The sequence below is a fragment of the Tursiops truncatus genome, chromosome 17 (assembly GCF_011762595.2).
Source record: "Tursiops truncatus isolate mTurTru1 chromosome 17, mTurTru1.mat.Y, whole genome shotgun sequence".
NCBI lineage: Eukaryota > Metazoa > Chordata > Mammalia > Artiodactyla > Delphinidae > Tursiops > Tursiops truncatus.
In genome coordinates, this window is record NC_047050.1 from 17827297 (window position 1) to 17898920 (window position 71624).

General features: G+C 41.9%; 3 protein-coding genes and 1 long non-coding RNA gene across 6 annotated transcripts in view; 3 read left to right on the forward strand and 1 right to left on the reverse strand.

The window, feature by feature from the left end:
* The window catches only part of ELOC (elongin C), a 17147-nt gene extending 13088 nt beyond the window's left edge, over positions 1-4059 (reverse strand). The window contains exon 1 of the mRNA XM_033842664.2: positions 3915-4059. The gene's annotated coding sequence lies outside the window, so the exon portion shown is untranslated. The remainder of the gene's footprint in view (positions 1-3914) is intronic.
* A 6175-nt stretch (positions 4060-10234) lies between these two features.
* Positions 10235-16615, forward strand: TMEM70 (transmembrane protein 70). Of its 2 annotated transcripts, none has more exons than XM_033842663.1 (3): positions 10235-10501; positions 11749-11854; positions 15975-16615. In XM_033842663.1, the coding sequence occupies exons 1-3, from the start codon at positions 10298-10300 to the stop codon at positions 16430-16432; spliced, it is 768 nt and encodes a 255-aa protein (XP_033698554.1). In that variant the 5' UTR covers positions 10235-10297; the 3' UTR covers positions 16433-16615. The 2 variants fall into 2 exon arrangements, with proteins under 2 accessions (XP_033698554.1, XP_019780732.1); XM_019925173.2 differs by having other exon boundaries at positions 10235-10489.
* Positions 16616-20734: 4119 nt separating this feature from the next.
* Positions 20735-52935, forward strand: LY96 (lymphocyte antigen 96). 2 transcript variants are annotated; one of them, XM_033842854.2, is made up of 5 exons: positions 20768-22767; positions 36157-36246; positions 41104-41232; positions 52118-52170; positions 52805-52935. In XM_033842854.2, the coding sequence occupies exons 1-5, from the start codon at positions 22656-22658 to the stop codon at positions 52901-52903; spliced, it is 483 nt and encodes a 160-aa protein (XP_033698745.1). In that variant the 5' UTR covers positions 20768-22655; the 3' UTR covers positions 52904-52935. The 2 variants fall into 2 exon arrangements, with proteins under 2 accessions (XP_073650631.1, XP_033698745.1); XM_073794530.1 differs by lacking the exons at positions 52118-52170; positions 52805-52935 and adding an exon at positions 41943-51521 and having other exon boundaries at positions 20735-22767.
* A 4661-nt stretch (positions 52936-57596) lies between these two features.
* LOC109548297 (uncharacterized) overlaps positions 57597-71624 on the forward strand; it is a 14457-nt gene continuing 429 nt past the window's right edge. Inside the window, exons 1-3 of the long non-coding RNA XR_002174362.3 lie at positions 57597-59077; positions 63856-63968; positions 66629-71624. The exon at positions 66629-71624 is cut by the window's right edge and continues 429 nt beyond it. This is a non-coding gene — a long non-coding RNA (uncharacterized lncRNA). The remainder of the gene's footprint in view (positions 59078-63855; positions 63969-66628) is intronic.

The following is a 71624-nucleotide window of genomic DNA, read 5'->3' on the forward strand; positions in this document are numbered from 1 at the left end:
CTTATAACAATGCTCCTATAGTACTTAACTCTTGTGCAGGCAGTTTTAATACTTTTGGCAAAGTAACTCAGTGTCGTTAGAAGTCCATATTTGAATTTCTACTCTGCACACTTCTATCTTGAGACCCAGATAGGTTAAATGATAAGACTTCTGTTTCTCCATCTCCCAAATGAGGAAATTGGACTCAACTGTGCCTAAAGTCCCTTCCAGCTCTACCATTTCATGACTGAACCCATGTGAAATTCACCCTCCCTCTACAACAAACTGCCCATAACTCCCAATTTCCCACTTTATTAAGCAAGAGTCACTCCCACACAGCACACAACTCAAGAGCTCTAGAGTGCTGTGTGTTCCCACTGAGGCTGTCTTGTCTGCCTTACCCTGTAACCTACCTAATCTCCCTCTTAGACAATGATCTCTGAACTCCTTTGTTTTGGTCTAAAAAGTATGAACAAGTACTTCACTATATAGTGTGTACCTAATTATAGATTCTACACACAATAAAACAATTAAAAAGAACCTTTAAATGATGGGCTGAAAGTAAACAAATATAAACCCAACCCTGACCTTGCTTCATCCCACTGTGAAGAGTTCATGAAGACCGGCACCATGCGTGCCTCGCAGCCCTTACACCCTTAACTCCCTGCCCTCTCCTCTGACGTAGCTACCCACCCAAATCCCAACCCTGGCCAAACCCGATTCTCCACCGAGCTCAGGCCTCAACCAAAGACTGAACTGGCTGAAGAAAAGTCACAACCATTGTGACTGGTCTCAATTTTAAATTTATGGCCACACACTTTAAACAGATACTTGGTGTCGGACTGATCCTCCTACCTAGTCAACTGGCTTTCCTACTCTGAGAAAATTCACGGCATCCCCTAAACCTCCAACATACCTCTCCTCCCTACCCTGACAACTTCACTTATTTCACCAGCAAAACAGAAACAAGTCACTTCAACTGCCTTATCTTTCCACCTTCATCCTACCTGCATCTATATACCATATACTTCCTGTTTCAAAAGTTGAGTAAAAATCATCCTTCCTATGCAAGGCCAACCTTTCCAGCTAAGCACAGTGATCCAAGGACTTTGTCCTGCCACAATTCAACATATCAAAATGCTGTAACATCATCACTACCATACACTTCTCTGTAACCCATACTGATCAGACTTTTTAGACCTCTAGTCCATGCAAAGTGCTCTTGTCAAATTTCAACTACTTGGTCACTGGGTCAATTTCTTAAATTATTTTATTTATTCATTTAAAAATATTTATTTATTTATTTGGCTGCATGGGGGTGTTAGTTGCGGCATGCATGTGGGATCTAGCTCTGGACCAGGGATCGAACCCGGGCCCCCTGCATTGGAAGCGCGGAGTCTTGACCACTGGACTGCCAGGGAAGTCCCCTTTGGGTCAATTTTTCATCATCATCTTACTCTTAGGGTTTTACAGTTGACTCCGCCCTCTTTTCTGAAACATTTTCCTCCCTTAGCATTACGGATGCCACACCCTCCTGGCCTTTCTGCTTCTGTCACTATTTGCTCTTCCTCTGACCCGAGTGCTCCCAGACATCTGCCCTCTTCTCCATTAATACTCTTTACTTGATGTCCTCTGGTCCATAGTTTTAAATATCGCATGTAAAATATGACTCCAAGATTACCTCCCTAGCCTGACTTCTCCCCTGAGCAACAGCAGTGGATATCCTACTTGCCTACTGCACATATTCTGAGCAGTATAAAGTCATCCACCTGAGTACACTCTATACAGAACTCCTGCTTTATTCCTCAGAAACCAGTTCACCTGCCCCAGTCTTCCTCATTCCAGTAAATGGTGCTACTGTTCACCCAGATGCTCGGGCAAAACAGGTGACTCCTCCAAATTGTTTTTCGTCCTGGGGCGAAGGTAAGAACCATTTGGCTCCACCTTCAAATTACATTCCAAATCAGACCACTTCTCACTAACTTCCAACTCTACATCTCTAGTTCAAGCTACCACATGGCAACTGAACTACCAGCCTCCTTAGGAGCTGGTTCTTCCACTTTCCTCCAACTCTCAGTTTGCTACTCAGCAATCAGTCATCAAAAGCATAAGCCAGGTATCACTCCCCTGCACAAAATCCTCTAATGGCTTCTCATTACAGACAGAACAAGGACTGTAAAGTTCCATCTTAGTTACTCCTTGCTAACCACTCTGATCTCATCTCCCATCACTCTTCCTTCATTAACGTCCAGCCATACTGGCCTTCTAAGTATTTTAATAGGTCAAGTTCATTCCTCCCTTAAGGTCTATGCATTTACAGTTACTGCTCTCTGAAAAACTCTTCTTTCAGATCTTTATTATTTTAGTCTCCAGGCAAAGCATTAACGCCTCAGAGAGGTAGGTCTTCCTTGATCACTTCCTTTCAAAAGCAGACACCACACCCTAGTCCTCTAACTTAATCTAACTCTAATCTAGATACAGTCTCTTCACATTTATCACCATCTGAAACTGTATTTGCTTACATAATGTATAGCCTCTTTCCTCAAGCTCAGTGAGGACAGGCCTCATTTAGTACCTAGCATACAGAAGATGCTCAATAAAGAGTTGAGTGAATGGCACTACTGTTTTCTTAATTACCAAGGCTTGAAATTTTGAGCATCACTGGGTTAGCTTTTTCTGATCGTATTTAATAACGGAACAGTAAACATTTAGGACAGGTTAGCTGAAATGCATTAACACATACCAGTGTAAATACAAAGATTTTCCAGATTATTTTCTAGTACTGAAAAAAATCTACCCAAAAAACCCAAACAAGCAATTTATAAGATATAAATATTACTTTGGAACTTGATATATAGAACTGACTATAACTTCTGACTACAAACTACTGACTATATTACAGAATTACCATAATGTAATGAAACTAGTATCTTCCATTTGAAATAAATTTATATCCATATATATTTTTTGGAATGGTAGGTAGTTATTAGGTAAATCTCACACTTAAGAAAAAAAAGGACAGTCATTTAAAAATTAAGTATGAAGCCAAAATCATCACTGGCAATAAGCACTTAATACCCACGATGACAGGGACCATAGTTGTCTCCTTGCCACTGTATCTCCAAAATGAATGAATCCACGTGTGAACAGTGGTATTTCAACATCATGAATTATACCACAATTATAATGTAAACGAGATCCGAGACGTATCATTTTAGTCCACTAAGCAATAAAGGAAACTAGTTGGGGATCCGAAAGCAAATCTGGCAGTTTGAAAATGAGGTTTTAAAACTCTGAAGGATTGCGGTTGTTTTCCACACTGAAGGCGATGCTGAGTAGAAATGCTCGCACTAATAATTCGAACTCCATAGCTGTATTAAAGAGGTTCCATAAGAGAAACTTAATGGCCACTGTATTTGACACTAGATACCTCCTTTCAGATGAGACTGGGAGGCAGATGCACGGCAGCCCCAAAACACCAAGTCGGGCAGAGATCACCCAACAAGTTGGTAAACTTCTCGGGGTCCCGCAACTGGGAAGAACGAAGGCCCTCTTCTATAACTAGGGGCTGACCCCAAGGAAAGAACGAATCTGAGTGCACCCGGGGAAAGCAAAAAGGGAAAGAGACAGGGCTGCCATGCTCCTAACTCCACCCTGCCCGCGTTTAACCCCGAGGAGGCCCAGTCTCACCGGCCGCCGCCCCTCCTTCCACCCTTTTCCAAGCCCACCGAGCGGCGCCAGGAAAGGTCCCGCCGCCCTCCTCTCCCCTCCCCCAAACCAAGAGCCAAAGAGGCCAGGGAAGGTTAAGAGCTTCCGTTCCTTCCCCGCCCAAATGGGAAGGGGTGGGAAGTGGGATGGCGAGCGCGCCCACTAGGAGCCTCCCCCGTCCCCCACGCAGGCCCGGAGCTCCGTTCCCACCCCAGACCGAGACTCACTCGTCAGCCACGCAGCAACCACAGCCACCGCACCGGGTCCACGCGCACCGCCACAGCCCCTACACCAGGGCCGCCCCCCCACCCCCAGCTGCTTGCCGCCGTGGGTTCCGGGGCAGTTGGAGGAATCACTTCCGCTGGGTCACGGACGCTTTCTACGCGCGGGAGATTAGTACCTAGTGAGGCGGGGACTCCCTGAGTCCGTCGCCCGCCAGCGTCTACAGGAAGTGCGCAGCGTCCCCTCCCTTCTCCCACAGGCCAAGCCTAAAAGGACGGTAGTCCCTGGAAAGTCTCAACCAATCCTATTCTGGGTCTTTTGACTCCCAGCATGCAGCGCCAATCCTGATCTGATTTCCGCGGGGACTGCATCCTCAAAGAGGTGCTGGGGGTCGGGGGGCTGGGGGGTGGGGTGGGGGCCGAGGCAGCATTGCGTCCTGGGATTTGTAGTTTATCTGGCGGGTAGTGTCGTGTTTGGTTGAGGCAGCACTGCAACCTGGGACTTGTAGTTTCTCACGCTGAATGTTAAGAACCTTGTAATTTTGGAGGTTGTTCCTGCCGCTCGTTTGGGGGTACGCGTAGAGGTCGGAGACTATCTGCAGAGGAAAGATTGGATAGTGGGAGTGCGGTTGCTATGCGAACAAGATCGTGCTCTTTATGAAGCAGCTTGTCTTTTGTGAAAAGTTGCAGAGCTTGTTGAAGAGCATCCCAACAGCTCGCGAAATCGCTGGCCTCATTTCCTCTCTTCCCGGTACCTTTCAGTGTTTACTGAAAACTAACCACGCCCCCCCACCCCCACTCTGAGGCCTTTCCCCCACCTCCTGCCCCCTCCCAGCCACAGGGTTGCTCAGCTTCTGGATTCTGAAATCACTCACCGAAAGTCCTGCCACCAGTAGTCAGTTCTGACACCATCTTTGTCACTCCACGCCCCCTTTGCCCCTCCTTCCTCTCCTCTCCCGGTCTCTCCGCGGCGCGCTTCCCCCCAACCCCCCTCCACCTATCATTTTTACAAATCTTACCTCCACTTAAGATGGGGTTATGTCCTGATAAGCCCAGTGGAATTTGAAAATGTCGTAAGTCGAAAATGCATTTAATAGACCTAACATAATTTAGCCTAGCTTATCTTAGAATGTGCTCAGAATGCTTACATTAGCCTGCAGTTGGCCAGAAATCGTCCAATGGAAAGCTTATTTTATAATGAAGTGTTGATTATCTTAGGTAATTTATTGATTACTTGTACTGAAAGTGAAAGACACAATGGTTGTATAAGTGTATTGGTTGTTTACCCTCCTGTTTGGGTGGCTGATTAGGAGCTTCAACACCGGGGAGAGAGTTTCATACTGCATATTGGTAGCCCAGGAAAAGATTAAAATTTCAAATTGTGTATGGTTTCTACTGAATGCATATAGTTTTGACACCATCGTATAGTCAAGAAATTGTAAGTCGAACTATCGTAAATCAGAGCCGTCTTTGCTCTCTTTCCCTTGGTGAAATTTAGGCACCCTTCCAGGAAGGGTGAAACAGCTAAATAAAGTTCACCCTCTGTTTACCGGACTGTGGCATGAAAGGAATGTAGGGCCAAGACTCTCACCATTGCAAGTTGCTCAACTCCTACTGTTGTGTAATGATGTCCGCAAAAGGAAAACAGATACAGGCGATCCAAAGTTTGTTGACCTAATTAGTGACTTTTGCCTGCAAGACTTTTTTAGTTCATCTGGCAGATAAAAGGTGTTGCAAAAGCAATACCGGACAGACCGTCCTGGGTAAATTTTTCAAAGCCTTTGCAAAAATTATTAAACAAAGTTTTTTGGTTATAATATCGCAGAGTAGAATTTGGTGGGGAGGAGAGGCAATGGGGTGAGAAGAGAAGGATGTGGGCCCATTTTCAATTATACTTTTCCTCCTCTACTTCAGAAGTGTTGTTTTCTCCAAAACTTTCCCTTTTCCTCATTGCATTATCACATTCTATAAGGGTCACTCTGTTAGTTGCCTAGAGAATGATAGAATTTTCCAGGTGAGGATACTGAGGCCAGCTAAAGCCAGATTTAGGGCTAATCTAGTCTAGGACTGTTTTTTAAAAAACACAAAATTTTACTTAAAAATTTTATTTATTATGTAATCAATATAATATATGCTTATAAAATGCAGAAATAATATAATATATGCTTATAAAAATGCAGAAATTGCAGATAAATTTGGTTTTTTAATACACTTTTACATAGATTATACAGTGTATATATATGGTTATTTATACTATTTATTTTCCAACTTAACAAACCTCAATAACCCACACTTCTGTAACCAAAATCTCAACAAGCATCATTTTTATTGTCAGTATATACTAACATTGTCTAAATGTACCATGACTCACTTATTTCCTTAAATGTTGGACATTGACCATATTTCCATTTTTAAATCACTTCATGTAATACTGTGTTCAGTATCTGCAGAAATCTTTGACCATGTTTCTATTTCTTTAGAATATGAACATTTTAAAAGATCTTGATAATCTGTTGACAAATTCTTTTCCCCGAAGATTCTCGTAATTTATTTTCAAAACTAGTAATGCATAAAGAAGCATTTAGGGTCCTTATCAAAATACTAGCTTTACCACAATTTTTCTTTTCTTTTTTCCATCACACCATTCTGCCCTTTAGCTCATGTTAAAGGAGGGGAAGGGGGCTGGTGGATGGGGAGGAAAGACAGCCAAAAAACAAACAAAAAATACATACAATAATGGTGGTCATACATTCTACAAGTGATAGCCATTTTCAATTTTTCCATCACCCTCCATCTTTAAAGGGACCCTCTCAGATGATATGAATGGGGAATCAAGGCTTATTTTGTAAACAGCCTTAGTATCATTCTAAAATCCCACTCAAATAGTATATATTCAAAAATTGTCTCTAAACTACTAGAATCGGGAAATCTTTCTTTTTTGTTTTTTTAAAGATGTTGGGGGTAGAAGTTTATTAATTTATTTTTGCTGTGTTGGGTCTTCGTTTCTGTGCGAGGGCTTTCTCTAGTTGTGGCAAGCGGGGGCCACTTTTCATCGCGGTGCGGGCCTCTCACTATTGCGTCCTCTCTTGTTGCGGAGCACAGGCTCCAGACGCGCAGGCTCTGTAGTTGTGGCTCACGGAGCTAGTTGCTCCGCGGCATGTGGGATCCTCCCAGACCAGGGCTCGAACCCGTGTCCCCTGCATTAGCAGGCAGATTCTCAACCACTGCGCCACCAGGGAAGCCGAAGAATTGGGAAATCTTTTTAACCATGAATGACACTTTCATATAATTCTATAGCACAGAATTTTCAGAATATCATCTCATTTTAGCTACTTAGAAACCTTGAGTAGACCAAATATTATTATTTCCATTTGCTTACAGTTTCTGTGGGAAGAAACTAAGCTTAACAGAAGATAAAAATTCAGGTTCTCTCAATATATATTTCTAAATTAATTATTTAATTAATTTTTGACTGCGTTGGGTCTTTGTTGCTGTGCAGGCTTTCTCTAGTTACTGAGATCGGGGGCTACTGTTCATTGTGGTGCGTGGGCTTCTCACTGCGGTGGCTTCTCTTGTTGTGGAGCAGGGGCTGTAGACGTGCGGGCTCAGTAGTTGTAGCTCGCGGGCTCTACAGCACAGGCTCAGTAGTTGTGCTGCACGGGCTCAGTTACTCCACGGCATGTGGGATCCTCCCGGACCTGGGCTCGAAACCCGTGTCCCCTGCATTGGCAGGCAGATTCTTAACCACTGTGCCACCAGGGAAGTCCCTCAATGTATTGTTGAAGTAATCATACAAAGAGGCCATTAGACTGAGATGGCGCTGATGCCTTGGTAGTTTAGTGAGCAACCCAAAAGCTAAGCCAGATTCAATCCTTATAAATACCTCAAGGTATTTACAACCAATCACAAACAGCCAACTAGATTTTCTCAAATAATGCAACAGCATAAGCTATAAGCAGGGACTTCCCTGGCGGTCTAGTGGTTAATACTCCACGCTTCCACTGCAGGGGGCATGGGTTAGATCCCTGGTTGCGGAACTAAGATCCTACATGCCTCACAGTGTGGCATAAGCTATAACCAATCAAATAATTTCCTTGCTTTGCATGTGCATCTTCTCCATAAAAACCTTGCCCCTAGCTCCTGTCAGTGGAATGCTCCTGACCATTTCCAGATTTGGTGCTGTCCGATTTGAATAAATTTTTGCTCAAATGAACTCAAAAATTTTAGCATGCCTCAGTTTATCTTTTTAAAGCTATTAAAGAAAAACACTGTATGAACAGAAAAATTTACATACATATCAGTACAATAATGGCTAATTGATATTGTTTGTAATATGAATTACACTAAAACAAGAGTTTTTGAAAGGTAAGTGGAAGATAACTTTAAAAAAGGGAAGTTACAAAGCAAAGACATGGAAACAATCTAAATGTCCATCGACAGATGAATGGATAAAGATGTGGTATATATATATATGTGTGTGTGTGTATATATATGTGTATATATATGTATATATACAGTGAAATATTACTCAGCCATAAAAAAGAATGAAATAATGTCATTTGCAGCAACATGGATGCAACTAGAGATTATCATACTAAGCAAATGAGTCAGAAAAAGACATATGATATCACTTATATGTGCAATCTAAAATATGGCACAAATGAACCTATCTACAAAACAGAAACAGACTCACAGAGAACAGGTGTGGTTGCCAAGGGGCAGAGGGAGGGGGAGGGATGGACTGGGAGTTTGGGGTTAGTAGATGCAAGCTATTACATTTAGAATGGATAAACAACAATGTCCTACTGTATAGCACAGGGAACTGTATCCAATCTCCTGGGATAAACGATAATGGAAAAGAATATGACAAAAGAACGTGTATATGTGTGTAACTGAGTCACTTTGCTATAATATATAATGTGCAGAAATTAGCACAACATTGTAAATCAACTATACTTCAATGAACAAACAAAAGAAAGAAAGTGAAGTTATCCATGAAGAAATAGTATAATTTTATCCTTCTGGATACCCAGAAAAAAGTAGACAGGATTTGGAGTTGCGAAGGTGATACTATTTTTGACTATTAGTTTGTTCCTCCCCTATGCCAATAACATATATATTTTATTTTATTTTATAAATTTATTTTATTTTTGGCTGCACTGGGTCTTCATTGCTTTGCGTGGGCTTTCTCTAGTTGCTGTGAGCAACTACTCTTGGTTGCGGTGTGCGGGGTTCTCACTGTGGTGGCTCCTCTTATTGCAGAGCATGGGCTCTAGGCACATGGGCTTCAGTAGTTGTGGCACGCGGGCTCAGTAGTTGTGGCTCGCGGCTCTGGAGCACAGGCTCAGTAGTTGTGGCGCACGGGCTTAGTTGCTTGGCGGCATGTAGGATCTTCCTGGACCAGGCCTCCAACTCGTGTCCCCTGCATTGGTAGGCAGACTCTCAACCACTGTGCCACCAGGGAAGCCTGCCAGTACCATATTGAGTGAAAAACATGGTTCTGAAATAGCAAACAAAAGCGTCCTTTACTAGTTGGATGCTCATCCCTCAATACTCGGCTGAACCTGAAGCCTCTGGACATTCAGGGGCCAAATTAATCATTCTGTCTCTCGGGCCTCTGCAGCATTTTGTAAATTGGTATATGTCAATTATATTTCAGCATTATATTTTAGTTTATTTTCAGGTGTTTCCCTCACTATGTAAGCATTGTGGATTTCCAATTTTCTTCAGTATCTTTGTATCCTCTGCTTCCAACTTAGTCCTGGTAGTTGGCGAGGCGCTCAAGATCTCTAACAAATAATGAACGATTGTGTAAACGGATGAGAGTGATTTCCGAAGACAAATTTGACAAGTATCAACATTATATGAACGAGTTCCACTCATTTTCTACCAAACTATTGGTTGGATTAAATTACTATTCATTTTTGTCCAAACGTGCACTGTATTATTCCTCTGTGCCAACAGGTTAGAAACATTTTCCGCAGAGAAAATGGTGTTTTGGGCACAGAAAATGATGCCCACGAGAATGAAAGATTTAACCCTGCTTCCAGGCTTTGTCCTTCGCGCGTGTCTCTCCCCTCTGTCCTTCCACACGGTTGTAAAGAGCGCCAGACTCCGACGAGGGGAAGCAGCGCTCAGGATGGCCGTTTGCTGGTCCTGGCAGCGAGGGTCAGGTCGGATTCAGATCTCAGCCCACAAGGAACGCGTGTGCCTGGGCAGGTTGCCGGCGGGCCGTCCATTCTGCGCACGCGCAGGCGGCCTGTGCGGCCCGCGGGCCTGGCGGCGGCGCCGAGTGCGCGGCTCGTTTCTGCCGCGGTCTGGTGAGGAGCTGCGCCTCGGCGTGCTCGGCTGCCGCCGCAGTGCAGTCGCCGTTTCTGGTCACGCGCGGGATGCTGCTTCTGGCGTTGGGCGGCCCGTGGGCGGCCGGACTGCGGCTTGGTGGGAAGAGGACGGCACCGTGGGCAGCCACTGCGCTCCGAGGCCCTAGGGCGGCCGTCTGCCGGGCGGCCTCCTGCAGAGGCTCCTCGGGGCGGGGCGGGGGCGCGGGGCTGTCGGCAGCCGCGACGCTTCTGCCGTGTCGGGTGCGAGCGCAGGTCGGCGGTCAGAGGGCTCGCGGACCCGAGTAAGGGTGGGGGTGGGAGTAGCACCGGGCCTGGGGAGCCCGGCTCTCCCATAGCTTCTCCCCGGCCTGCACGGCGGCTCTGGTGCTGAAGGAGCCCCGTGCTATGGGGCTGGTAGGAGTGCCCGGCCTCGGCCTGGGCAACAGGCCGGTGCTCCCGGGGTTCGCAGCCCCCGCGAGTCCAGCAGTGCCCCTTGGAAAGTGCCTATTTTCTGGGCGGTTCCAGTCACTTTACAGAGATGGTTGCAAATCCATTGGGCTTGTGAGGACTCTTATTTTTTTTTTCTGTCCTTGAGCGCAAGCTCGGAAGGGTTAATTGGCAGCGAAATTTAGATGCTCCACGTGGAGACCGAACTGAAAGAACTCGGGAAACCTGATTTTGAGTTTGTTCTGCTTTTTATTAGGTGGCTCTATTTTTAGGAATTCCTTTGCTCCCTGGAAAAATGGGATGGAGACGTTAATCCTTCTCATTTTAATCTGAATAAATTGTCTCCTAATCCTGCCCTGTAAAATATTAGGATTAGCAAACATGGTTGAAACTTGGGAGGAAAGGCCAACGCGGGAATTGGAATCTCATTAAATTTCAGCATAAAGGGATTAGGCATGCCTTTTACATCTTGAAGAGTGTGTGTTGTGAAAGTCATTTTCAGAGGTTCGGGCAACTCTTTTGTTCCTGTGAAATTTGATGTAGGAGTTCAAGTAAAATATTTTCCTTGCGAGGAGCAAGGGATGGATACGAGACCCTTGGGGAAAGAGTTATTATTATTTTTTTAAATACTAGCTATAGTATAAATATTTAAGAAGTATTAAAAGCAGTCTGGACTTTAAACTTTCTGAATTTGCAGTATTTTACTTACATAATTAAACTTAATTTTTTAAAAAAGCTAATGCATTTAAATCTTTGACAGTTGGCCAAAAGTGATGTGGAGTAGGAGAAACTATTCCACTAACTTTTTACTTGTTTAAGGTCACACTTTAAAATGCTTCTAGCTGGGATGCAAACTTAGGTCTTCAAACTCCCAATTCAGTGTCTACTTGTGAGTGGAATTAAGGAAAGACATCGTGTTACTCAGTTTGCTTTCTTTAGCTTTGTAGATGATTTGGAAGAATTCCTTACATCACCCCATGTGATAAGTTTTCTTTTTATTATATTTTACAAAATAAACTTAAAAAATTTAAAAGTTTATCATGTACTCACATTATAATGGTCTCTTTCAATAGATACCTGTTTCTTGGGAAAGATGTGTTCGATGTTTACATACACAGCTTGAAAAATCAGAAGATGGAAGGCTGATTTATACTGGGAATCTGGCCCGAACAGTATTTGGTGGGTAATCAGAAGTGAGGATATTTCCTTTTTCCCCCCCTTTTACTTATAAAAAAAGGTTCTTAGCATATGATAACTTATTATTTTAGCACTTCGTAATTGCAAGACAGAAGGAAAAATTATAATTTTTTTCTTGTGGTCTGTTGATAAAAGATTTAGAGGTTAAGACCTTTGCATTTTTAGGAGATTTTTAAAAGGTTTTTGTAGACTCTTATGATTTTGTGATCTTATGGCTGCGCACTAAAGATTCCATCCTTTGGTCACCTCTTGGGATGTTTAGCAACAAAATAAAACAGAACAAAAAGTGTATGTAATGTTTGAATATGCAAAGGAAAAAAATATGGGCGAATACCTCTTAGGAGTAGTTATTTTGGGTAAGTAGACATTTACAGTATATGTTTCTAGATTTTGCAGTTAAAATGAGCAGTAATACTTTTATAATTCAAAGATATATTAATTTTACATTTTTTAGGTCATCTTAGAATTTTCAGCAAACATATTTACTTAGTGGTTTTCTAGGTAGTAGGGAGTTATCGTGGAGAAGGAAAGGGCAGTGTATTAGATAGCTACAAGTTTAAAGCTCTTTCCTTAGGTCATAATTCAGTATTTAGTATGGAATATTTTAGTAGGGAAAGTCAGAAGAACTTAGGTTTGTGATTTGTTCAAGTTCCTGAGGTTGTATTTCATTTTATTAATCTTAAAAAAAAAAGTATAACCTGAAATATCTGGAGGATTATTTTATAGCCAAGTTGGCCACAAGATTTCTGTGCCCCATTTGCATGTATGTTTTTGATCATGCTGGTGTTAACCAGTTGTCTGAAATTTAATCTGGAAGTCTGTAAGTTCTCAAGAGTGTGACATTAAAATAGAGTATGTTTAAAATACAATTTTAGCTATTTAAAACTTTCTGGGAATAAGGAGTGATTATAATCACTATTGAGTGGAGTTCTGAAGTTACTGGAATAATCAGTTTTGGATGGTAGAAATTTCTTCAGAAGTCACAACATGAGTGGGCCACTGAGCCTGTGTGTCATCTCTGGATTGAGCCTGGGATCCCTAGACTGATGCCCTTGAGATGTGTTCACCGTGACCCCCGTGGTACCCTTCTTTCTGAATACAGACACCGTTCCTTCAAATGAAGGGAAGCCTTAATCAATTTTTTTCATGTTCCCACTTGACTCAATTCTGAAGTGAAGAGAATATAAATAGGAATTAATTTTAGTGTGGGTACAATATAATATTTGTGGAAGAGCAGAGCTACACATGATATTCAAAGTTCTAGAACTGTAACTTGTAGAAGAATTTAATGTTTGAGTTCCTTCAATATTATAGTAATAGAAAGTCACTATACTTATCAGGGATTAATATTTTTTCTGTGTAAAACTGAGTGAGAGACATTAACATAGCAGTACCATTTAAACTACCAAATTGGGTCCTAATTTAAAGATATTTGAAGGGACTTTTAGTTGATGGTTCTTGTTAATTCAGCAACAGAAAATTACGGATGTCATAGTATTCTCTTTTTAAGATGAGTAGAATTTGAACATGAAGATGTTGTGAAAGAAGGGCATCCCAGGCACGGAAGTAGTATGAGCAAAGGCATGAGAATATGTTTAGAAAATAGCAATTGCTTCAATCCAGGCATAATAAAGTATATGTATGTATTAGTTTCCTAGGGCTCTTACAATACATTTCCACAGGCTTGGTGGATTAAAACAACAAAAATTTATTCTCACAGTTCTGAAGGCTAGAAGTCTGAAATCAAGGTGTTGGCACTCCGTGCTGTCTGAAGGCTCTAGGAAAGAGCTTGTCCTTGTCTCTTCCAGCTTCTGGTGGCTCCCAGCAATCCTTCATGTTTCCTTGGCTTGTAGCTGCATAACTCCAGTCTCTGCCTCCTACTTCGCACGGCGCTCTCTGTGTCTCTGCTTGTCTTGTTCTGTCCTTTTAAGGATACTCTCATTGGATGTAGGGCCCACCGTAATCCAGTATGATCTCATCTCAACTTTTAATTGTCTGCAAAGACCCTATTTTCAAATAAGGTCATGTTCTGAAGTTCTAAGTGGATGTGAAGTTTGAGGGGACACTGTTCAACCTACTATAGTGTGAAAGAGTAATGGGGAAAACAGGTAGTTGGAAGGGCTAAGGAGGCTTTTATATAGAAGGCAACTTGGTCCCCATTGAGTCCCATGTGTACCAGTGTCATGGCATCTACCTGTGGGGGGAAGGAATTATTTTAAAATTACTAATGCAAGATAATTAAGGCTTCAAGCAAGAGTGATGTATGAGAGTGTCTGCTTTGTTATAGCCTCACAAACAGAGTATGATGTCATATTTTCAGTTTTTGCCAGTTTGGGGGAAAAACGGAATCTCACTGTGTTTTTATTTTTTTATTTTTTTTAACATCTTTATTGGAGTATAATTGCTTTACAATGGTGTGTTAGTTTCTGCTTTATAACAAAGTGAATCAGTTATACATATACATATGTTCCCATATCTCTTCCCTCTTGCGTCTCCCTCCCTCCCAGCCTTCACTGTGGTTTTAATTGAATGTTTCTTATGATTGAGGCTTAGCATCATTTCATCTGTTGAAAGACCGTGTGCATTTTTGTTTCATTGAACTGTCTGCTTATATTTCTGGCATGTTTGTTTATTGGGTTGTTGATCTTTTCTTCTCATATACTAGAAACCTTTTGTGTATTGGGGATATTAACCCTTTGTCATATAAGCTGCAAATATTTTTCTCATTTGTCTCTTTGTTTACGGTATTTATGTCCATGTACATTTTTAAAAGATGATCAGATTTATCAACTTTCCCCTTGATTGCCTCTGTATTTTCAGTCATAATTAGAAAAGTTTACCTATTCTCAGATTATAAAGGACTTCACGGGTATTTTCTTCTTATACCTCTCTTATTTTATACACTTAAATCTCTGGATTATTTGGAGTTTTCCTGGTATATGGTATGAGGGATCGATTGAATTTTCTCTGAATCTGGTTGTCCTAGCACCATTTATTTTAGATTGTATCTTTGTTCTATACTAAATTTCTCTATGCAGTTAGGTTTGTGTCTAGATTTCCCGTTTTTTTCCATTGATCTGTTTATGTACTGAGCCACTACCACACTGTTTTAATTATACAATCTTATGTTTTAGTATCTAACCCTCCCCCCTTTTTTTCTTCCTTTGTTTTTCCAAAATAACTTTATAATCAACCCTTCTAGGATCTCAACTTGCCTGTTTTCCAAACAGATGGTATTTGATCATGTTAAAATTGTACATTCAAGCTAAGAAAATTTACATTTTAAGTTATTTATTTATTTACTGTGGTAAAATAGACATAAAGTAAAAGTTACCATTTTGACCATTTTTAAGTATACAGTTCAGAAGTCACTGATTTTTTAATCTTTCTAACGTGATAAGTAAAAATATCTCCCTATTTTAACTTGAATGTTTTTCCTTGGTAAAGAAGTTGATTACCTTTCCCATATGTTTCTTAACCACTGGTGGTGTTTTTTGTTTGCTTGTTTTTCGATTTGCTGTTTTAATGCTGGGCACTTAGCCTGAAAAAGCCCCATATTGGAACGTTTTATGTTAGATCTGTGGAAGTGCTTGTTAATAGAGAGCTTTATTTGATTATCTGCTGACTGAATTAACTTTTATAGTATTCATAAAGATTTTTGAGTAATAGTAAACCTTTTATTGGGAGCTGAGATAGAAGCCAGTTAACCCTAAAGCGGACTTCCCAGCTGGAGAGGCAGCGCACTGTAATGGCCAACAGCCTGGGCCCTAGAGTCAGATTGCCTGGGTTTAAATCCCAACACAGCTACTTGGTAGCTATGTGACATTGAGCAAGTACCTCGTATTTTCTCATCTTTTAAATGGGAGTGATGATGATGATAATTATACATCAGTCTCATAGGATTTTTTTCTAGATTTCATGAATGAAATTTGTAAAGTGCTTAAAATAGAGCCTGGAATATAATAAGCACTATATAGGTGTTTTGGTTTTGTTGTTTTGATGATGATATTGTAGGGAGAAAGGTGGAAGAATTAATTGGATAGGTTGATTCTTTTATAAAAGTTAAAAATGTTAATCTTCTCCCATTTTTTTTCTTATTTAGGTGTGAAATGTTTTTCTTACTCTACAAGTCTGATCAGCCTTGCATTTCTACCATACATTTTTGCACAAAATAATATTATATTTGGAAGTCTGCCTTTGCAAATCTTATTTTATGGCATCATAGGAAGCTTTACAGTGATCACTCCAACACTGCTTCACTTTCTTACAAAAGGCTATGTCGTTCGGTTGTACCATGAGGCCACAACAGACACTTATAAAGCCATTACTTACAATGTTGTGCTTTTGGAAACGAGTACAGTGTTCCACCAGAATGACGTGACGATTCCAAATAGCACACATGTGTTTACCACATTTTATGCTAAAACAAAATCACTGTTAGTTAATCCAGCACTCTTTCCAAACCCTGAAGACTATAACCATCTAATGGGTTATGACAAACCATTCACTTTTGATGTGGAAGAAGCCAGTGAAAAGAAACAGCTTAAAGAAGAGAAATGAGTCTGTCGTTTTTATGTTTGCTTAAATGTTATTTATGTTCCAGTGTATAATAATTGCCTTTACTTATGATTTTTGTTAGTGACTGATTGTTAAAAAAATAATTTGAAATTGTATCACAGAACTTTCCATTTCCAGAGAATTATGTTCCTTTATAATAAAAAAAGTTACATTTGAAAAACAAAACATCCAATCTCTATCATTTGTGTTAAAAGGGTGTGAAAATACATGTATATGCTGACATATGCATGGTTACTTTTATATAATAAGTGTGATTGCCTCTCAGCTGGGGATTGGATGTCAGAAGCAAATGGGAAAGTTATTTTTCCTTTGTGTTTGGATTTTTCTAAGGATATAGATATTACCTTTTCCCACATTGAAAACTCTTTAAAAATTCACGGATTATGGGAGACTGTTAATCTGCTTCCTTTGGCTCAGAGCACAGGTTTTTGCCTATCATCTCTGGCATGGCTGCCCGTGTTAAAGATATCCATGTCCAGTAGGGTGTGGTTAGCTCTTGGGGAAGTGGTGACCTAAGTAGTATCGTCTTCGGTGGTTCCATTTGTCCCTCCATGTACACTCTCCTTTGTTACACCCTGAAACAGTGGGAAAATTGTATGTACTACACAGATGGATAGTACCTTTTATAAAATAAAAGTCTCCATGCTAATGTTAAGTTGGTTCTTGTGAAGGATTTTCAGCCAGGAACAAAGGGCCTCAAATCATGCTATTTAGACTAGTAGATACTGATTAAGTGCCTAGAGGGTGTCAGGTACTGGGCTAGTTGCCAGAGTCACAGTTGAGAACAAAACACCCAGTCTGTAGAGAGCTGCCTAACGTCTATCACCTGCCACGATGATAAATCTAATCTTTCTGGCTTGCCTGTGGTATGAGGGAGGTGGATGGAGAAAGCAGGGACATCACTAGTTCTTAGGGGAAAGATCAAGTCCGAAGCTGCTAGAAGGTTATAGGAGACAGCTTAAGGTAGAACAGTGCTCATCTTTCTGAGACTTAGAGCCTGCCCTCTGCTAGGATCAGCCAGCTTGTGGCCTTAGTAGAGGGCGGGCTCTATTCTTAGATGAACAAGCTGCCACCACCTCTGTCCTCAGTTTGGGCCTCTGCCTGTCTGCTTTTCTGTCCTTTGTCACCTAGATGTGGACCTGTTGCTATCTTAGCAGTTAATGTGATTTATATCTTTCTGTAAAAAGATTATTCCAGGGCTTCCCTGGTGGCCCAGTGGTTGAGAGTCCGCCTGTCGATGCAGGGGACACAGGTTCGTGCCCCGGTCCGGGAAGATCCCACATGCCGCGGAGCGGCTGGGCCTGTGAGCCATGGCCGCTGAGCCTGCGCGTCCGGAGCCTGTGCTCCGCAACGGGAGAGGCCACAACAGTGAGAGGCCCGTGTACCACAAAAAAAAAAAAAAAAAAAAAAGATTATTCCATAATCAAATACTCATTATCAAATGTTAGATAAATATTAGAAGAAAACAGTGTTGTTAACATTTCAAAGTTTTCTCTCAAGGGTCAGTTTTCTCATAACTTGTTTTTAGTACATCCTATCTCTTTCTTTAAATGTCCTATATCCATGTAACCATTTTGTCACCTGTGGAGTGGAGTGAAAATCCTATTTTTATGAGTATCAATAATTCCTCAATTGTTTAGAGAAAAGGAAAAAGGCTTAAAGTACTACACGAGAAAGATGACTTCTCAAGGGCATGATTTGGAGTGAGACCAAGATGTAGAAAAGGATCAGCATGCGTAGGATACCCTAATGGTTCATCACTGAAGTAAGTCCGCAGAAACAGCTCAGGCCAAGGTAAGAAATATACGCACGTCCTTCCATGCCACTTTACCACCCTCTCCCCAGGCAGAGTAATCTTGGAAAGATTAGGAAGGTGGTGAGTCTCCCTCTACCTATGGGAAGGATATTGAGTCAGTTTTATTTGAGTCCCAAAAGGCAGGGTGATCCCCTTGGACCTCTGGGTTACATCAGATAGTGTACCCTTTGATGATAAGATATAATCCTTTGCCTCAACATAGATTACGTCATACTGAAAAACTTCAGCTTTTGGAAGCAAAAGTAACAAAACGGTCATTAGGTATGAATGACAGCCTTAGCTTGGACACATTCGTTAAAATTGTACTCTGATTTTTTCAGAAAAAGTGACTCATCATCCAGATTCATTGTTTCATCTAGACCACTTGCTGTCTACTTTTATTTGGAACCAAATCCCAGACATCATAAGATTTCTTTCTTAAACTTTTTTAAAATTTTTATAAATTTATTTATTTATTTTTGCTGCATTAGATCTTTGTTGTTGTGTGTGGGCTTTCTCCAGTTGTGGCGAGCGGGGGCCACTCTTTGTTGTGGTGCACGGGCCTCTCACTCTGGTGGCCTCTCTTGTTGTGGAACATGGGCTTTAGGTGCACAGGCTTCAGCAGTTGTGGCACGTGGGCTCAGTAGTTGTGGCTCACGGGCTCTAGAGCGCAGGCTCAGCAATTGTGGCACACGGGCTTAGTTGCTCTGCGGCATGTGGGATCCTCGCAGACCAGGGCTCGAACCCGTGTCCCCTGCATTGGCAGGCGGACTCCCAACCACTGTGCCACCAGGGAAGCCCAGATTTCTTTCTTAAATATTTAATTTTGTGACTCTACAAGATAAAGACTTAAAAAAATAACAATGCCATCATAATACCTAAGCTGCCCTTGACCCCAGTGTTATCAAATATCCAGTCTACTCAAATTTCCAATTGTTTCATAATTTTCACCCCCATTTTGTTTGGATTAAGATCTAATTAAAGTTCCCACCTTATTCACACCTATTTTCTAAGTCTCTTTTAAGACTTCTAATCTATGGACCCTTCTATATTTTTCAGTTTGTTTTTGTTTTTTTAGGCCCTGCCACGTGGCATGTGAGATCTTAGTTCCCCAACCAGGGATCAAACCCGGCCCCCGGCCGCAGAAGCACGGAATCCTGACCACTGGATTGTCAGGGAATTCCCTCTTTCACTTTGTTTCCCCCGCCACCCCCCGCCCCTTGCAAATCATCTGTTGAAGAAACTGAGTGTTTTGTCCTATATATGTTTTCATGGTCTAGATTTTCTGATTATATCCCCAAGGTGTAGTTTAACATGTTTGTCTGTCTACTGTATTTGCTATAAATTGAGGCTTCATCAGGTTGAGGTTTGATTATTTTGGAGAAGACTGATTCGTAGCTGATGTTGTTTGTATTATTTTTCTATTGTTGCATAACAAATTGCCCCTAAAACTTAGAGGTTTAAAACATCAACAGACGTTTATGATATTGCACAGTGTCTGTTGGTCAGGTATTTGGGAATGGCTTAGTTGAGGGGGTGTGGGTCAGGTTCTCTCATGGGGTTGCAGTCAAGATATCAGCCGGTACTCCTGTCATTTGAAGGCTGGGCTGGGGCAGGAGGAACTGCTTCCAAGGTGGCTCACTCACATGACTGACAAATTGGTGCTGGCCTTTTGGGAGGAGGCCTTGGTTTCTTACCACATGGATCTCTCTTTAGAGCTACTTGTTTCCCCCAGAGCAATTGATCCAGGAGAGCAAGGTAGAGGGCAAAATGTCTTTTATGATCTACTTTGGAAGTTGCACATTATCATTGTGCAATATTTTCTTAGTTACACAGTCACCCTTATACATTGTTGGAGGGGACTACACAAGGATTTGCATACCAAGAAGGTAAGGGTCATTGGGAGCCATCTTGGAGGTTGGCTACCACCATGTTCACCCATCAAGAAGAATACAATGTCTTTCTGTCTCTCTCTCTGTGACGTTAGCAACTACTAATGCTCAGTGCCCAAGTTTACTAATTCATTAGGTGTTGCAAAATGGTTATATTCTATCATTCCTTTTTCATATATTAGCTGAAATACTTCTAAAAGTAGAGAAAAGAGTATGAGAAGGCAAGGGAAACTTGCCTCTCTGTACTATTTGGTTACCGGTAGTTCAGTTTCTATAGAAAAGTCAGGATAAATGCTTGATTCTTTCCCTTTATCAGGTTTCAAAATAGAGTTGGTTTCCTAGCATCATCTGCTGATTAGACTTTAAAAAAATTATTATGAGCTGATTGATTTGAATATATTTGATGTATTTCAATTCATTGCAGTTACTATCTTATTAATGATAGTAATAGTCTACAGGTAGGCTGAATGTTCATGTCTGGAAGCTGTGAATGTTATGTTAAATGGCAAAAGGGATTTTATAGGTGGATCTTGAGTTGGGGAGATTATCGTGGATTATCCAAATGGTTCTACTGTAATCATAGAGCCCTTATAACAGGGACGCAGGATATCAGGGGAGAGGCGATGTGACGATGGAAGCAGAGATGACAGTGCTGAACTTTGAAGATGGAGGAATGGAAGGATTGCAGCTCTCAAACTGAAAAACGCAAGTAAACAGAGTCTTCCCCTGGAGTCTCCAGAAGAACTAGGTATGCTGACTCCTTGCTCTTAGCCCATTGAAACTGATTTCGGACTTCTGACCTCCAGAACTGTAAGAGAATTCATTTGTATTGTGCATATGTGTGTGTGTTTTCCACATAGCATGGCTTGTGGGATCTTAGTTCCCCAACCAGGGATCGAACCTGGGCCCTTGGCAGTAAAAATTCAGAGTCCTAACCACTGGACTGCCAGGGAATTCCCCATTTGTATTGTTTTTAAGGCACTAAGTTTGTGGTTATTTGTTACAACTCAATAGGAAACCCATCTTTGGTCAATGGGACTGTCATCAAATTGGGTGTCTAATATGATAAGATGTTTTAGGCTCATCTTGAACGTTTTCTGCCTCAGACCTGGAAACAGTAATTTCTCTAGAGTATTTTTTCCTTTTAGTAGGAAATGGTATTTTGAGACTACTAGAAGCATTCATGGATTTGTCCTCTTTTTTTCCCCCACTTAAAAAATATGTAAAATACATATAACATAAAATTTACCATCTTAACAAAATTTTTCTTTTTTTGGCTGCACTGGGCAGCTTGTGGGATCTTAGTTTCCTGACCAGGGATCAAACCCATGTGCCCTGCAGTGGAAGCGTGGAGTCCTAACCGCTGGACCTCCAGGGAATTCTCCATCTTAACCAATTTTAAGTGTACAGTTCATTAGTGTTAACTGTATTCACATTGCTGTGCAACAGATCTCTAGAACTTTTTCACCTTGCCAACCTGAAACAATACCCATTGAGCAACTCCCCATTTCCCCAGACTACGCCCCACCCCATGGATATTTACCTTTAAAAAAATGGGAAAGTAGTACAGTTTTTAGTAAAACCTTTTACAAATATGATTATTTTCCTCTAAACCTGTAGGTTTTTAAGGCCCCAATTCCATGCTATTTTTTGGCTACTAATCCCAGACCATGTCCTTTAAAGAATTTCAGGTAGCAAAGCATCTAAAGGGGTGGCTGTTTTTCTAGAACAAAGTGAGAGTTTTGGAATGAAATACATTCCACACACAAAATAATGACCATTTTAAGGTATTCCCTGGACCTGTAATTTGCTAAAGTGAATGCATTCTCAAGCCTGGTGAGACCCCACCCCCACCCCGCCCACCATGCAGAACTACAGCTAATGTCCTGTGTCTGGGGTCTCATCCAGCTGGGCTCTACCCTCTGGCTGAACCTGTTGCCGAGCAGAAACACTTTGTGTGAGCCTGTTCAGTTCAGAGCTTTAGGTTCTGCTTTCTGGCCGTGAGAATTGTTGTATAAAGAACTTGTGGGAAGGAATTCCCTGGCGGTCTAGTGGTTAGGACCCCACGCTTCCAAGCCCAGCGGCACGGCCATAAAGAAAGAAAGAAGGAATAGGAGGGCGTGCTTAGGGTTTAAAAAAAAAAAACTTGTGGGCGAGAGAATAGCAATGCAGAGGGATAAAGAGTGCTAGTCTTTTGATCTTTTAAAGAAGACCTACAGGCTGGTTTCTTTACTATTGATTGGGAAATACCTGATTTTGTTTTTAAAGCTCTGTGCTCTCATTTGTATCATGTGTTCGCAAAGAGTACATTCTGAATCATTTTCCTTTCCTCTTGCAGCAAGTGCTCAGATATTAAACACACACACACACACATTCAAAAGAGGAAACAGTCGGATAGGAACTCAGAAATCATGTGACTGATGACTAAGTTAAATTTTTTCTACTTATTAAAAAGGAAGAGTCTGATGATTAGTTACTGACTGTCCTTGCATTTTTAAAGTTTTGAAGATACTGAATCATGTTCCCATTTATGCTTTTTTCCGCCCTGTTTTCTTCCACATTTACTGAACCTGGAGAGAAACGCTGGATCTGCAACTCCTCTGACACAAGTGTTTGGTACTCCTACTGTGGTAAGTACGAGGGCAAAAGCAGGTACTCATAATGTGAACTGTTCCAAGGGCAAGTTTTCACAGGAACCTTTTTCTGCTATCGCCGGGATGCAGGAAATGACCGTATGTTCCGGCTGCTGGGGAGGCTGCTGGCAGCAAAAGTGATGTCTGGTTCCTGCCCTGGGTGGATTTTCTCGATCCGTCACTGGCCTCACAGGTCTCTGAACTGTGTTGCACTTGACCTCCAAGTGCTTCTGTCCTTTCCTGTGGTCAGCTATCTCTACCTTGAACCCAGTTTCAGATTCTTCCCAGTTTGGGCAGAACTATCTGCTTCTGAGATTTTGCCTCAGCCCCAAGACTGACCGGGTCTTCTTGAGAAGGTAGAACAGTCCTAAATGCTGCTTGGAATTGATTATAGCTCCAGGCCATGATTTTTTTTTTTTTTTTTTTTGCGGTACGCGGGCCTCTCACTGTTGTGGCCTCTCCCGTTGCGGAGCACAGGCTCCGGACGCGCAGGCTCAGCGGCCGTGGCTCACGGGCCCAGCTTCTCCGCGGCATGTGGGATCTTCCCGGACTAGGGCTCAAACCCGCATCTCCTGCATCGGCAGGCGGACTCCCAACCACTGCGCCACCAGGGAAGCCCAGGCCATGATTTTTTGTTTTCAACGTTATGTTGGGTGTATAACAGGTGCTCTGTGTTTCAGGCTGTGGTTTTTTAAGGCTCTTGGAATTACCTCCCTAATTGGATGTAAGGCTGATTCTGTCCGTTATTGTGTGACCTTGAGCAAAGTCTTAGCCTCTCTGTGCCTCAGTTTTTTTATCTGTAAAGTGAAAGTGATTTTCGAACCCATTTCACAAGGATTGTTTTGAGGTAAAATTTTTAGCACAGAGCCACATAGAAACAATAATATTGATTACTTAAAAAAAAAAAATCAGCCACACTCTAATGCTATTTACTGGTTGGATCACTGTTGTTTTGTTTTATCTTGTTTTGTTTAGTTTTCCCTCTTTCTCTACAAATATCTGCTGGTCTGAAAGCACAGCTTCGGGGCTTGACTACTGTTTTGGTTTGGTGCTTTGCATTGTGTTGCTCACTATAGGTTGGTTGACCTTTTCTACCCACTAGTGGTATCAGGAAGGTTTAAGGGGATGCTCCCGAAAATACTTGCTAGCTGAAATCCTCATGGGAAAAAAGGATTTATGGTCTAATCATTTGGGGGAGATTTACAAATGTACTTTGAGTTCTGAGAAGTTCTGCAATAAAGAAACCTATTTAATCCCCCAATTTTCAGTTTTATTTTGTTTTATTTTTTGAGTGTGTGTTTACAATCCTGCAAATACACTCTGGCAAATATTAATATAAAGTTACTTCTGGGGGCCTTCCCTGGTGGCGCAGTGGTTGAGAGTCCGCCTGCCGATGCAGGGGACACGGGTTGGTGCCCTGGTCCGGGAGGATCCCACATGCCGCGGAGCGGCTGGGCCCGTGAGCCATGGCCGCTGAGCCTGCGCGTCCGGAGCCTGTGCTCCGCAACGGGAGAGGCCACAACGGTGAGAGGCCCGCGTACCGCAAAAAAAAAAGAAAAAAGAAAAAAGTTACTTCTTGGGAATTATGGTAATTGCCAGATGTGGGAACAAGACCTAAGTGTATGACTAGTCTCAGGCTGGTGGCTTTTTTTTCTGTTTGTGATTATGCTGCATTCCCTGAAAATTCCCCACCCCGCAAGGTCAGTTTACACTGCCCTGTTCCAGGCCCTCTTCAGTGCACTCGGCCCCCTTCTCTCCACTCCTTTGGCGCTTCTGCTCCATGCACTGATTATGCCACCTTCTCTGTGCTGTATTTCCTATGGCCTTTATTTATATAACACTTCATATTATTATTTAGCTTTTAATCTACCAGTAACACTAACTCGATTTGTCTTCTGATTTGATTTTTGAGGAGAGATTTTATGTTTCTCTCCAATGCTGAGAAATTCTGTGGTCCTTTCCTGCTGCCCCATGGATATAGGGACCGTGGAGAGCAGGTGGGATATACAGCTAAGCGAGACCCTGCTTGCTGCCATGCCCCTCTCCCCTGCCCCTGCCACGTCAACCTTTCCCTGCCTTAGAGAATCCATCCTGACTGAGATGGAAACGTGTCATTTGTGGGAAGCACTGATCCCTCTGGGTATTATTGTCAGGAAGTTGGTGACGACAATTCAGTCCTTTCTGTGAGGATGATTCCCATTTGGCCAAGCTCCTGGGCATACATGGTATACCTGTTTGCTAGGGCTGCCATAAAAAACATCACAGACTGGGTGGCTTAAACAGCAGAAATTTATTTCTCACAGTTCTGGAGCCAGGAAATCCAAGATCAAGGGTCAGTTGGTTTGATTTCCTTCTGAGGCCTCTCTCCTTGGCTTGCAGATGGCTGTCTTCTTGCCATGTCTTCAAATGGCTTTTTCTCTGTATGCACTCATTCCTGGTGACTCCCTGTAGGTCTAAATCTCCTCTTCTTCTAAGACACCAACGGTATTGGATTAGGGCCTACCCATATGACCTCATTTTAACTTAATCACCTCTTAAAGCCCCTGTCTCCAAAGACAGTTACATTCTGACGTACTGGGGGTTAGAACTTCAACATATGAATTTAAGGAGAACACAGTTCAGCGCATAACATACAGAAATGGCAAGAATTGGCTGTTTTATCCTCCACCTTTGGAAAAGGCAGAAAATGTGGCTGTCTGAGTCAGTCCACAGAGCCCTGGACATACACCGTCCTGTAACCTAGAGTTGTGAGACTCAGCTCTAACCTTTTTTTGGGCTATGGATAGTCCTGAAACTCTAGGAATTCATAGATTATTTAATTAAACCAATATTCACTGAGAATCTGGCATGTGCCTGTTCTAGACACTGAGGATATTATCTAGCAGTGAACAACAAGACAAAAGTCACGGGGCTTCCCTGGTGGCGCAGTGGTTGAGAGTCCGCCTGCCGATGCAGGGGATGTGGGTTCATGCCCTGGTCCGGGAGGATCCCACATGCCGCAGAGCGGCTGGGCCCGTGAGCCATGACTGCTGAGCCTGCGCATTGTGTTCCGCAACGGGAGAGGCCACAACAGTGAGAGGCCCGTGTACCGCAAAAAAAAAAAAAAAAAAAAAAAAGTCACGGCCCTCCTGGAGTTTCAATCAGTGAAATATTCAGCATGTCAAATGGTGGTGATTGCTGTGAGAGAAAAATAAAGCAGGGGAGGGGATAGAGAGTACAGAGATGGGGATGGGGGTTGCATTTTAAATTAGGACAGGCAAGGAAGGCCTTACTGAGAAGGTGACTGTTTAGCAAGGACAGGAATAGTTGAGGGAGTGAGCCACGCCCATATCCAGTGGAAGGGGTGGAGGGAAGAGCAAGCACAATGGCCTTGAGGTGGGAACGTGGCTGGTGATGGAGGGATAGCAAGGAGGCCAGTGTGGCTGCGATGGAATGAGCGTGGGGGAAGTAGCAGAAGATGACATAGAAGGGAATGGGGAGAGGGTGAGGGCCATGTAGGTCAGGGAACGACTTTATCTCTTACTACGAGTAAAACCTGGTCTGGCTCCTGGGTTGATAATAATCTGTAAGGCGGCAAAAGTGGAAGCAGGCAACCTGTTGGGAAGCTGTTGCAATAATCCAGGTGAGCGAGAGAATGGTGACTCGGACCAGAGGGGAGCATTGGAGGCGATGAGGGGGGGTCCGGTTCTGGAAGTATTCCAGCATGGTCCTCTCAGCTAAGTGAGTGTATCTTGACATTTGGAGTGTCCCCCAACTCCAAGCAGGCCAGCCTCTTTACTGGCCTTTATTTATACTTGCATTGATATATATGTGTACTATTCTCTAACCTGAAATATTCGTGTCCATCTTTCTGTTTCATGGAAACCTCTGAGGTCCATCAAAAGTCCTGCCTCCTGTACAGAGCCTAGTCAAGTCAGTTGAATTTAATCCTGTTTACTACGTCTTTAATAGGCATTAGGTTTCCTTATTATGCTGAGGAATACTGAGAATGCAAAGGTTATGTTAAGGTGTAGCTGGTATCTTCAAGGAACTTCTGGCTTTTGTCTTACTTATGTGTAGTAGGAAGGATAACTAAACATATCACCAGGATTCATTTGTTTATTCTACAAATTCAACATGGCCACTGGGAAGTCTAAGGGCCATTTGGAACTAGGACTCTTATACTCCTTTCCAAATCTGTTTCTTCCTAAATCTTCCCTATCTCATCATCCACCTAATTCCTTACCCCCCAACCAGGGGTATCCTTAATTATCTCCCTTATTTTTCACATCGTATTAATCGATGATTCCGTTTTTAATATCCCCAGAATATATTCTAAAGCCAACTACTTTTTTTTTTTTCCTGACCACACTGTGTTGCTTGTGGGATCTTAGTTCCCTCACTAGGGATTGAGCCCAGGCCATCACAGTGAAAGCACCAAGTCTGAACCACTGGACTGCCAGGGAATTCCCCAACTACTTTTTTTTTTTAATTTAATTTTTATTTTATATTGGAGTACAGTTGATTTACAATGTTGTATTAGTTTCAAGTGTACAGCAAAGTGATTCAGTTATACATCTACAAATATCCATTCTTTTTCAGATTCTTTTCCCATATAGGTTATTACAGAATATTAAGTAGAGTCCCCTGTGCTATACAGTAGGTCCAGTTGATTATCTATTTTATATATAGTAGTGTGTATATGTTAATCCCACACTCCTAATTTATCCCTCCTCCCTACCTTTCCCCTTTGGTAATCATAAGTTTGTTTTCTATGTCTGTGAGTCTGTTTCTGTTTTGTAAATAAGTTCCTTTGTATCAGTTTTTTAGATTCCACATATAAGTGATATATGGTATTTGTCTTTCTCTGTCTGACTTACTTCACTTAGTATGCTAATATCTAGGTCCATCCATGTTGCCACAATGGCATTATTTCATTCTTTTTTTTTTTTTTTTTTTTTTTTTTTTGCGGTACGTGGGCCTCTCACTGTTGTGGCTTCTCCGCCTGCCGGACAGTGGGTTCGTGCCCCGGTCCGGGAGGATCCCACATGCCGTGGAGCGGCTGGGCCCGTGGGCCATGGCCGCTGGGCCTGCGCGTCCGGAGCCTGTGCTCCGCGGCGGGAGAGGCCACAACGGTGAGAGGCCCACGTACCGCAAAAAAAAAAAAAAAAAAAAAAAAATCATTGTCACCTATGAGTCTGTACTCCTGATTACAATGTCCACAGGGTTGGTTGCTTTCTGTCACTCACTTACTGGATACTGTAGTTGAGGTATCGCTACCCATTGCCACCCCCAACTCCTCCGTCCCCACCGTACACTCAGTCTTTCTCTCATGGCCCTGTTTGATTTCTATACTAGAGTGTCCATTTATCAAGAGGTGGGCCCTTGCCTGTCTTGTTCATTGTTTCTCTAGTGCCTAAAGCAATACTTGGTGCTAAGCAGAAGTGAATAAACACACATTTATTATCTACAGTGTGCTGTGCGCAAGAGACATGAAAAATGAGTGAGACATGCTTCCTGCCCTCAAGGTTTGTGCTATTTTTATGATGAAGACTGACATGCAAGCAAATAATTGTAGTAAACATTTTTTTTTTTTTTGCGCTATGCAGGCCTCTCACTGTTGTGGCCTCTCCCGTTGCGGAGCACAGGCTCCGGACGCGCAGGCTCAGCGGCCGTGGCTCACGGGCCCAGCCGTTCCGCGGCATGTGGGATCTTCCCAGACCAGGGCACGAACCCGTGTCCCCTGCATCGGCAGGCGGACTCCCAACCACTGTGCCACCAGGGAAGGCCCTGTAGTAAACATTTTAAATGACCATTGAAGGATGATCAAGTACTGTGAATGATAGTGTGTTTGTGGCTGTCGGGCTGGGGAGGTGTGGAGGAGTCAAGGAAGGCTTAACAGCATTGTTGATATTTGAATACATTTTGAAGGCAGACAAGGAGTTTCTAGACCGATGAGGACAGGGCATTCCTGTCAGAAGGAACTGCATATTTATGTAAGGGAAATTCTGCTAAAGAGGTAAAATGAAGTGCTGTGATGGCTCAACTCCAGCTAATGCTTCCTCCCTTGATCTCCAATAGTACTTAATACCAACACTCAGGGTGGCACTGGTTTCATTTCCTGTGCCAACTGCAGTTGCCTGGACTGTTGGGTTAAGAAGGATTCTGAGGCAGAGCTCAGTGGGAAAAAGTGCTATGATGGATTCACAATGCTGACATTTGTGGTTGCAGGGGAAAACGGAGGCTCTTGTACTATGCTTTTGCTGAACCTGACCATTGCTTTCTTTGGTATTTAATAAACCAAATGTAGAATTTTACCATAAACATGGTGACTTTAAAGTAATAAAGCTATTTTCTGTTAGTTCCCCAACCTTTGCAAATAAATTAAAAGTCACATGCTATGTACTGTTATGTGATCTTTTGATCCTTACATCTAATTTTTTTAATGTATGGTGGTCTCGTCTTCCTAGAAAAATCTTAGGCTTCCTGACATAAAGATTAAGGTTACACTTCTATTCTCCGCCCTCACTCCACCCTACCCCACTCTGCCTTGCTCTGGTGCTGGCTTAACACTGAGCACCCATAGGGGTATTCTGAACATTTGTCTGATTGCATTGACTTGTCGATGGTTTCATCATAATCAGACCAACTTCAGACATGTGGGAAACTTAACTGAAAATAGAGAATTGCCCTTATGACATACAACATGGCCCTGGTGATTCACTGCTTTTAACTTGTTCCCGGCTTTGCTCCAGAGTCTTGGTTGTCTTGCTCTGAGGGTCTTCTACAAGCTTATCACTGAGAAAGAAGAGACACATTGCACTGTGCTCAGTAATGCATATGGAAGTGCCCACGTTTCAATACCATGTCAACCTTTCATGGTAAGAAAGTTAATAAGTATATTAATTATGCAAACCTTCAAAAATATAGGTGAATAAAAAAGAAAAGAAGGCACCATAAGCCTATCACAGTTAAGAGTTAACCACTATGAACATTCTGATATTTTGGTAAATATTCTTTTAGATATATAATGATATATGTTGAAAACAGTAAAAGTAGAACCATATTGTATATACTGTTGGGTAACCAGCATTTTTTAAACTTGATAGTATACCATAAACGTCTATAACATTAAATATCATAAAAATTCATGTTAATGACTGTATATTAATTCAGTAAATAGATGCACAATATTTATTTATTCAGCCACCTCTGAGCATTTTTTTACTTGAGATATAATTGATATATAGCATTATATTAGTTTCAGGTATACAACATGATTCGATATTTGTATATATTGTGAAGTGATCACCACGATAAAGCTAGTTAGCATCCATCACCTCACATAGTTACAATTTTTTTCTTCTTTTGGTGAAAACTTTTAAGATCCACTTTTTTAGCAACTTTCAAATATGTAAAACAGGGGGCTTCCCTGGTGGCGCAGTGGTTGAGAGTCCGCCTGCCGATGCAGGGGACGCGGGTTCGTGCCCCGGTCCGGGAAGATCCCACATGCCGCGGAACGGCTGGACCCGTGAGCCATGGCCGCTGAGCCTGCGCGTCCGGAGCCTGTGCTCCGCAACGGGAGAGGCCACAGCAGTGAGAGGCCCGCGTACCGCAAATACGTAAAACAGTATTATTAACCATAGTCACCATGCTGTACATTACTTCCCCATGACTTATTTATTTTATAACTGGAAGTTTGTACCTTTTGACCCACTTCACTCATTTCTCCAATCTTCCACCCCCTACCTCTAGCAGCCTGTGTGTCTGTGAGTTTATTTTTTGTCTTTTGAGTGTGTTTGTTTTTTAGATTCCACATATAAGTGAAGTCATACAGTATTTGTCTTTTTTTTGGCTGTGCCACATGGCTGATAGGATTTTAGCTCCCCAACCCGGGCCCTCAGCAGTGAGAGCTCGGAGTTCTAACCACTGGACCGCCAGGTAATTCCCTGTCTTTCTTTGTCTGACTAATTTCACTTAGCACAGTGCCCTCAGGTTTCATCCATGTTATTGCAAATTGGGCAGGTTTTCCTTTGGTCATAATCCACACAGGAATAAACATCTTTGCATCAGATGTTTGTGAACATCCATGATTCGATGAAATGACTGTTAATATAGCTCATTCTGTGAGACTTTTATTGCAGGCAAACTCAATTCATTGAATGAGAGATGTTAACATTAATTTTAAGGGTTGCATTCAGGGGCAAATTAAATAAAACTGGTTTAGTCTCTTTCCCCTCCTCCTCAGTGCTTTTATAAGCTCTTCTACATCCTTCTTGAAACTTCTTACTTAGGAAGATTTGTTTATTAACTCATTCATTCATGTATTCAGGCACTTACCATTTACTAGAATTCTAAGTACTTGATGTGTATTTTCTATTTTTAACCAATGGAACATACAGAGAGGTGAGGAGAATATAGAAAAGAAGAGCAATGTAGAAAAGAACAGGTTAAAAAGTATGAAAATGGAACAAGTAATTTTATGAAAATATGTTTTGGGGAGTTCACCCCCTTCCCCACAGTTTAAAGTAATTCACTACCTTCAACCTCCACCTTAACAATGTAAGGGCATTAAAATACTAATCTGTTTACATTATAGGGAGTTTTTTTGGTATTCATACAGTATTTTAAATTTTATTTTACTGTGGTAAGAACATTTTACATGGGATCTACCCTCTTAAATTTTTGAGTGTACAGTACATCATTGTTGACCACAGGCATGAAATTGTACAGCAGATCTCTACAGCTTATTCACTTGCTTGACTGAAACTCTATGCCCATTGATTAGTAACTCCCCATTTCCCTCTCCCCTCAGCCACTGGCAACCACCATCCACTCTTTGATTCTATGAATTTGACTATTTTAGATATGTGGGCTCAGGCAGTATTTGTCCTTATATGACTGGCTTATTTCCTTTAGCATAATGTCCTCAAGGTTCATCCATATTGTAGCATATTGCAAAATTTCCTTTTTTTTAGGACTAAATAGTATTCCGTTGTATGTATAGACCACATTTTCTTTATGCATGTATCTGTTGATGGACATTTAGGTTGTTCCCACATCTTGGCTATTGTGAATAGTGCTGCAATGAATTTAGGAATGCTAATATCTCTTCGAGATCCTGATTTCAATTGTTTTGGATAAGTACCCAGAAGTGGGATTGCTGGATCATATGGTAGTAATATTTTTAATTTTTTAAAAATTTTTTTTAAAGAGTAGCCAGGGTGGCCCTTTATTTTATTTATTTATTTATTTATTTATGGCTGTGTTGGGTCTTCATTTCTGTGCGAGGGCTTTCTCTAGTTGTGGCAAGCGGGGGCCACTCTTCATTGCGGTGCACGGGCCTCTCACTGTCGCGGCCTCTCTTGTTGCAGAGCACAGGCTCCAGACGCGCAGGCTCAGTAGTTGTGGCTCGTGGGCCTAGCTGCTCCGTGGCATGTGGGATCTTCCCAGACCAGGGCTCGAACCCGTGTCCCCTGCATTAGCAGGCAGATTCTCAACCACTGCGCTACCAGGGAAGCCCATATTTTTAATTTCTTGAGGAATCTCTGTATTGTTTTTTAGAGCAGTTGTACCATTTTGCATTCCTACCAGCAGTGTGCAAGCATTCCAGTTTCTTCACATCCTTGCCAACTCTTGTCCTTCTTTTCTTTTTTTGATAATAGCCAATCTGACTGGTGTGAGGTGATATCTCATTGTGGTTTTGATTTGCATTTTCCTGATGCTTAGTGACGTTGAGCATGTTTTTATATACCTGTTGGCCATTTGCATGTTTTCTTTGGAGAAATGTCTATTCAAGTCCTTAGCTCATTTTATTTAATTAATTAATTTATTTATTTTTTCACACACACTGTATTTTATTTTTACAAGAGATAAATAAACTGACACCAAGCATTGTAAATGGATGACCACAACAAAAGCAACAAGGATTGCAATTACCAAACACGAAACACACTCATACTATGTCATAATATTGACATTCAGTCCAGTAATCCTCCACTGTAACAGCTCCTTTACTTTGCAGTGAAAATTGATTTGTATATTTTTTGCCTCTGAGTCCTTGTGGGATTTTTTATTTTTATTCAAACAGAAAGTCACAAAAATTATAATCATCCTCATCAGTTCACTCAGTCCCATGTAATTAATTTTTTTTATCTTGATCTTTTGTTAGCACTTTTATGAATTCATCAGTTTTCCATTAGAGTTCTGAAAATGTTTATTCATTCAGTTCAGCAGTATAGTCAGTTACCAGAAACCTGTACTTGTCAGAGTCTTTTCCATGAATTCCTTGAAGATGAAACCCTTTTTTTTTTTTTGCGGTACGCGGGCCTCTCGCTGTTGTGATCTCTCCCATTGCGGAGCACAGGCTCCGGACGCTCAGGCTCAGCGGCCATGGCTCACAGGCCCAGCTGCTCTGTGGCATGTGGGATCTTCCCGGACTGGGGCACGAACCCGTGTCCCCTGAATCGGCAGGCGGACTTTCAACCACTGCGCCACCAGGGAAGCCCGAAACCCTTTTATAGGAACATTTTTGCAAAAGCATCAGAGTACACCCAGAACTGTCTGTAAATGACAAAAGACTTAAAAATGACCACGGTTAAAGATTTGATGAAAGTTCATAATAATGCAATTGACAAGGAAATTTAGTTATTTCTGAGATACACATTTTAAAGTAATAACTAGAATTATGACTTATAACTTTATAGCAGAACATATAAGATTTTTAGAAATTTCATGTAATGTCTGAAACATTTATATTAACATATTTCCATACAAATAACCCAAAGAAAGTTTAGTATTAGTTTTTTGTTTGTTTGTTTGTTTGTTTATACTGCAGGTTCTTATTAGTCATCAATTTTATACACATCAGTGTATACATGTCAATCCCAATCACCCAATTCAGCACACCACCATCCCCACCCCACCACGGTTTTCCCCCCTTGGTGTCCATATGTTTGTTCTCTACATCTGTGTCTCAACTTCTGCCCTGCAGACTGGTTCATCTGTACCATTTTTCTAGGTTCCACATACATGCGTTAATATACAATATTTGTTTTTCTCTTTCTGACTTACTTCACTCTGTATGACAGTCTCTAGATCCATCCACGTCTCAACAAATGCAAGTCCTTAGCTCATTTTAAAATCAGGTTATTAGTTTTATTATAATTGAATTGTTGGAATTCCTTATATATTTTGGAGATTCACACCTTATCAGATATATGGTCTGTAAGTATTTTCTCCCATTCCATAGGCTGCCTTTTCACTCTGTTGATTGTTTCCTTTGCAGTACAGAAGCTTTTTAGTTTGATATAGTCCCACTTATTTATTGATGTTTTTGCTGCCTTTGCTTTCCATGTCATATCCATGAAGTCATTGTCAAGATCAATGTCATGAAGCTTTTCCCCTGTATTTTCTTCTAGGGTTTTTACAGTCTTAAATCTTATGTTTAAGTCTTTAATCCATTTTGGATTGGTTTTCATTTGTGGTATAAGATAAAGGTCTAGTTCTTTCTTTTGCATGTTTTGCCAGCACCATTTGCCAGCACAGAGACTGTCCTTTCCCCATTGTGCATTCTTGGCATCCTTGTCAAAGATTAGTTGACAAAATACACATGGATTTACTTCTGGGCTCTCTGTTCAGTTCCATTGGTCTATATGGCTGTCTTTTTGCCACTACCATACTGTTTTGATTACTGTAGCTTTGCAGTATAGTTTGAAATCAGGAAATGTGATGCTTCCTCTTTCTCAAGATTTTCTTGCCTATTTGTCATCTTTTGTGGTTCCATATGAATTTTAGAGTTGTTTTTTCTATTTCTGTAAAAAATGCCATTGAGATTTTGATAGAAATGTATTGATTCTATAGATTGCTTTGGGTAATATGGACATTTTAATAACATTAATCTTCCAGTCAATGAACATAAGATATTTTTCCATTTGTTTGTGTCTTGTTTAATTTCTTTCATCAATGTTTTGTAGTTTTAAGCATACAAGTCTTTCACCTCCTTAGGTAAGTTTAATCCTAGATATTTTATTCTTTTGGTGCTATTGTAAATGAGATTGTTTCCCTAATTTCCTTTTTGTATAGTTCATTGTTAGTGTACAGAAACGCAACTGATTTTTTTGTATTTTGATTTTGTATCCTGTAACTTTACTGAATTTTTTGATTAGTTCTGACAATTTCTAATGGAGTTTTTAGGGTTTTCTAGATATAAATTATGTCATCTGCAAGCAGAAAATTTTACTTCTTTTCTGATTTGGATGCCTTTTATTTATTTTTCTTATCTAATTCATCTGGCTAGGACTTCCAGTACTATGTTGAGAGTGGGTATTCTTGCCTTGCTTCTGATCTTAGAGGAAAATCTTTTAGTTTTTCACTATTGGGTATGATGTTAACTATGGACTTTTCATATATGGCCTTAATTATGTTGAGGCCATTTCCTCTAATTCTAGTTTGTTGAGAGTTTTTATCATGAAAGGATGTTGAATTTTGTCATCTATTGAGATGGTCATGTGATTTTTATTCTTCATTCTATTAATGTGGCATATCACTTTAATTGATTTTTGTGTGTTAGACCATCCTTGCATCCCACGGATAAATGCCTCTTAATCAAGGTATATGATCCTCTTAATGTGCTGTTGAATTCAGTTTGCTAATATTTTGTGAGGATTTTTGCATCTAAACTCATCAGGGATATTGGCTTATAGTTTTCATGTAGTGTCTTTGTCTTGCTTTACTATCACGGTAATGCTAGCCTCATAAAATGAGTTTGGAAGTGTGCCCTCCTCTTCATTTTTTTGGAAGAGTTTGAGAATGTTTGGTGTTAATTCTGACTTAAATGTTTACTAGAATTCTCCTGTAAAGCCATCTGGTCCTGGACTTTTCTTTGGGAAATTTTTGATTACTGAATCAATCTCCTTACTAGTTATAACACTGTTCAGACTTTCTTTCTTTAGTCCTCTGGGGATCTCCTTGGAAAAGTTGGGGCTCTGAACGCATGAACCAATCTCTTCGTTCTGAGTGAAATTGAGGGGTAGGTTAGCTCTTCCTAATTATGCTATGCCAGGAGCAGTGTCTCTTGTGAGAGGTGTCCCGAACCTCAGTACTGAATTGGTGAGTCTGTTTTTACATTCTCCTGGGTGCAGGAGACTTTCGGTTGGTTTCTGATTTCTCACAAAGGGAAATTGTCCGTAAATTGTTGCTGAACTGGTGTGTTTGTCAAGAGAAGGAGGACTTTTTACTCTACCATCTGGCTGACTTTACTTCTCTGGGGAGGGAGATATTTTTAACTACCCTTAATTTTTCTCATAAAATTTTAATACTAAAGGTAGTTTTGGGGGGCTGATATTCAGAATACTTATTGTAAATGATTTATAGTAATTTTATTGACATTTTCTTTATTCCATTTAGATAACTTGAAATTCCCTATTTCAATAAATGCCGAGCCCTGTATAACATTGAAGGGAGGCCGTGGAAATCTGTATCTTTACTACATTCCAAGTAAGTCCAAAGTTTTGTTTTTGTAGATTACAATTAAAAGGGTTCCAGAAATATCAATGAAAAATGATGGTGTTCTACATGTATGAGTATTAGTTTTCTCTTGCTATGTAACAAATTACCACAATCTTAATGGCTTAAAACAGGACATATTCTTTATCTCATAGTCTTCGTATGTCAGTAGTCTGGGCATGGCTTACCTGTGTCAGCTTCAGGAGGTCTCCCACAAGGCTGCAATTAAGGTGTTGGCCAGGGTTTCTTCTGAAGGCTCAACTAGGGAAGGACCCGATTCTAAGCTTATGTGGTCGTTGACAGTGTTCAGTTTCTGTCTGACTGTTGGCCAGCCCTCAGTTCTTTGTCATGTGGGCCTTTTCATCATGGCTTCTTGTTTCCCTGAAGTTAGCAAGGGGGACAGTTAACTAACAAGATAGAAGTCACAGTCTTATGTAGCCTAATGATGAAAGTGCCACCCTATCACCTTTGCTGTATTCTGTTTGTTAGAAGCAAGTCACTAGGCTAGCTCATACTCATGAGGAGGGATTACATAATGGCATGGTAAAAATTGAAATAATTTGAAACTTCTAACCATCTACTAGGTATATCCATTGTCAATCATTAGATATTCAGCTGATAAGTAAACTTGGGTTTCCATGAGTCAAAGATTTGTGTATGAGCAAGCAAGGACTTTTTTTCCTAAAGGTGACCTTTCTAGAAAAAAATATGTTGATGATATGAAAAAAGGCAATGATTTTTGTTTTGTTTTGTGTTATTTCTTCTTCTTCCTCTCTATGATTTTACTTGCCATCATCTTATAAAAGTTAATTGGGTGATGGTGATAGCATTGGGCTGGATCTGAGTGTTTGTGAAAACGCACAGAAGTTTCATCCTCTCCTACCGGTCAGCTGTTGCCTGTAAGGATCCCAGGAAATTCAGTTGTAATCATCATCATTATCATCATTGTTTTCATTATCACTATTATCATTTACATCCTAGCTTATATTTGGAGCTTATACTTTAAAATGTGCTTTTCCTTAAATAAACTAAAGAAACATATCCCCCTGATTTTAGTTCTCCAGCTTACAGGAAAAAGGGTAGTTGAGAATCTAGAAATGATAGACGATAAACTTATGCTTTAATTTTCCTGAAAACCTGTATCTTGATACTTTGTTTCTGCATTCATTTATTCATTAAAAAATACTTAGTAAATGTATAGTTTATTTCAAGTATTATGCTAGGTGCTGTGAATTCATTGATAAAAAAGACATTCTCTTGACCTTCAAGAATCTCTCAGTGCAATAGAAGAGGCAGATGTGTAGATAATATAGTATGATAAGTGAAATGATAGCAATAAGGCTTAGTGGTAGCACAGAGGAAAGAACAATGAGCTACTTGCTCCACTTTCTTGGCCAAGGGGGAAATAAATAATCTACATTTTTTTTTTTTTTTACTGAAGTATAGTTGATTTACAATACTATATTGAGTTCAGGTGTACAACATAGTGTTTCAGTACTTTTACAGATTATACTCCATTTAAAGTTATTACAAAATAATGGCTATATTTCCCTGTTCTATATGATATATCCTTGTTGCTCATTTTATACATACTAGTTTGTATCTCTTAATCCCCTAAAATAATCTAAATTTTTGCCCAACAAAGGCTCTACAATTTCTTCCTCTTTTCTCAGGTTTTGTTTTCTGGTCTATGTGGGGTGCTTTACCTCTAGGTATTTGCAAAAGTGTTTATTTACATAATGAATGACCTCATTTTCAAGTGAGCCCCTTCCCCTTAACACACAGGAAACAGGCCTTCCAGACCCAAGTAATAATAATACAACACAGTTTCACTTAGGGTTCTCTGAAAAGCAGATACCAAGAAGGAATTAGACATACAAAGGATTTTGGGGGGGGAAATGTTTGTGAACAATAAAGGAAAGAGGAAGCTAGAGCAGGCAAGGAGAGGAGGCAGATTGAAGTGTTGGTCCGATACCTTTGAAATGAGAGAGAAGGAAGGAGAATTTGGTAGGATGGTCATCAGACCAAAATGCATCCCTGAGACATCCTCAGCCAGGTCAGTGGCGAGTCTTAGAGCAATGATTGCCTGTCACACGTGTCCCATGATAGGCAGGTGTAGGCTGGCTCTAGTGTCCTTGTTGTGCTCGGTCATTATAGGAGCAGACTGTTCGAGTCTGGCCTCCGGATGAGTGCTAAGATATATCTAAAAGTGCAGTAGCTGGCGGCTGTCTGCCCACGGCCCTCCTCCACACAGATTCTTTGGAAGGGAGTTTTAAGCAGCACACCTCCGTGGCCACCACGAATACCCTAATCACTTACTAAATATGACATGTATATAACATGATATTAATTCAGTAATGAAAGAATGATTCAGTCATGTTTGTTTTTTGTGTGTGTGGTTCGCGGGCCTCTCACTGCTGTGGCCTCTCCCGTTGCGGAGCACAGGCTCCGGACGCGCAGGCTCAGTGGCCATGGCTCACGGGCCCAGCCGTTCCGCGGCATGTGGGATCTTCCCGGACCGGGGCACGAACCCGTGTCCCCTGCATCGGCAGGCAGACTCCCAACCACTGCGCCACCAGGGAAGCCCCGAGTCATGTTTTTTTATGATGCTTTGTAGTTATGACCTGAGTTTCCCTAGAATATACTAGAACATCTGTATAAAATGTGGGCCACATTTATAGAAATCAACCTTATTTTTGTGGCCCTATCACTACTTAAATTCAGTAAGAGCTATAAGAGCAATCTTGTACCAAAAATAGGTTGGGAATGGAAATGATTTGAGACTTCATAGCCTTGCTAATAAATTATATGTCACTATTAACTAATTGACATATACAGCTGGTTCATAAGCCTTCCTCAACGTTATTTTCAGAAGTTCCCAAAGTTGTGTTAGGTGAGCTCAAAAACAGTCTTCTTCGCTAAACCCCCGAGAGCCACCATGTTTCTTGTCTCTCACTCCAACACCCACATTGATATCTCTGGCCTGCTGAGCCATGCAAGTGGTACCTCACTTCAACCACTGTTCACGTGCCTAACATGACCACAGTGATATCTAAGGGCAAGAAGCTTCTCAAGATGTAAAGGGTTGAGATGTCAAAGCAGCACTTCCTTTCTTGGAATCATTGAAGACTGGAATCATAGTGTGTTCCACACAGAAATGGAAGAAGATTCTTTGTTCTGCATTATCATTGGATGCCACGCTACCATGTGCTTGTATCTCAAGGCATCCCTTGTGAAAACAGCTCTTCAACTTCTATACACATCCCTGCTTTGAGAAAGGTTCAGGTCCATGCCCGTGGCGTGGGCCACGGGGCCACTGTTTGAAACAGACTGTATAACGTTCTTCTTCTCTACACTTTACCCTGAAAGTAGAGAAGTGGAGACAAGTAAGGAAGTTTGGTGGTACTTTAGGCTCAGAGTAACGAGAGGCTGCATTAAGATAGTGGTAATGGGGATAAAAGGGACACCAGTAGGATCGACCGGGATTAGGAATTCTAGTGCTGATTTGGTGATGAAGATAAGGAAATCAATTTTGGATCTTTTGGGTGTGGTAATAAGTGACATTTGAGTAGAGATATTGAATGCACACAGGGGACAGATGCTTAAAAGAAAGGTTGAGACTAAAGATGAAGATTTGGGAGTTATTACCCTATGTGGTATTTAAAGCTGGGGAGAGTGTGCAGTGTGAAAATTGAGAAGCACTGAGATTAGAATCCTAAGAAAGATGAGTCAGTGAGCTAGACTGGGGAGAGGAGTCAGAACGCAGAACGGTTGGAGGACAAGAAGAAGAGAGTGGTAGCGCCAACACCAAAGGAAGGACAGGGTTTTGAGGAAGGAGCTAGCAGCTCTGTTCTGCATAGCCAAGTTCAAGGTAAAGATGGAAAAACTTTTTTTAAATTTTTATTATGGCTACAATGAGTCATGGTGACCTTATTAGGAAAATACTTTCCATGAGGTAGTGGTTACAATAATTGTTTTCATTATAAGAGAGATTGTGCATCTTGTCCAGTTGGGCCAACTGAGTAACTTAGAAGAGTTGAGCAAAATGCATTTCTTCCTGGAATTTTCCATCTTCATTGGTAATAAAGAGATCCTGAGGAAATAATAAATAGCTCATCTATTTAATTTTTAATCAAAAGGTTCAATTTTGTTCTCCAAGAAATCTTTCATCAAAACAACCTTCCTGGTCTTCCCTGGTGGCGCAGTGGTTGAGAATCCGCCTGCCAATGCAGGGGACACGGGTTCGAGCCCTGGTCTGGGAAGATCCCACATACCGTGGAGCAACTAGGCCCGTGAGCCACAACTACTGAGCCTGCGCGTCTGGAGCCTGTGCGCCACAACAAGAGAGGCCACGACAGTGAAAGGCCCACGCATCGCGATGAAGAGAGGCCCCCGCTTGCCGCAAATAGAGAAAGCCCTCCCACAGAAACGAAGACCCAACACAGCCAAAAATAAATAAATAAATATATAGAAAAAAGAAAACCTTCCTTTCTCTTCCCTCTCTTTTGAATTTCCTAGTGGAACTATGACTACAACTGGAAATTTTATATTTTCATTTGATAGTTTTCTCAAAAATATAGGTTATTCTATTTTTAGGCATAGCCCACATAATTCTCACTGTGGAACATTCTATTTGATTACAATCAACTAGTGGCCCTCTCAGAACTTCACTTTTCTCGTCTACAAAACAGGATAATAATATCCACATTATAGGTAGTTGTCATAATTAAATGAAATAATGTAGGAAAAGCACAGGGCATATTTTAAGTATACACTAAATGTTGGTTTTTAAATATTTATTAAAAAATACCTTATTTGAGTGGCTAATGAAATTTTTTTCTTTTTAAGGAAGAGACATAAAAAGCTTATATTTCAATATCTATGTATCTTTTAAGTCCGTGAATTTCCCAGTGCGCAAACAAGTTATTTGCCGAGGATCTGATGATGATTATTCTTTTTGCAGAGCTCTGAAGGGAGGTAAGCATTCAATTCGTATTACCCTCAGAATAGAGTATAATACCTTATGAGAACGCTATGAAAATTAAATACATTAAAAATGTGAAGTTCCTTTTCTGATAATAATTCTTTATTTCCAACCAAAGTTTTTCTTTTAGCAGTTTAGACAATATTTTACAATTATGTTACTGGATTGTTATTAAGATGACACTTATTTGGTGTGTTTGAAGGGATATTAAAATTTTTACCTTGTTCAGATTAATACTGTATATTTACCCTTGGTTATGGTTCTCTGTTTCTAAATATTACATTTATTATTTTTCATAAAAACACAATAGATTTTTCTATGCACTTACATTCGTTCCCTCAGTGTCTTTTCTCCCCTTTTTTCCACCCTGGAATTATTCACAGAATCATAAAATTTCAAACTTTAGGAACTTAGAGGTCACTTATTGCAAACCCATGAATTTTTCCTTAATAATTTTTAAACTAGCATTTTAAATAGTTTAAAAAATTCTATATATCATATTGTCACATTACCAAAAACTAGAAAATGAAAACAATCAAAAAGTCACAGAATCATATTTCTAAGAACATTTTGTTCTCATTTTTTCATTCATGCATATTGTTATGCAGTTGTAAGTATACTGTACTATAATTATTTTCTCTTTTTTTTTTCTTGCGGTACGTGGGCCTCTCACTGTTGTGGCCTCTCCCATTGCGGAGCACAGGCTCCGGACGTGCAGGCTCAGTGGCTATGACTAATGGGCCTAGCCCCTCCGCGGCATGTGGGATCTTCCTGGACCGGGGCACGAACCCGTGTCCCCTGCATCAGGAGGCGGACTCTCAACCACTGCGCCACCAGGGAAGCCCTAATTATTTTCTTTTTAAAAATTAATTTATTTAATTATTTGACCAGATAATCCATGTGGTTTAAAAATCAGAGTATAAATGTTACATAATGAAACATCTCCCTTAGTGGGTGTGCCCTGGTTTACTTAACTATTTTCCTATTAGACACTTAGTCTTCTTCTGATATTTTTACTATTATAAATAATATTATAATGCATATATAAATATTCTCATATTTTAGATTTGAATATTCTCATGTTTGGAAGAAGGAGTTAACACATAACTCCAAGGGAGATTCCTGAGCTTAAATGGTTTGAATCTATGTGGTTTTGTTTACATAAGGCTGAATTACTTTTCTGAAAGATTGTATCAGTTTATACATTGTACCACTGGCAATATATACGTATAGTAGTTTAATCTCTGTCTTGTTAACATTGGGCATTATCATTTTATTTTTTAAAATTTTTATTGGGGTATAATTGCTTTACAATGGTGTATTAGTTTCTACTTTATAATAAAGTGAATCAGCTATACATATACATATATCCCCATATCCCTCCCTCTGGCATCTCCCTCCCACCCTCCCAATCCCACCCCTGTAGGTGGTCACAAAGCACCGAGCTGATCTCCCTGTGCTATGCGGCTGCTTCCCACTAGCTATCTATTTTACATTTGGTAGTGTATATATGTCCATGCCAGTCTCTCACTTTGTCCCAGCTTACCCTTTCCCCTCCCTGTGTCCGCAAGTCCATTCTCTATGTCTTCAGAACCTTTTTTTTTTTTTTTAGATTCCATATATATGTGTTAGCATATGGTATTTGTTTTTCTCTTTCTGACTTACTTCACTCTGTATGACAGACTCTAGGTCCATCTACCTCACTACGAATAACTCAATTTCGTTTCTTTCTATGGCTGAGTAATAGTCCATTGTATATATGTGCCACATCTTCTTTATCCATTCATCTGTTGATGGACATTTAGGTTGCTTCCATGTCCTGGCTATTGTAAGTAGAGCTGCAATGAACATTGTGGTACATGACTCTTTCTGAATAATGGTTTTCTCAGGGTATAGGGCATTATCATTTTAAAAAAGAAGTTTTAAAAAAACTTTATTAGGTTAAAAAACTTAAGCCTAATTGTTTTTTTTTTGTTTGTTTTTAATAAATTTGTTTATTTATTTTTGGGTGTGTTGGGTCTTCGTTTCTGTGCGAGGGCTTTCTCTAGTTGCGGCGAGCGGGGGCCACGGGCCTCTTCATCGCGGTGCACGGGCCTCTCACTATCGCGGCCTCTCTTGTTGTGGAGCACAGGCTCCAGATGTGCGGGCTCAGTAGTTGTGGCTAACAGGCCTAGTTGCTCCGCAGCATGTGGGATCTTCCCAGACCAGGGCTCGAACCCATGTCCCCTGCATTGGCAGGCAGATTCTCAACCACTGCACCACCAGGGAAGCCCCCAAGCCTAATTGTTTTTTATTAACATTTAAAAAATTACTATTGCAGTTGAATGTTTTCCCCTATAATTATTTACAAGTAACCAGTGCCGTCTCTTGTTTAAAAACAGATTTCAGGCAGTTTACATGCATACGTTAATTTGAGCAACATAACATAAATTAGATAGACAAAAATTAGTTGGGACAAAAATGGAAAATAAGGGTAGAGAATTAATGGAACGAGAGTAATATAAAAATTCTTGACAGAAAGGCTTATACTTGCTTTGACAGGGACATCAATTGGATTATACATTTTTTAGCAGTCAATAAAAAAAAAAGTTTCTGGGAGTTCCCTGGCGGTCCAGTGGTTGGAACTCTGCGCTTTCATTGCCGAGGGCCCACATTCGATCCCTGCTTGGGGAACTAAGATCCCACAAGCTGTGCAGTGTGGCCAAAAGAAAAAGTTTCTAAGTAAACCAATCTGCTTGCTATGCAAATGAAGCTTCAAGATATGTCTCCCAGCCAACCAACTCTCCTCATCTCTAACTTGTCTGCCACCCCCAAGCCACATACACGTTGTGGAGCTGGCATTGCTTATGAGTCTGGGCTCAGAGCCATAAACACCTGAGTCTGTGTCCCAGCTTTTCCACCTATCAGCAATGTGACCTTGGGTGTTATTGATAGAGGTTAGCTCTATCAACCTCGTTTTCCTCATCTGGGAAATGGGGACGGTGAAACCTATTTTACATGGTTTTAAGGATTAAATTAGAGAATGTGTGTTAAAAAGCTTAGTACATTGCTCAGCGTGAGAATTCTAGAATTATGGTGATTAAATATTCATGTGCATAATAGGATCCGTGTTTTGTTCCTGACTTTATTTATAGTCCTGTCATTTTTATAAGTGAGGAAACCGATGTCTGCAGTGGTTCAGTAACGTGCCCTTGGTCATTTGGAGATCTGGTAATGGAGTAGCCTCCTAACTCTTAAGAACTACTCTTCCACTGGCCATGCTTTCTTTCCCTTTGAAAGAAATCCTCGGGACTTCCCTGGCGGTCCAGTGGTTAGGACTCCACACTTCCACTGCAGGGGACATGGGTTCAATCCCGGGTCAGGGACCTAAGATCCTGCAAGCCTGCACTGTGGCCTAAAAAAAAAAAAAAAAGAATCCAAAACAACAACAACAAAAAAAATGAAAGAAATCCTCTTGGTAGATTACTGTTGTTTAAAAAGTGTCCATTTCTCTCATACAACAGCTTTACAATTATTTCACTTAATCTCTGTGGGATTATGTTGACATTTATGTGACTTTTCAAGGTTTCACTTTCTTGAGATCAAAGATGTATCAGACTCAACCCAGCCTGCCTGCTTCTTCCCACCTCCCCTCCCTGCCTTCCACAAACATCTGTTGAACCTAATTTGAGCGAGTCATGATTTAGGTTGTGGTGATCCAAAGTTGAATGATAGGTTCTCCCTCTTCAGAAGGTCACTCTGTTCTGGGAAAAATAGTCATGGGAACAAATGTTACAAGGAAATGTCATAAATGCTAATAGATTATATGCTTTTAGTCTTAACTGCATAGTTACCAACTTACTGTGAGAGGAGAACTCAGATAAGGCTTCAGAGAGTCTTTTATTAGAATCTTGAGTCTGAGAACATCAGAGAGTGAGGAAAAAGGACATTCCCTGAGAGGAAACAGCATATGCAAACGTATCTAGCCACGAAGGAATATGTTTTATTTGGGGAGTATCTTTTTTGTAGCTGGAGCAGAATGTGTTTGTGGGGAATTGCTGGAGGTGAGCCTAGAAAAGGGGGAAGGAGCCAACATGTAAGTCATGCATAAAATATTGGCCTGCATCTTGTTGTTAGTGGGTGGGGATGACCCACTGAGATTTCCATTTTTGCACATAACTAAGGTCCTTATGGAAGTACCGACCAGAGTTCTTAGCCTTCCCTGATCGATAGAAATTGATAAGAGGGACTTCCCTGGTGATGCACTGGTTAAGAATCTGCCTGCCAATGCAGGGGACACGGGTTCGAGCCCTGGTCCGGGAAGATCCCACATGCCATGGAGCAACTAAGCCCGTGCGCCACAACTACTGAGCCTGTGCTCTAGAGCCCACATGCCACAGCTGCTGAAGCCTGTGCGCCTAGAGCCTGTGCTCCGCAACAAGGGAAGCCACCGCAATGAGAAGCCTGCGCACCGCAACAATGAGTAGCCCCTGCTCGTAACAGATTGCCTTGCTCGCTCCCTTCCCGAGGTGGGGCGAGCTGGCCAGGGGTCGGCCAGAGGCGTGGCTTAGGTGGTCTGCCCACCCCTTAGGTGGTGGTGTGTGCAGGGGGCATGCGCAGTACCCTGCTTTTGCTCCTGACACCCAGTTTTTGCTTCCGGCTCTTCAGAAGTGGCAGTTGGGGTTTTTTTTGGCCTTTTTGTATCTTGTTGTCCATAATTTGCCCCAACTGGGCCTGCATGCAGTTATTTTTCCTCCCTTACAGTTTCTCTATGCTTTGTTGCTGGAGGAGACGTTAGTCCAGGTGCAAGCACTGCAGCAAAGGGTCCCAGGTCCCAGCCTGTCTCAAAAGGAGGTGGGGTTGGCTGAGGCAAGAAACTTGGATGGAAGGAAACACAGCTGGGAGGCTGTTGAGGGACCACGAGGGCGGCCCTGGGAGTAAAGAGGAAGAGATGAAAGAGAGCGTATTGAGGAACAGGACAGGCGGGAAGTGCTGACTGATCTCATGTGGCAGGCAAACATTAGATCAATCAACAACTGCTCCAGGGCCGTTGACTGGGTGGACAGAAGTGCCTTTATCAGCAATGATGTGTGCAAAAGGAAGGGGCAGATTTTTAAAGAGAAGGATAGCGAGTTCTGGTTTGGCACATTGGGCTCAAGGCCATTTGGGAACATTCAAATAAACATGTCCATCTGGCAGCCGAATATATGGGCTCAGAGCTCAGGACATTCTGATTTAAGAAGCATTGATGCTGTCAACCGTCCCTTGAAAATTTGGGAATCAAATGAGTAAGGAACATACTCACCAACTTTTAAAATAACTTTCCTTTTTTGGGTTGTTACAAAGGTCATACATTTTTAGGATATGATATTTAGAAAATATGGGCAAGTGAACATAAAATAAAAATGACACATAATCATTCCACTTCTTTTATTTTTAAAAAATATTTATTTAATTAATTTATTTTGGCTGCGCCGGGTCTTAGTTGCAGTACGTGGGATCTTCATTGCGGCATATGGACTCCTTAGCTGCGGCGTGCATGGGGGATCTAGTTCCCTGACGAGGGATCGAACCTGGGCCGCCTGAATTGGGAGCACAGACTCTTACCCACTGGACCACGAAGGAAGTCCCTCCACTTCTTATACACACACACACACACACACACACACACACACACACACACACCCCTTCATTTCTTTCAAAAATACATTTATGAATAAATAAATGGATATTTCAAAAGTGTTTTAAACTTAATAAGTCTGTTAGCCTTATTTTCAGGATTTTGCAAGGGTTGCTGTAACAAGGTACCACAAACTGGGTGGCTTAGAACAACAGAGATTTATCATCTAACAGTTCTGTAAGCTAGAAATCTGAGATCAAGGTGCTTGTAGGGCTGTGCTCCCTCTGAAGGTTCTTGGGAAGGATCTGCTCCAGGCCTCTCTCCTAGGATCTGATGGCCCCAGGAGACTCTTGCCTTGTAGATCACCTTCTTCTTCCTGTGCCTTCATGTGGTCCCCCCTTTATGCACGTCAGTCTGCATGTCCAAATTTCCCCTTTTCATAAGGACACAGTCATATTCAATTAGGGCCCACCTTAATTACTTCATCTTAATTTGACTGTCCACAAATATCCTATTTTCAAATAAGGCCATATTCACAGGTACTGGGGGTTAGGACTTGAATATATCTTTTGGGGGGACACTGTGCAACCCCATAACACCATCCCAGGCTTGGGTCCTGCGTCCTGCATAGTTGCCAGGAGACCTGGACTGGACCACTGGTGAGCTGCGTGGATCCCTTTCAGGAAGAGCAGAGAAGGGCCTAAGCTGAGGTTCTGTCTTCCTCTTCTCTGACTCTACCTGGGTTCTCTCTTGGCTCCTTCAAGAGGCTTCAAGCTAACTTCCCATAAGAGGAGAGTGGGAGATATGTCTTTCTCAGAAAGAAAGACAAAACAGTTGAAAAAAGAGGGCTACTCCACAGAAGAGGTTAGAGCTCCTTCCCGCGTGACCTGGTAAACATTTGGGCAGTTCCCCCAGATAGAAATTTGGGAGTTACTTTTTTTTTTTTTTTTTTGGCTGCACAGTGTGGCGTGCGGGATCTTAGTTCCCTGACCAGGGATTGAACCCGTGCCCCCTGCCATGGAAGCTCCGAGTCTTAACCACTGGTCCACCAGGGAAGTCCCTTGGGAGTTATTCTTGATTTCTTCCTCAGACTCAAGTCCCATCCATCTCCCTCCCTCCCTCCCTCCCTCCTACAAAGCTGACAGGGTTTGCTTCACAACCAGGGCCCTATACTTAGAAGGGCTTCACATTTGGGGTGTACTATTCTGGGATCACAGTCTTGAGATGCTTAGTCATTTTATCTTTGAGCGTGTGTTTTGTACACAAAGTGTGATGGGACAGTGGTGTATGTGCCCACCTCCCCTGGACAGGTTTTGGCTCCCTGCTGCTCACTACCTGCTGGTGCCCTGGGCCCTGTCTGGCATCTCCCCTCTCATCCCATCCAGTGACGCCTGCCACCCTGTGCCCCTGGTGGAGGCCTGGAGCAGGGAGGGCCAGGGTCAGGCATGGTATATCCTGCAGTGTCCGGGCTGGGGTATGGCAGTGGCTGCCCCACCTGGGCTGGCAGCACCGCGGCACTGTTTAGTGGGTGACTAGGTGGGGGCCAGACGGTCTCCCCCGCGGCAGGCAGCTCGTGGCGTTATTGCACAGAGGTTGCAAAACCTTTGAGGGTCACTTGTGGATCTGCAGGCCCGTGGTAAAGAAAGATGCCCGATTTGGCTTCCTTGCCCCGCTCTGGGGTATGAGGCACCTGGCAGCATGTGGGAGGGCGACCCTGTCAGGCCAAGGCTTTGCACAGGTGTACCCCCCCCCCCACCCCCAGGTCATTGTGGAGCAGCCCCTGGGTGCCTGTGAGCTTCTACACTTACCTTGCGCCCTGTGCCAGGGAACATTCCCTCGGATTCTTTCATACCTGGGGTACCTTCTCTTCCTCCTTCCAAACCTCCTGAGCCTGGCTTAGGTCCCTTTCTCCTCATCAGCTTCAGGCACCTTCTGGGAATGAGCCACGAAATATAAATTGCGAAACTTCAGTGATTCTGCCTCAGAGTTAAATGCTCTGATATTTGTGTATACAGTCGGCATTGTACGATATAAAGGGGAGTGGCAAAATTCATGCTAATGATTAAAATTTTTGTTTTATTTTGAATACATTAACTAGGAAACAAAAAATATGGCAGTGACTGTAGTTAGCGCTGCTGTGTGGTGTATCTGTAAGTTGCTAAGAGAGTAGATCCTAAAAGCTCTTATCACAAGGAAAAAAACCATTTTTTTCTTTCTTTCTTTTTCTTTTTTTGGTTTTATGAGGTGATGGATTACCGTGATAATCATTTGGCAGTGTATGTAGGTCAAGTTAATTACGCTGTACACCTTAAATTTCTGTGCTATATGTCAATTATATCTCAATAAAATTGAAAGAAAAAAAGTTTAAAACTCATGACAAGTCTAGAGAGAGGGGGAGAGAGACTATGGAAGAGAGGAAAAGACTTTATATTTTAGTACCTTTAATGGATGTTTCCCGTGCTTTCTGAATAAGTGCCCTCCTATTTTCATTTTGTGCTTAGCCTTGCAAATTATGTAGCTGATCTCGGAGCCAGGTATGCAGGGACCAGGTAGTACCAAGAGCTGGAAATTCAGAAGTGGCCAAAGCAAAGCCCCTGTCCTCATAGAGCTTGTAGGCCAATGGAGGAAACAAGATGGTAACTAGGTCACGAAAGAAGATAAAGATGGAAGTGAAATAAGATTCAGTTTACGATAAGTGCTCTCAAGGAAAGCAGCAGGATGACGAGACAGAGCATGATGAGGGAGGTTACCTGAGATGGAGGTCACGGGAGGCATTTACCTCCTTTTCTCTTCACCACTGTCACTGCCTCCTGGGCTCTCACGGATATCCCTGACTTTCCGTGCTCCCCTTAAATCCAGCTGCTATACAGTCATATGACTCATCTCTCTAAACAAACTCTGACCATTTCACATCCTTGGATGTTTCCCTATCACCTCCATTCTCTTAGTGTGGAACCTGAGTGCATTCACGCTTATTTCTTCAGGTTTACTTCTTAGCACTCCTGCTGCTTCTATTTTTTTTTTTGTGGTACGCGGGCCTCTCACTGTGTGGCCTCTCCCATTGCGGAGCACAGGCTCCTGACGCGCAGGTTCAGCGGCCATGGCTCACGGGCCCAGCCGCTCTGCGGCATGTGGGATCTTCCCGGACCGGGGCACGAACCCGCGTCCCCTGCATCGGCAGGCGGACTCTCAACCACTGCGCCACCAGGGAAGCCCCCTGCTGCTTCTTTGCTTTAATAACATTGAGCCCCTTGCAGGCATACGTGTAAGCTATACTGATTTTCACCTTCCTGCCTTTGCTCCTCTTTTTCCAGCCACCTGGAATGTACCCCCTGCCTTCCTTCCCATCTTTTGTGACGGACCTACTGTCACAATAACAATAATATTAACATCAACTATAATATTCATAACATTATCATTATTATTTGCAAGATGCCATGGGAGGGGGGTCTAGAAAGGAGTAACATTTAGTGTTATAATAAATGACATTTGAATGTTAATAACATTTAATGAGTGCTATGTTCCAGGCCTTGTTCTGAGCGCTTACGTGTATTAACTTACATAGCCCTTGTGGACAGAGAATGTCACCTGCCATATCAGTAAACAAAGAATGTTGTGGCCATCAAGGCTTCAACCACTGCAGCCGCCCCCTCCCTTCCCTCCCTTTCCCCCCCACCAGGGTAGACTCTGAGGGGTTTCAGGATGGAGAACACAGGATACCGGCCCTAGATAGTTCAGGTGCACATCAAAGGAATGATCCAGTGAGCCCAGACTCTTGCATCTTCCCATACATGGAAAAGTGCTAAATTCATGAACTTGAGAGGTCTGGTTTTTCTTTAATTTACAGTAATCTTTTGATGTTCCGACTGCCTCAGGTTTTTTTGGAAAAACTTCTATATATTCTGGCTCCTCGCTTACCCCTTTGGAGCAGTGCCTCAGAACTATCTGAGAGACTGTCTCCCAGGCTTAAGTCCTCAGTACGTCCACCGAATAAAGCATAATTCTTAACTATAGGCTGTGCATTTTTTTCAGTTGACACCCTCAGAATAATCCTATGAGGTAGGTGTTATTATCCACTGCCTCATTTCACTGAGGCACAGAGAAGTTAAGTGACTTGTCCAAGGTCACACACTGAGTAAGTAGAGGAGCTGGGATTCAAATCCAAGCAGTTCAGGTCCCAGAGCCATCACTCTTAACAAAAATGCTATCCTGCCTTTATCCTTACTGCATCTTTTCATTGCACATTGTATTTGGAATGGTTTCTTTTCATGTCTGTGTCCCCAAAAGACTTTAACTCTTTGAGGGAAAGGATGGTATTGTACTAACCCTTGTATCCCCAGTCCCTGGTACATAGTAGGCTTTCGATAAATATTGGTTGAACTATTACATTTGAATTGGATTAGCCTTGAATGAAGGATCATAAGATCATGAAGATATGATCACTTTACTAAGTTCAAGAACCAACATCTTAATGTATTAGTACCCCTAATAACAATACTCCCAGAAGCAAATAAATAAATGCTTATTTGTGAGAAATGAAGGTATAGATGTAGACATAATCTATTCATTTGCTGGTAAGGATTGTCTTTAGCCAACCTGGAGAAAAATAATCAATACAGTTTGCACTTGACTATTTATATTACTTTAAGAAAGATTTTTGGTCAATACTGCTTTTGTTAGAGGTTCAGAACATTTCTCTTTCTATCCCTACCCTGTAAGTTCACTGCTTTGTTGTTTCTGACTGGGTCAGTGGAGTGTGGTTTTTCCTGCATTTCTGACTCTGTCCCACAGCTTCCTCAGGGCCAGGCCCATGGCTGTGCATTTCAAGTGACTACGTAGCTAGGCTTCTCGGTGGTGGGATTGGAAGGAGATTTGGTATCCTGGCTGCCCTCCCAAATCTCTCCTCCACCTTTAGGAAGATTTTTCTTTATCATTCCCTGCTAAGAGGCAGCAACAGTAAATATGCACATACGTAACTTGGGATGAAGCATATTAGCACTAGCTTGTTCATCATTCATTCATTATTGAGACCAGTGGGCCTTACAAGTTTGTATCTGCTAAGGGATGAGATATAGGCTGATACTGAGAGGGGCTCAGTGTGGCAGAGGAAGCCACAGGAGAATCGTAGCCAGGGTATAAGATTCATTATTTCTCTATGATTTTGCTTGGGATTGCTTCTGCCAGTAGTAAAATTGTAAGAGGTGCACTGTGGACTACAAACAAAAAAAAATCACCTGATGTTAGCCAATAACTTTTTGTATTTTGTATTTTGGTTGTAGAGACTGTGAATACAACAATATCATTCTCCTTCAAGGAAATACGATTTTCTAAGGTATTGTTCAAGTCATTTTGTACTTCCTTAACCTTTTGCAGTAACAGATGTGTTAAGAATTTGAAACGAGCGATTCACAGCTTCTAAAAATATCGATTCAAGATTAAGATGTTCAAGGCTTTTTTTCACTTCTTTTTGGTTTTCGATATTTTGCTCTTTCTTCTTTCTGTGGAATATGGAAAAAATAGAAAACTTACACCAAAGAAAGCCCTTTTTAAATTTTATTTTTTCCTTCCAACATACCTTGCTAAAAGTAATGCTCATTGTTAATATGTTGAATGATCTTTGGGTGAAAGCACTGTAGGACCATTGTGTATAACTCAGTGACTGCCTCCGTGGATAATAATGATGTAATTTTAGATATTTGCATTAGAAATGCAATGAAATTTTGCACATGTTTCACTTCTGGTAACTATTTTAAGATAAACATTAATAATGCATATTCTTTACCTATTTTGTTACAAATTATATGTAATGTTTGAAGATTTCATAGGCTAGGCTAGAAAACTGAGAAAGTAAAAACCAATTCAATTTAAATGGCTTTCTCCTAGTAGGATAAAATTCTTATAAAAGTCTTACAAAATAGAAGCATCTAACATTTTATATTACTTGTATTTCTTACTACTCGTTTTAGGGACGATACGATTGTATTACAGAAGCCATTGCTGGGAACACTGAAGAAAGGCTCCTTTGCTTGAACTTTACCATCATATACCACCCTGATTTCAGTTAGAATAAATCGAGCATATGTTTTTATTTTTCAAAGGTTTCATTCTTCATTTAAAATCTTTTTTTTAATTTATTTATTTTATTTGTTTATTTTTGGCTGTGTTGGGTCTTCTTTGCTGCGCGCAGGCTTTCTCTAGTTGCGGCGAGCGGGGGCTACTCTTCGTTGCAGTGCACAGGCTTCTCATTGCAGTGGCTTCTCTTGTTGTAGAGTACGGGCTCTAGGCGTGCGGGCTTCAGTAGTTGTAGCACGTGGGCTCAGTAGTTGTGGCTCGTGGGCTCTAGAGCACAGGCTCAGTAGTTGTGGCGCACGGGCTTAGTTGCTCTGCGGCATGTGGGATTCTCCCGGACCAGGGCTCGAACCCGCGTCCCCCGCATTGGCAGGCAGATTCTTAACCACTGCTCCATCAGGGAAGTCTTTTCACTTAAATTTTTTTTTGCACAGTGTATTAGTTTGCTAGGACTGCCATAGCAAATACCACAGACTGGGTGGCCTAAACAACAAATTTATTTTTCACAGTTCTGGAGGCTAGAAATCTGAGATCAAAGTGTCAGCAGATTTGGTTCCTTTTGAGGCCTCTCTCCTTGGCTTGTAGATGGCCTTCTCCTCCCTGTATCTTCACATTATCTTCCCTCTGTGCGTGTGTCCTAGTCTCCTCTTCTTATAAGGACACCAGTCATATTGGTTTAGGGCCCCCCTGAGTGACATCATTTTACCTTAATTACCTGTTTAAAGACCCTGTCTCCAAATCCAGTTGCATTCAGAAGTACTGGGGATTAGGGCTTCAGCATGTGAATTTTGAACGTTCACAATTCAGCCCAGAGCACACATAGACACATAGCCCATAATACAGCCTCTTCAATCGGTCGACTTCTCTCCATTTCCTGCCTCTACTCTGGGACAAGTTGCCAGCATTTCTCCCCTGGACTCCTCTGCTGCCTCCTGACTGATTGTCCTGCACCTGGTCAGGTACCTCAGGTAAGTCATCCTCCACAAAGGTAGTTTCAATAATACTTTCAAAATACAGGTCCTGTCACGTCACTGCAGTGCAAATGGAACAAAACAAAACAAAAACAAACAAGGCCCTTCCTGTGGCTTTTGATGCCTTTCGGGATAAAGCTGGAATCTTTCGGAGAGTATGCCAGGCCCTGCCCACCCTTTCCCTCTCCAGCCCCTTTTCCCACCACCCTCCCCTTGCTCTCTGTGTTCCGGAATGTGCCATACTCCCTCCTACTCCAGGACCTTCACCCACACGGTTCCCTCTACCTCAGCCCCATGCCTCCACATTACCCAACCTTTACCCCTTATCAGTAACAGGTGTGGATCTTCACTGGCTCAGGTGCTACTTTCCCAGGGAATTATCATCAGGTAGCATGAAGCACACCTCTTACACTTTTTTTTTTTGCGGTACGCGGGCCTCTCACTGCTGTGGCCTCTTCCGTTGCGGAGCACAGGCTCCAGACACACAGGCTCAGCGGCCATGGCTCACGGGCCCAGCCGCTCCGCGGCATGTGGGATCTTCCCAGACCGGGGCATGAACCCGTGTCCCCCGCATCGGCAGGCGGACTCTCAACCACTGCGCCACCAGGGAAGCCCCTCTTACACTTTTGATACTGGACAGAGGCAGTCCTGAGTAAAATTCTGCAGAAACTATATAACATGGAGCCAGGCTTCCAGTCTCCTGTGGCTTTCTTGGTCCCCCAGATCCCTTTCCTCCACCCACCTTTACCTCATCCAGGCAGGGCCAGCTTTCTTTGTGATATGCTTTTGTCTACCTGTGTCCCTTCCTTCCAGTTCTTGACACTCCTTTTGTCATTATATCAATCATCTGTCACAAGACTCAACTCCATGATCCCAGGCAGGGTAGTCAGCTCAGTTTTGCTCAGCACTCTTGACCCAGCACCTAGCATAGTACTTAGGCTTGAATTTGCTCTGAATCCATATTTGTTGAATGGATAAACAAACATTTTCTTCTTAGAAAATATTCAAATAATAGGTTAACTATAGAAAGCAATATTCCTGCAATCATTCAACTAGTATTTATTGAGCTCCTGCTATATGTCAGGCCCTGTTCTAGATGCTGGGGATACAGCATTTAACAACCCAGGCAAGACATATCCCTGCCCTCATTGAGTTTATATTTTTGTGGGAAGAGACTGACAACTAAATTACTTTAGAAGTGAGCATGCTTTGTAAGTGCCATGAAGAACAATAAAGCAGGGCAGGGTGTAGGGACCCGGGTGGGGAGGTAGTGAAAGCACATGGTTGTGCTTTCAGATAGAGTGGTCAGGAAAGGCCCCACTGAGAAGATGATATTTGAAAGAGTTGAGAGAGCAGGCCATGTGGCTTTCTGGGAGTAAAGGCATTGTAGCTGAGAGAACAGCTGATGAAAAGACCCAGGGGTCAAGGAAGAACAGGGAGCTGTTCAGATGAAGTGAGTGAGGGGAGATGAGGTCAGAGAGGTGTACGCGTTGGCGGTGGGTAGGCACGTGCGGTAGAGTTTGATAGGCCATTGGTAGGGCTTTGGCCGTTGCTCTGAATGAGATGGAAAGCTCCTGGAGGGGTCTATGTGGGAGAATGATGTCAGCTCACATTTTAAAAAGTCTTATTCTGGCAGCCATCTGCTTAGACATGGGAAAAAACTAGGGAGCTTTTTGTGATCATCTAGGTAGGAAAGGAAGGAGGAAGTTGGGAGACTTTTGAAGTAATCCAGGTAAAAGATGATGGAGGAGGTGGTGAGAAGTGACCTACAGTGGATATATTCTGTAAGTAGAGACAACTCCAAAAATACTTTTGTCGATGGGTTTTATGTAGGATATGAGACAGAGAGTGGAGTCAGGGATGATTCCAACTTTTTTGCTTGAGCAAATGGAAGGATGGAGTTGCCATTACTTGAGATGGTGAAGTCAGGGAGGAGCACGTTTTAGGGGGGGAAACCAAGAACTTCGTTCTGGACATGTTGAGATATCATTAGACATCCAAGTGGAGACTTCCTAAAGGCACTGGATAAATGAGGAGAGGTCTCCTGGGCCGGAGATCGACACTTGGAAGTTGCCAACACGTAGAGAGGGGTGTTGAGAGAGAAAGTAAGAGGTCCAAGGATTGAGCCCTGGGGTTCTCCCTCATCGGGGAGTGGGAGGTTTAGGAGGAGCCAGCAAAAGAGAGGGAGTGGCCATGGAGGTAAGAGGAAAACCTGGAACGCTGGCCTATTGGAAGTCAGGTGAAGAAACTCTTTCCACAATTTTGATCTGCTGATCTGTTAAATAAGATGAAGACTGAGTGTTGACTTGGATTTTGCATTGTGGAGGTCTGTGATTTGATAATGTCACCAATAGAGAGTCCCCTGAATTTTCTAAGCATCAGTTCCAACCATGTGCCACCCAAATGTAGGGGTCATTTATTAAGCTCTCTGCAATGCTCTGTGCAATCCCCACTCACTAAGGTTTGATGTAGGAGGGCAGGTCCTTACCCACCTCCATTTCGTCCTTTAAGAGGAGGGGTTTGGGTTGAGGGTCACAGCACAGCTTTCTCTAAAAACACTTCCACAAATCTACTTTAAGATCCTCCCTTGCATAAAAGATCCCTTGACCCTTTTTTATACTTGATGGAAATACTTTTATTACTTGATGTAAATATTTTTTATATACTTCATGTATGATAGCTCATTCTGTAACTTTTGAACTCTTGAGGGGGTTCCAGAGCTGGGGAATGGGTTATCAGACATTCCCTATTCCTTGATGTTGTTCTGCTATAGCCACAGCCCTAGCTCCAGGAATGGATCCTGATTTGCTAGATCAGCCAGTGTGGGGTATTCTCCAGGGAATTATTGGTCCAGTTGGGCACATGACTGAAATTGGCTCAGTCAGATGGCAAAAACATACTAAAATTCCTTGGCCGGCTCACTGGATATAAACAAGGAGGATATTGCCTCCATTTCTGCTGACAATCATCTGATGACCAAAGGGGAACCAGACTTTAGATGAAGCCAATGCTGTGGACAGAAGAATAGAGAATTAGAAAGAACCTGCAACTCTGCAGACACTGTTGAGTCATTGAGTTAACTAAGCCAGACCCTGCCATACCTCTGGACAGTCCTGTTATTGGTTTAGTGAGTTGGAGTCAGGACTCTATTACTTGCAGCTGAAAGCATTCTCGTTGATTTACAACTACACGTCTGACTCATCCCAGAAGTCAGGTTAATTTCAGATTCTGTAACTCCCTTTGTTCCCTTCTCACTTTTTCCATTGCTTTTTTTTTAATTTAATTTTTAAAAATTGAGGTGGCATTGATTTATAACGTTGTATATTTCATGTGTACATCATTATATGTCTACTTCTGTGTACCCTGCAGCAGGCTCACCACCAAAGATTTAGTTTCCATCTGTCCCCGTATGGTTGATCCCCTTTACCATTTCACCCTCTCCCCACCCCCCTCTGGTAGCCACTACTCTGTTCTCCGTATCTACAGTTTGTGTTTGTTTTTTTCCATTGCTTTAACCCTTCCATGCTGATACTTGTGGGGCAACTTATCTATTAGGCATAGTGGGCACAGTGCTTAAGGCCCTCAAAAATGTTTTAAAATTGCCCCTCCCCCTTCAGTGTTGACCCCGAACCCTCTTTTCTTTTTATGTTTTGGGGGAGGAGCCACCACATCAGCAGCTATCATCAACCAACCAGTGGGATCTACTTAGTGGTAAGTGGATTAGCTGTTTAAATGCTAAGGGTCACTGGCCTGACCACACCACAGCAAGGCCACTCAGGTTCCTGCAGAGATGGCCTCAGTTTCCACCTTTGCCCCCAAATGTTTACTTCTTGCCTGATTGAGGAGGAGGGTTTCAAGACCCCAGATTGGAGGCCATTGAGCTCTTACCCTGCCTTGCTGTGTAGATACATGATATGAAGTGGGGATGGGGGGCTAAGGGGCTCTGACTGTCAGTTGGAGATACTTGCCTCACGTAGATCAAGCCTTAATGTATTTCTCACATCCTAGTAATAGCAGACCCTACACCAAGTGGATATCAGAGTTAATACTGTGAGGAGACAAAATAATGAGAGTAGTTTTACCAAAGATCATAAAATATCACATAATGTCTGCATTTTACCACTGATTTGAGTACATCCTTAGAAAACTGAATGTAGCAAAAACCCAGGACATTTTTAGAAATTGTATACTCTCTAGCAACTTTGTGTGAATTTTTTTACAAGCACTGCTTTTTGTTATATAAAATGTTATAAAAATAGAAGCAAATGTTTAAAAATTTTAATTTCTCTTAAAATCAGAATTTAAAAAACAAATATAATAACAGTGAATATATAATAATGAATCTAGTCTGGGTTATATTCATCTTTATGCCAAGTCAATTATAAAATATACTTTATTGTTTTTTTTTTTTGTGGTCCGTGGGCCTCTCACTGCTGTGGCCTCTCCCGTTGTGGAGCACAGGCTCCGGACGTGCAGGCTCAGTGGCCATGGCTCATGGGCCTAGTCGCTCCACAGCATGTGGGATCCTCCTGGACTGGGGCACGAACCCATGTCCCCTGCATGGGCAGGCGGACTCTCAACCACTGCGCCACCAGGGAAGCCCCCTAAAATATACTTTAAAAAAAGTTTTATTTGTTTATTTATTTGGCTGCTCTGGGTCTTAGTTGTGGTACATGGGATCTTCGTTGCCTCTTGTGGGATCTTCAGTTGCGGCATGCTGGATCCTTTTAGTTGTGACATATGGGATCTTTAGTTGTGGCATGCAGCCTCCTTTAGTTGTGGCACGTGGGATCTTTGGTTGTGACATGCAAACTCTTAGTTGCAGCACGTGGGATCTAGTTCCCTGACCAGGCATTTAACCCGGGCCTCCTGCATTGGGAGCTCGGAGTTGTAACCACTGGACCACCAGGAAGTCCCTAAAATATACTTTTTAATATATGTATTTTTCAAGCAGAACGGGGGCCCATGAAAGCAAAAGCACTAGGACCCAAGAAAGTCGTAACATGGCTCTGATGCTTGGTTACTACACTCTCTGCTTTGGGGACTTTTGCTAATATTAGAAGGTTGCTAGATGAATAGACTTCTTCAGTGTTTATTTAATGCCTATTTTTTTTTCCAGGCACTGTGCTAGGCCTTGAAGATGTGGAGGTAAACAAGACAAACAAGAATAGCTCCTCCCTTCACAGAATTTTTGATCTAGTAAGAAAATCGAACAACAAAACAAGTGATTATTGGAAAATATGATGGGGGGTCATTGTTGGAGGGGAAGAATAGAATGGTGGGGCAAGAGACAAGAGGAGAATTGAATCTAGTCTAGGGGATGGGAAAAGATCTCCTGGAGGCAGTGACATGGAGGCTGAGAGTTGGAGGATGAGTTTGAAATTAATCCAAGTGCTATATTCCAGGCATAGGAAAGAGCAGGTACCAGGTAGAGAGGTGAGAGAGATACAGCATATTCAAGATGTTGAGAACGCCTAATAGTTACTGATGCTTATCATGCCAGATGGTGGCCACTTTTCTAGGCATTTTGCAAGTAATAAAGCATTTAATCCTCACAGCAGTCTAAGAGATATGTACTAGTATTATCACCATTTTACAGGTGAGGAAGATAGAGAAGAAGCACAGAAAATTAAAGTAACTTATTCAAGGGTTATGCACCTAGTAAGTGGCAGAGCTGGGGTTGGATCCTGACAGTCTGGCTCCAGGCTTAGGTTTCTCCTCTTCTTTTCAGGTATAGCTGGGAGTTAAAAAGTGAGAGAGAGAGAGAGAGTTGTCAGAGGTGAGGCAGGGGACAGCACTGCATTGCTGGGCTGTCCTTTGCCCTCTTTCTTTTTTTTTGCAGTACGCGGGCCTCTCACTGTTGTGGCCTCTTCCGTTGCAGAGCACAGGCTCCGGACGCGCAGGCTCAGCGGCCATGGCTCACGGGCCCAGCCGCTCCGCGGCATGTGGGATCTTTCCGGACCGGGGCACGAACCCGTGTTCCCTGCATCGCCAGGCGGACTCAACCACTGCGCCACCAGGGAAGCCCCTACAATTGACATCTACTCTTCTACTCTTGTCTCTCATTCCCCAAACCCTCCAATGGCCCATCTAATCATCCTTAGAATGAAATCCTACCATTTGGCCCATAAGACCTGGCATCTTCTGGTCCCCAAAGTCCACCCTTCCAACTTCATGGCCTACTTCTGTTGGCATCTTTCATTTGGTTCTGGCCACACTATCTCCTTACTTTTCCTCCAAAATGTTTAACACATTTTTATCTCTGATCTTTGCCATCATCCTTCCCTGAGCATGAAATGTCTTCCAGATATTTACATAATTTATTCATTCTTTCCATTAAATTTTCTGCTCAAGTATAACTTCTTCAGAGAGTCCTTCCCTGGTCAGTCTATATAAAATAGAACCCACGGGCTTCCCTGGTGGCGCAGTGGTTGAGAGTCCGCCTACCGATCCAGGGGACACGGGTTCGTGCCCCGGTCCGGGAAGATCCCACATGCCGCGGAGCGGCTGGGCCCGTGAGCCATGGCCGCTGAGCCTGCGCGTCCGGAGCCTGTGCCCTGCAACGGAAGAGGCCACAACAGTGAGAGGCCCGCGTACCACAAAAAACCCCAAAAACAAACAAAGAAAAAAACACTCAAAAGCTGGCTTGAAATGTTCACTGTCCAAAACCAGTTCATTTAGTGCATCAAAATATATAAGAACAGTAATAGATTATTATCTATTAAAATATGAAGAGTCTTTAGAGGTGTACAAGTAAGTAAATAAAAGAATAAAGAAACAGGAGAGAAGGGAGTATTCTTTCTTACAGTAGAATACCAACTAGTAATGAAGTTAGAAGGAATAATGGAGTTACAAAATGACCAGATTTTAACCATCACAGTGAAGTTTTATTCAGGCAAGAATCATCAATGAAAAAAAAAAAAAAGCATCATCAATGGATGCTACATCTAGGGAGGGAAAGTCTGAAGAGAAAGGAAGTGTTTACCCAAAGTATCCTCCACCGTTACTTATTAATTACAACAGGAAAAGTAATAACTATCGAGTGGAGAAATGAGAAAACACCTTCACAAAGCAGTCACAGTTAACATCACCAATAAAGTGTAAGTGGACATCATGTGTCTCCCGATAGGACTCCTTGAAAAGGACACAATGCCATTCATCTAGCATTGCAGGCAAAATGCACTGAACTTATCATGAGGACACATTAAAGAAACACAAATTGAAGATTATTGTATAAAATAACTGTTTTCTTGCCAAATGCCATGTCATGAAAGACAAAGAAAGGCTGAGACATGGCAACTAAATGAAATAAGTAATCCTTCATTGGATCCTAGCCCAGACAAAAATTGTTTATAAAGGAAATTGTTAGGACAATTGAGATGAAATGTGGACTACATATTAAATTCAAATTCCTTATTAAATTTCTTGATTTTAATAATTATACTATGTTTATGTAAGAGAATATCCTTGTTTACAAAGGGTAAAGGGGCATGGTGTATATAATCTACTCTTGAGTGGTTTAGAAGAAAAAATATATATGCACAAACATATTTTATATATGTACACATACACACACATATGCAGAGAGAATTATAAAGCAAATTAGTAAAATATTAAAAATTGGTTAATCTAGGTATACAAGAATTTAACCATTCCTGCAAATTTTCTGTAAATTTAAAACTAAATTCTGAAATTAAAAATTTATTTTAAATGATCTGTAAATAAACATTTTAAAATTAATTTGAAAAAAAGAAATAAACGAGCATTGGCGTTATACTTATTTAGTTAAACTAATGGAAGTTGAGATGTGGACTCACTCAGAATTCTGCTCCTTTACACAAGAGCCCCAGTGTGTTCCAAAAAGAGTATAGTACTCAGGTAAGATGAGAGAACTTGGAACATGGTAGGTTTACCATAAATATTATTTGTCTCCCTTAACGTCCCACTTCCATGTTTTCTTTTTTTATATAATATATTATAGTAATCACACTATATTGAGTTTTTTCCTTTTTTAGTAATTTTATATTTATTTATTTATTTGGCTGTGTTGGGTCTTAGTTGCAGCATGTGGGATCTTCATTGTGGTGTGTGGGATGTTTTTGTTGTGGTACACGGGGTCTCGTTGTGGTGCACAGGTTCCAGAGAGTGCGGGCCCAAAGGTTGCAGTGGGTGGGCTCTCTAGTTGTGACGTGCGGGGTCCAGAGCGTGCAGGCTCAGTAGTTGCGGCATGCGGGCTTAGTTGCCCCGCAGCATGTGGGATTTTTGTTCCCTGACCAGGGATCGAACCCATGTGCCTTGCATTGGAAGACGGATTCTTAACCACTGGACGACCAGGGAAGTCCCATGTTTTCTTTTATAAACTACTCAAAGATGGAAATTTCCAGTGCTTTAGAGTGGAAATCAGAGCCTCTAGGCTGCTTTTTTTATCTTCATTTTCATATATATACATATATTTTTAAAAATTTTTAAATTTTTTTAATTTTTGACCCCCTTCACCTATTTCTCTTACCTTCCACACCCGACCTCTGGTAACTACCAATCTGCTCAATGTATTTATAAGCTTGGTTTTTGTTTTTGTTTAGATTCCACATATAAAAGAGATCATATCTATCATATTTGGCTTTCTCTGTCTGACTTATTTCACTTAGCATAATGCCCTCCAAGTCCATCCATATTTTCACAAATGGCAAGATTTCCTTCTTTGTTATAGAAAAATAATATTCCATTGTTTATATATATGTGTGTGTGTGTGTACAAATATATATCTTACATCTTCTTTATCCATTCATTCATTGACAGACACTTAGACTGTTTCCGTGTCTTGAGTATTTATTGTAAATAGTGCTGCCATGAACATTGGGGATCATATATCTTTTCAAGTTAGCATTTTTGTTTTCTTCAGATAAATACCCAGAAGTGAAATTGCTGGATCATACAGTAGTTCTATTTTTAATTTTTTGAGGACCCTCCATACTGTTTTCTATAGAAGCTGCACCAATTTACATTCCCATCAACAGGGCACAAGATTTCCCTTTTTTCTACATTCTCTCCAACATACTTGCTATTTTTTGTCAATGTGGCAATAGCCCTTCTAACAGATCTGAGGTGACATCTCATTGTGGGTTTGATTTGCTTTTCCCTTTGATTGGTGGTGTTGAGCATCTTTTCATGTACCTGTTGGCAATCTGTATGTCTTCTATAGAAAAATGTCTACTCAGATCTTCTGCCCATTTTTCAATTGGATTGTTTGTTTTTCAGGCCTCTTTTTTTTTTTTTTTTTTTTTGCGGTACATGGGCCTCTCACTGTTGTGGCCTCTTCTGTTGTGGAGCACAGGCTCTGGACGCGCAGGCTCAGCGGCCATGGCTCACGGGCCCAGCCGCTCCGCGGCATGTGGGATCTTCCCAGACCGGGGCACGAGCCCGTGTCCCCTGCATCGGCAGGCGGACTCTCAACCACTGCACCACCAGGGAAGCCCTTTCAGGCCTCTTTTTTATGTCAGTGGCCTTTGTCTGTCACCAGTCACTACTGCTTGTACTGCTGTACCAGCTCCAGGGTCTGGCCAGTGCCTGTCAGCCACTGGGTGGGCTTCAGATCGTGACTGGGTCATGACCAGGTGGGCAGAGTTCTCTGTCACTGGTCTAGTCCAGGTGCACAGAGCCCTCGCTCTAGCTGGTTTGCTGATGGAAGCCAGGAAACATTGATCCCAGACCTGGATCTATCACGCATCTGACCTCAGGCTTTATCATCCTCACCTGTCAAGTGACAGGTTTGGACTGGATCATCTCTAAAGGCCATGGCTTGAGGAAACAGAAAAACCTAAAACATGATTTACCCTCTTAAAGAATTCTATTACTTTCTAATTTTATCTTGGGTGTTTTATGTTCTTAGAGCATAGAGAGTTTATATAATGTGAGTCAAAAATTAGACATGAACCCAAACCCTCACTTTCCATTTTAAATTAAATTTTTGTTCACAGAGAATAGTGGGATATTAGGAATGTAAAAGAAGTCCTTCAAGTTGACAACCCACTGGGGACAAGACGGCTGAAATGTATGAGACAGAAGCCATTTCTTCTTCTTTTTGTTAAAAGTAAGTTAATGTGGTTAACTCATGACTGTTTAAGAGGGATAATTTGCTCAGAGGAAAGAAAAAGTGGTCATCTTTGAATTTTTAAAGGGAAATTATAAGGCAATGTAAGTCTGTGAGCATCTCAGCTTCTGACTGTCCCTGATCAAGCTCTTATATGCTTTGCCTTCTACCCAGACACACCTCTTCATCTCTCTCAGAAGAGTACTGTCTGATGATCTTTGTTCCCTAATAACTGTGCGCAAGAATAGATATGATTCTCCTTTCATTCAAAATATCTGCCCTGAGTTCTATTCTGTGCCAGGTGCTGTGCATGGAGGATACAAATAGAAAACACTTCCCTGGCTGCATGGCCTTCACAGGCTTGTCAGTCCAGAAATTAGAGGATAAAAAGTGAATCAAGCAAAGATCAAATGGGAAAGAGCGGCTTCATGCCCTAACACTACCTAACAATAAAAATCTCTCAAAGAACAACAGGTGCAAATGAAAACAAAAACACAAAGGGTACAAAAAAAATGCCAGTGACAAGAACAAAGAGATTGTTCATTTCCACTTGCAGCATGGTGACTCAAAATCAAACATGGACATTTGCATGGTGTCCATGGTCTATTGTTTTTTTTAAAAAAAACAACTTCAGAAAGAGTAAACCAAGTACAAATAAATTAATGAGAAACTTTAAAAGCTCTTACCTGTAAGTTATTATTACTGTCAGTCAGGGTCCCAGCAGAAAACATGACACATTTAAATTAGGATAATTTAAGGAGCCTTTAGTAAAGAAAGAGTTTACCGAGGCCCGGGTGTGGGGAAACCATGAAGATTAGTGCAGGACCCCAGGGCTAGGAGCAGAGGAACTCCATTATTGCTTTAGGTCAAGGGTAGGGGACCATGTACAGGAACTGGGAGGTAGAGGGTCTGTCTGACGGAAGCGGACATCCCCTACATCCTTTATGCAGCTAGACTAGCCAGAAGTAACCCCACAGGGAGAGACTTCACTCTGCTTCCTCCCTCAGATCTCCTGCTGGGGTCCCTACTGGCTGAACCCAGTGGAACCAAAAGGCGTGGAAGCAAGCTTTATCCTTACAGGTCAGCCCCCAGGGCACAGAGCAGGGCGGAGAGGGGAGGGGTGAGATCCATCAAAAATTTTGCCATGTATTAGGGACACCTTTTCCAAATTAGTAAGGCAGTGTAATCTAAACAAAAAGGGTGTTCTGCATGTGAGAAAAACCACTTCCTTACTAACCATAAGCAGGAAGCTGTCCTGAATATTTTTTGGTATTGTGTGATCAATAACAAAGACCAGGAAAGCCTTACTAAGAAAGTCAGCCTATTCTTGGAGCAGGCTCTGCTAAATCGTGAAGGGCAAATGATGAATTTGCCTTTGTCATCCTTCCCCCTTTCTTTCAGCAGTCCCCCATCTCCTTTCCTACATGGCTGTTTGTGTGTTTGTTGTTTATCAGAACTTTTTATCTTCATGGCCTTTTGCGGAAGGTGAGCATGTTTCCTGATCCACTCATCCTTTGGGGATTTTCTACAGGAAAAGATTTTGTTCTAATTTAATGCAAGAACCAGTTTCCTGAACCAGTTCCCATCCTTAATAAGCCCCCAGGAACAACAGCACAGAATCAGAGTGTTCAAACAACATCATTTGACTTCTTTTTTTTTTTTTGAGATAAGCACTGTTATTTTTCCCATTTTAAGGAGTATCCACTGTCTATAACCATGCATTCTATTTTTATTTTACTTTTAAAATTTTATCAAAGTATAGTTGATTTACAATGTATTAATTTCTTCTGCAGAACAAAGTGACTCAGTTATACATATATATATTCTTTTTCATATTCTTTTCCATTATGGTTTGTCACAGGATATTGAATATAGTTCCCTGTGCTATATATACAGTAGGACACCTCGTTGTTAATCTGTCCTATATATATAGTTTGCCTCTGCTAATTTCAAACTCCAATCCTCCCCTCCTCTCTGCCTCCCTCCCCCTTAGCAACCACAAGTCTGTTCTCTATATACGTGAATCTGTTTTTGCTTTGTAGATATGTTGATTTGTGTTGTATCTTAGGTTCCACATAAAAGTGATATATGGTCTTTGTCTTTCTCTTTCTGACTTACTTCGCGTAGTATGATAATCTCTAGGTCCATCCTTGTTGATACAAATGGCATTATTTCATTCTTTTTGATGGCTGAGTAATATTCCATTGTATATATGTACCACATCTTTATCCATTCATCTGTTGATGGACATTTAGGTTGTTTCCATGTCTTGGCTGTTGTAAACAGTGCTGCTATGAACACAGGAGTGCATGTATTTTGAATTATAATTTTGTCTGGGTATATGCCCAGGAGTGGGATTGCTGGATCATATGGTAGTTCTATTTGTAGTTTTCTGAGGAACCTCCATACTGTTTTTCATAGTGGCTGCACCGATATACATTCCCATCAACAGTGTAGGAGGGTTCCCTTTTCTCCATACCCTCTCCAGCATTTGTTATTTGTAGACTTTTTAATGATGGCCATTCTGACTGGTGTGGTGTGGTACCTCACTGTAGTTTTGATTTTGACCACGCATTCTAAAACACCCACTATTGCTTATATATCATGGCTTAAACTAAATCTCGATTAGTTGTAATTTACCATTTGACCTCTTCACACAGCCAAAGAGGCATGGTGGACCCTGCCCCTCACACTGTGCTTCTGGCCCCATGACTTATGGGTGAGCCCAGAGGCCGACCCAGGAGTCTTTCTCCACTGGAAACAGTAGAAAGACTCAGCACGGAGTGACTGAAGGATGGAAGAAGATCTCAGTGGATCAAGTTGCCTCATTTTGAAAGTTGGGTAAAGCATGGTGCCCAGTAACACAATCTTTGTGCACAAGACACAAGAGAAAAGCTATTCTGCTACCTGAGTCCAGTGACAGGCAACTGGTAAATAAATGCCGGGTGTACTGGTCAGGCCTGGCTTTGCATCCTGGCTCAGCCACGAACTGTGTGATTTATGCCTCCATTTTCCACTCTAAAATACGGCTGATAATAACATTTACCAGCTCAGGTGATGGTGAGGATTACCAGCCAATGCATGTAAGGTGCCAGTGCCTGAGGTGCAGTCATCTCTCCACAAATGATGGCTATGAGGATGATAATCAAGATAATTCAATCAACCAAAGTATCGAGTCAGATCCAAGTCCAGGTTATTTTAAATCTCAGGCATGTTTCCCATTTGCTCTCTTGCTTCTATTCTCAGGCTGCTACCCAGGCCAGGCTTAGATCTCTCTGCTTAACTGGTCTTCCTGCTTCTAGGCTTGTCCCCTCTTACCTTTCCGTCACTCTGCAGCCTCAGATTCTTTGTCCTCACCCCTTCCCACCTATCACGTCTCTCCGTTTAGTTCTACTTCTCCATCTTTCAAACCACTCTTCTAGGTCTTTTTCTTGCTTGCTTGCTTGTGAGATACAGCAGGCATGCAAAAACAAATGTACAAACTCTGTACACAGTTTAAGGAATGATCATAAACTACTCAACAACACTGTTGCTCTCCAGAACCCTCTCCACTCCTGTGTGCCCTTCCTTGGTTACAAAACCAGCCCTCTCTCCAAGAAGTAACCACTATCCTGATTTCTGTGATAACGGTTTTGCTTTTCTTTTTAGTTGTACCACCTATGTATGATGAATCACTAGACGATATATCTCACTTTAGTGAATCCAAGAAGTTCTCTTTTTTTATATTTGAGCATGTCTGAAGTGGAGACATGCTTCTGATGATGGCTTGTCAAGGTTTCATTGGCAGCACGTTTTTTCTTTCCTAGAAGAAGTATAAAATATAAATACAATAATATAAAATAATGGTGTGTTTTACAATTAGTGGCACCTTAGAGCTGATGTAGACTAGTTGTGCTTGCTTTTGAACCATACGAATGAAATTATACTGCACGTGTTCTTTGACCTCTGTTGTTTTTCTTTTTTGGATCAGCAGGGTGCTTGTGAGACTCTTTCACTGTTACTGCAAGCAGTTGTAGCTTGTTCATGTTGTCTACTACAAACAACAACGCTGCCATGAACAGTCTTGTGCCAGTGCCCTGGGCTCACAGGGGTTGCAACACTAGGAAAAGGCACCATAATTTCTCTCTCAACCACTGCATTTTTTTTTGTTTCTTTTTTTGGCTGCCCCGCACTGCTTGAGGGGATCTTAGTTCCCTGACCAGGGACTGAACTCAGGCCATGGCAGTGAAAGTGCAGAGTCCTAACCGCTGGACCGCCAGGGAATTCCCTCAACTACTGCAGTATTATCCAGACATGAGCTTAACATTGATCCCAGCTAGAGCAGTGTGTTTGAAACACAAATCTGATCATCTTATTCTCCTGCTTAGAACGTTTTAATGGTTTCCCACTGTTCTCAGACTAAAGATTGACATCTCTGATACAGCTTTCAAGCCCTCCAAACCCAGTGCCAGCTCCCACCATCATTCTTATACATTTTTCCTCTATGCTCTACAGCTACAGCGGTCTTCTTTCAGTTTTTTAAACAAGCCTCCCCCAGGCCACTCCTACCCACCCCACCCCCCAGCTGGTTAAGTCCACCCATCCATCAATCTAAGCTCTCACCTCAACTCTTCAAATAAGCATAGGTCATGACCCTTTACTGTGTCTCCTCGGAGAACTCTCTTCCTTTTAGAATATGTATTAGATAGGACATGGATCTGCTGGTGAAACAGAGACTCTGGTGACATTAATGTGATAGAAGTTTATTTTTCGCTCAAAATACACCGTTTGCCTAAGGAGCTGAGGACTTGTCTGGAGGCTCTGTTCTGTCGGGAGCCCAGGATCCTTCTGCCTTGTTGCGTTGACATCTCTAGATTGTTGCTTACCAGCCTGCTCTAAGATGATTCACCACCATCTCACATTCCAGCCGGTGGAAGGGAGAAGGAGGGCAGGGAGGGCACAATCACTCCTTTTAAGTGTATGACTCAGGAGTTCCAATGATTACTTTTACTCACCTCTTACTGATCAGAAGTTGGTCACGTGGCCACACCTGCTGTAAGGGAAGCTGGGAAAAGTAGCCTTTATTTTGGTTGCCATATGCCTGGCAGTGAACCTGGAGATCTGTTCCTATAGATGGAGTGAATGGATATGGGGACACCTAGTGGTCCCTGTGGCATAACACCCAACCCTGACTGCATTAATTAGTCAGGGTTAATGTATGCACTACATTAATTAGTGTAATTACTTGATTGATGTCCATCTATCCCACCAGACTGTAATCTCTACAAGAGCAGGGACCATATCTATTTTTGCTGACCATTGTGTCCTCATCATCTATTCCCATGCCTGACACAGAGTACGACCTTAATAAATATTTGTTGAAGGCATGCATGAATGAAGAGATTGGGTCTCTGACTACCTCTTGTTATTTCTGGTGTCACACTTGACACTCCAGCCAGACCAAACCACTTGTGGTTGCCTTAATTCATTCTCTATTAAAAAAAAAATTTTTTTTTTTTTGCTAATCTGAAAAGCAAACATAGTCACCTCACTGTTTAACGTTCTTTGAATTTTGAGATTACACACATTTTTCACATATTTCCATTAATACTCCTTGTTCTGAGATTTGATATGACCAATTCTAACAACATCCTTTGAAGTACACTAAGAGCTTAACACAGTAGATTTTAGTCAAAGTTAGGCAGCATACTCAGGCACCTGCTTAATGAGGAGTAAAATATAATAATGCTTGGATTAGGGCTTTCGTGCAATTCTACCTGAACGCTCTTTCTTAAACCTGAGCTTACCACAAGAGTTGAGAAGCAAAGAGTCAAAGGTTACATTCCCTGTTTAGAACCTGGAGGGTTGGCGTGATGTTGTGATTTATAATAAGAAATCTGTATTTGGTCTTCCTCTCATTTCTGGCACAGAGCTCCTAAAATCCTCGGCATTTCCTAAGTGTTAAGAGCAATTAAGGTGCCTTGATAGATACGCATAACAAACCCTTTTCAACCACACCTGAGTTTATGTTAATGAGGTGACTTTTGGAAAGGATCTAAGGTTAGGGGCTTGTTGCCAGGCGAATGTGATTGGAGGGTTGGACATTTCAGTCCCACCCCCTGACCTCCGGAGAGGGGCTGGAGGTTGGCCAATGGCCAATGATTTAATCAATCACGCCTGCATAAAGTAGCCGCCATAAAAACGCCGAAGGAAGGGGTTCAGAGAGCTTCCAGGTTGGTGAACGTAGCTACATTCCGGGCCTTACACTCCACGGGGACAGAAGCTCTTGCACTGGGGACCTCACCCTACGTATCTCTTCATCTGGCTGTTCATTCGTATCCTTTAATATCCTTTGTTATAAGCTGTTAATCTAGTAAGTAGACTGGTTTCCTGAGTTCCGTGGGCCATTCTAGCAAATCAATCAAACCTGAGGTGGAGCTTGTGGGAATTTCCAATTTACAGCCAGTTGATCAGAAGCACAGATAACAAGCTGGACGTACGACTGGCATCTGAAGCGGGTGAGTCTGGTGGGACTTGGCTACTAACCTGTGGCATCTGAGGCTATCTCCAGGTAGATGGTGTCAGAATTGAGTTAAATCGGTGGGACACCTGGTAAGTGTCCTCTGAGAATTAAGTTAATTTCCTGATGGTGTGGAAGAAAACACACCCATTGGAGATGGTGTTTTAAATTGCTCTTTAAGGTCATATCCATGAGTTTCAGCAGTCAGTAAAGATTAACTTTGTATTGATAACTGAATAAGTCTGATTAAGGCACGGTGGGAAGGATGGCCAGCTCGCCCACAATTACCCAACCACACCACCGACTACCAGATATTTTCCTTTTTTAAGAGACAATAGTAGTATAGACACACAGGGATTGGAAAGGGTGGGATTAGAGCACCAGAGGGAAACTGTCCTTGAAAACGAGAGAAGCGCGAAAGGGCTGCAGATCCAGCCACTGGTCGAGTTCGCACTTGGCATGAGGACCTATTCAGGTCACAGCAGCAGTGATTACCAAAGGAGACAGACAAAAGACAAGTACAAGAAAGAGCTGAAACCCCTAGCTCTGTGCTGACTGCCTTCGCGTCTGCATGTCTCCAGCAGTCCGTATGCGGGCGGCCGCCATGATGCTGTGTCAGTTCCAGGCCACAGCCACCAGCCGCTGCAGTGCAAAAATAAACAGAGGAGAAGGCCGGCTTGGAGCTGGAAAGGGGAGGTCGGCTCTTCCGGTGGTCAGCAGGCTTTTTGCCTGACGCTGATTCTCCCAGCTTTCTGGGTGATCTCACCACTCGGGGGAGGCGGGAGTTCATATCAGCAGAGTGGAACAGACTCCTTGTCCCTTCAAAGTTGAGAATGCTACTTTCTAGACCCTTCCATATCTCCATATAAATAAACCAAGCCTGGAGAGTCTCCAAGTCACCTCTGTTAAACAAGACAGAATTTAAGCTTCTCCTGAGAGCTTTCTGGTAACCTGATTTCCATTCCGGTGAAGAAGTAAAGGTACGCCCACCAGTGTGGTGGTGACAAAGCAGAAAAAATATGAGAAGCTGCCTGTGGACACGTGTTCCAGTGGTTACATCACGCACATAGATTTCCTGTTTCTTAATAAAATAGATACGAATACTGTCACATTGAAAATTCACAAAGTTCCACGTGTTTGGTTTCATCCTCACCTTC

Coding starts and splice junctions, on each gene's coding strand:
- LY96 (XM_073794530.1), top strand. CDS start 22,656: ATGTTCCCATTTATGCTTTTTTCCGCCCTGTTTTCTTCCACATTTACT. Junction 36,247..41,103: donor GTATCTTTACTACATTCCAA/GTAAGTCCAAAG, acceptor TTTCTTTTTAAG/GAAGAGACATAAAAAGCTTA. Junction 41,233..41,942: donor TTGCAGAGCTCTGAAGGGAG/GTAAGCATTCAA, acceptor TGCGGAGCACAG/GCTCCGGACGTGCAGGCTCA.
- TMEM70 (XM_033842663.1), top strand. CDS start 10,298: ATGCTGCTTCTGGCGTTGGGCGGCCCGTGGGCGGCCGGACTGCGGCTT. Junction 10,502..11,748: donor CGTGTCGGGTGCGAGCGCAG/GTCGGCGGTCAG, acceptor CTCTTTCAATAG/ATACCTGTTTCTTGGGAAAG. Junction 11,855..15,974: donor TCTGGCCCGAACAGTATTTG/GTGGGTAATCAG, acceptor TTTCTTATTTAG/GTGTGAAATGTTTTTCTTAC.